Consider the following 72,089-nt stretch of genomic DNA (forward strand, 5'->3'; position numbering starts at 1 on the left):
TTCAGGAAAAAAGTATAAAAATTCTGACATACAAGTTAAATATATTGCATGTGCTCTTAGGTTACCACAAGTTGCATAGATACAGTTAAAGTGCCTGGGAGGAATATAATGAAAGGTAAGTTTAGAAAAAGTAAGCTATAGGGAGCAGTGAAAGTCTTATATAATTTAAGACTGTGGAAATATTATTTAGGCACTCACGGTTCAAAATTTCAATATGAGAATATTTCAAGATTGGCAAACTCATTGACTATTCAGTGTTTAGAAATACACTGCTAAGATGTTATTTGAAAGATGAATTGCATATTATACACTATATACATAGAATACTTGTTTATTTTTGACAGAATTATAAGGATGTTTGTTTTACTTGATACTGATACAGAAACCCCTGACAACTATTCTTTGTATGTCTTTAATTTTATTGTTGACAGCTAATAGGATATGTATCACTAAAGTCATTAATCCAATCTTATGACATCTCCCTTTTTAAAAATATATATACATATATATTTTTAGTTGTTCATGGACCTTTATTTTATTTACTTATTTTTATGTGGTGGTGGGAATCAAACCCAGCGCCTCACATGTATTAAGCAAATGCTCTACACTGAGGTACAACTCTAGCCCTGACATCTCCCTTTTATTTGAACTATTTAGACCACTTATATATAGTCTTATGATTGAGTTTCAATGTGTCATCAAGCTATTGGTGTGATTTTCATCCCAGATATTATTTGTTCCTTATTTCCTTTCTCATGCAATATTTTATTACACAGGCTATTTTCATAGTTCTTTTTTAGCTCTTCTATTGAATCAATTTGCTTTTTTACACATTTTGTAATATTATATAGAATTCAAAACATATAACTTTACACATTCTTGTATTTCATGTATAATGTACCGTTTTACTTCATCTCTAATTTGGTACCATAGAAGAGTAAGCTTCCATTTTCCTTCTTCCTGTTCTTTGTAACATATTGTCCTACATTTTAAAAATATATGTTATGAACCCCACAATGCATTGTCATTGTGTTTTTCTTTGCTAAATATTTTAGGATAAATTTTTAAAATGAGGAAAACAATTCTACGTTATTTATGCCTTTATATCTGTGGACTATTCATTTGTGGTCTAGGGATAGTTTCCATTTCCAGTTGTTTTCCCTCTTCCTAAAGAAATCCCTTTAACAAATGTTTGTACTGTAGAGATATTCTCAACAGATTCTCTCATGAATAATTTTTTAAAGTATGGATTTTTCCTTTGTTTTTATGGATATATGGTAGAATATTGAATTCTAGTTTGACAAATTTTTTTAATACATCAAGGATGATATTCCTATCTGTCTTGCATTTCTTAAAATATGAAGTAATTCTAGTCTTATAATTTTTTGTATAATAGCATGCATTTTATTCCCTTTTTCCCTTGGCTATTTTTATGGTGTTTTGCTATATCATTATTTTCAATAAATTTAATATAATACATCTTGGTATTACTTTCTTTATCTTCCTTGAATTTCTTCAATTCATTAGATCAAGGTCTCCAGCAAACTTGAAAATTTTTGCTTCTGCGACTTCAAATAATGTTTCCCCCTTTCCTTCACATTTTCTGCTTCTGAAATTCTCAATAAACTAATGGTAGATCATTAGATACTCTCCCAACAGGCAATTGAGATGTTTCTTTTTTTTTACATTTTTTTATTATCTGTGTTTTGATTTGGAGAGTTTCTGTTGCCCTTTATCTATGTTTGGTGGTTTGATTATTAGTTTTTCCTATAATGTATATTTTTCTATTCATCAGCAAAATTTTCAATTCATATATTTCATTTTTCAACTCCAGAAACTCTTTGATTTTCTCATAGTTTTAATTTTTACCTTAATGTGTCCTTCAAATCTTTGAAGACATTCATGAACTACTTTAAATCTTGTCACCTATTATTCCACAATTTCTATCAGTTAGGAGTTCTGAGTCTTTGGATGATTTTTCTTCCTTGTTATGGGATGCCTTTCCCATATCTAGATATTTGACAATACACTGGACACTGTAAATGCTGTTAAGTATATATCTGGATTTTGTTTTCTTTTATAAAGCATATTGCATTTTATTTTGCAGGCAATTTATTTATCTCCTTGATCATTTTGAAGCATAATTTTCAGCTTTGTGAGGATAAGTATAAAGTACCCTTTTCTCTAAGACTAGTTGAGCTCTATTTCTAATTTTTGTTCTTCTGGAAGGTCTAATGAATGCCCCATATATTCACTGGGGTCTCTACACACTGGTTGTTCATATCATGAATTCTCCCAACCTTGAGGGATCCAAGAGTTCTGTGGTTTCAGGTACTTGATAGATAACCCCTTCCAGGCAGATATGTGCCAGTCTTTACTGAGTCTCATTCTTCTCATGTGTGGCTTAAGAGGGAAGACCAAGATTCAAGGGAATCCAGTGGAGACTTCTGGAGCTATTGCTCCATTTCATTGCCCCTCAAATTCCAGCTATCTCACTTTTCTGAATTTCTGCTTCCTCAGCCCATCAAGAGTTCAGAGCTCTGACTGGGGACATCCTTCTGTACTAGGAATGCTATAAGCGCTCCTAGTTGAAGATTTAAAGAGGCATCATATGGCTCACTTCATTTACCTTTTGCAGGGTGGAGAGGGCCTATGCTTACCATCTTTTTTCATTATGTGAAAATAGTGATTTTATGTTTTCTTATTTTCTAGCAGAAGTGCTAATTTAATATTAGTAAATCCATCATATGGAGAAGTAGATGCCCTAGTCAATATACTTTAATTGCCTCTTTTTCCAATTATTGTGGGACTAGAGCTTGGCCTCTTATTGTTTTATTTTTGTATTTTTAATACCTAGAAAAATATTTATCACATATTCTGAGGCTTTAAAAATGCAAATGCTAGTACTTATCTCTGAAAATAGAGTGGGTTAAAGGCATGGATTTATGTTACTTATATATAGATGTCTCTCAAGATATACTTGATTTCATTACAAAGAAAGTATTATTTTCCAACCTTAAATTCAAAACATCTGCCAATATTTCTAGGGAATAGGCCTACTTTACTTAATTGTTGCTGGTACGTTTTTGTCATTTTCTAATGTGTATTCTTTGTTCTCTGGCTACTTGCCTCCGTGTCTGCCTGATCAGCATTTTGCTCAATTACCACTTTGGTAAGAAGACAGCTAATGCATTGGTTTGCTTTGAGGCAGTAATAATATATTCCAAATGGAGCCCTAACTGAAATTAGATCCCCCTGTTGGGCAGAAAAATAAATGTCATGACACATCCCATGTGGCTTTTAACAAATATCGTCCATGATACAGATGTCCAAATTGTACTATTAAACAATGTTGACACCTGCTCTTGTGTGGGTTACATCTTCTTGGTAGTTTTCTATTTTGCTTCCATGTCCTTTGTTGTTCTATAAGGAGACTTCACAGCTATGGATCTATTGTAAATTAAATTCCTTCTTTCCTTTTATACTATCTGAATTCTGGAACTGATAACTTTTGAGTATCCACCAATAACTCTGCTTTAATGTATTTATCATGTAAACTATCATTTTCATCTTTTCCAATTACAGCTGAAAGAAAACAAACTTTAAATCACATTTTCCTGGAACCATTTATTTTACTTCATTCTTTTCTAGCAGTATCTGTAGCACATTTTCCTCCTTCACTTATGTTTATTCAGTAGAATCTTAGGTGTAGCAGTAAACAATGCATTAAATATACTGCTTATAAGATTTGTGTGATTCCAGGTACTTTATAAAATTTTTTTCTGTTTCTCAGAATTCTTGCCTTTAAAAGAGGACATATGTTTTCTCTACTATGTGAATGCTAATTCAAAATAGAGGGGAAGGGCACTACAGAAGAATAGTGTTACCATAGATTAGGTAGATGAAAGTGAAGGGAGGGGAGAGGAAGAGGTGTGGGGATAGTAGAACAAAACAGACATTTTTACTCTATGCATATATGTGACTGCATGACCAATATGATTCAACCATATGTACACTCAGAAAAAATGAGAAATTATATTTCATCTATATATGTTATATCAAAGTGCATAAATGCATTCAACTGTCATGTATAACTAAATTAAAACAAATTAAATAATATTTTTGAAAAATAATGAAATTATATCTTTTTCTGTTAAATGGATAGATCTGGAGAATATCATGCTAAGTGAAATAAGCCAACACCCCCCTCCCCCCCAAAAAAAAGCCAAATGTTTTCTCTGATAAGCAGATGCTGATCCACAATGGGGGTGGGGGAAGAGAATGAAGGGACTTTGGATTGTGAAGAGGGGAGTGAAGGAAGGGGAGGGTGTGTGGGATGGGTAGGACAGTGGAATGAGATGGACATTGGATGTTGTTACCCTTTATATATGTATGATTACACTACCAGTGTGACTCTGCACCATGTTCAGCCGAAGGAAAAAAAAGTTCTGCTCCATTGGTGTACAATGCATCAAAATGCATTCTACTCTAGTATATAACTAATTAGAACAAATTTAAAAATAAAAATTAAAATTAAAAGATTTTCTTAAAAAGCTAATTGGTTCTTACAGTGTTACTTTTGGAAAACATAAAGGTGTAATGTAAATTCTTACTTTAATTGTAGTATGTGATAATAAATTATTTATTATCAATGCTATAAGTCTGAAGAGACATATTTACTAAATAAGGCAGCAGAAAGCTATTTGATTCTGTTTTAAGACTTAATATTATCATATAATTGACAGTATTTAAATCAACTACAACCTCATCTTGCACTAGTGATTTCTGTATTCTATACTCTGTTTCATGGTATCTAATTTTCATTTTCCTACATATAATTTACAGTACTTTGGAAAGCATTATGATGTTTACTTCAGTATGAATTCTAAGGAGATTATTTTATTATTAGTTGGATCATACTAATATTTAAATATTTATATTATAAATTTATAATATTTAAATTTATAATTTAAATATTTATATTAAATATTAAATTTATAATATTTAAATACTTATATTAATATTTAATATTTAAATACATAATATTTCTCTTGTAGATAAATTAGCAGTTTGCAATTAACTTTTCTATTTTTAAGTAGTTCTACTCATGTTTCATTTTGAATTAGTGATTCAACATGGAAATAGAGTAAAATTCTGTGATAGTAATTCTTTCTAGACTGAAGTACAATATGATGAAGCCAAATGAGCTTTTGAAATGAGCCATCTCTTCATGATATCAATAGGAGACAGCTTTGAAATTGTATTAGTAACTTCAGTGCAGTTGGGAATATATTTCATGTTGTTATATTAAAAAGAACAATAATTAGGCATGGATAGTTAAGCTACTAGATCAATATTCTTTTCAAATATTTTAATTGGTGTATTATGTAGTGATTGACCTACATAATACAACTCACATAATTGAGAAAACCAATGCAGATTCCTTTATCAATCCAAAGACAAATTTCTTCAGTAATGTTCTTTGTTTAAAGAATTTGTTTCCATTGATATTAAAAGTAATGTTTTACATTTGTGCACCATAAAGGGCCCAGGCTGCATATTTGTAAAATCATTGCCAAAGGCAGGCATGGTGGTGTATGCCTGTAATTCCAGAAGCTCAGGTGGCTGAAGCAGGAGGTTTGCAAGTCTGAGGCCAATGTCAGTAACTTTGGCAGACCTCTGAGCAACTTAGCAATTCCCTGTCTCAGAATAAAAAATAAAAAGGACTGGAGATGTGTTTCAGTAGTACAGTGCCTCTTGGTTCTATTCCCAGTACCAAAAATAAATAAATAAAATAATTGTCTATGGAACAGCATGTGCATTGACAAAATATTGAATCCCTGGTAAGTTGAGGCTTCTTTTATATAAATGATATACAGGAAGAGTTATTCTCCTCTGCCTTGATGTCCATTTTAGGTGAAAATCTAAAAGGGTGTTTTCCTTCTGCCCTTTCTCATGTGCTTCAGAAGCAATAGGAAACTCACATGCCAATTACCCTCAATTATGTTGCATTCCATACAATCCTCAGTACCTTAGAGTTGCATCAATGAGAAACATTTACTAGTCAGTCCCTAGTAAGACACTCTCAGTGGCTCCAACTCTGCCTATCTACCAGAATCACTAGGGGAACATTAAAACAAGATGCTAGGAATCTTTCCCCCTCCCCTCAATGATGGTGATTGGAGTATGCATAAGAGATGCTGTCCACCAAATCAGTTACCTGTGTGTTTGGATTGAAAAGGTGAGCTAAGTTGGTCAGATTCTTTTAGGACATTTGAACTAGGAAGAAGCACATGAATTTGCTAGTTTATTATAGGTCCTACTGCTGAGATGTAATATAGGGCTAAAGAAGCCATGACCATCTATAAGCCAAAGTTGTACAGGCCTGAGCCTAGGAGAAAGCAGAGGAAGTCAGTGGCAGGAAAAGGCAAAAGGAAGGACCAGTAGAGAGAACTACACATGAGAGAGAACATGAGCCCCATAAGGCAGAGAGAGCAGCTGGTCCCTAGACTTTCCCAGGATGGCTTCTCACTCTTATTCAAAGTGCAGTTTTTTGGTTTTCTCAGGGTGAATGTTCCCTTCAAGTTCCCTGCCTGCAACTGGGGCATGCAACCCAAAAACCCTTTATAGAAAGAGTATTGCCAGGGATAAATTCTAGAAAAGTAAGAAAAACTGAGTGTAGTGGTCTGATTGTTTATGTGTTCACAAAATTCATATATTGAAATCTTATTTCCAGGGTTGTCTTATTTAGAAATAGGGTCTTTGTGGGAATATGACAGATCCTAAGATGGAATCCTTATGATATTAGTGCCCTTACTTAAAAGACTTTAGAGAGATCCCATGTCCCCTCCATGTGAGGACTCAGGATCAGGGTGCACCCCTGAAGCAGAAAGAATAGCACCAAACAGATATTAAATCCTCCAGAAGCCTGATCTTGCACTTCTCAGGCCTAGAACTATTTAAAATCACCCAGTCTGAAGTGTTTTTATCATAGCCTGAACTGACTGAGATACTAAGATATTAATTAGTCATAGAATAGCAAATTAGGTTTACCATTTATTTATTTGTTTATTGGTTGTAGATAGACACAACACCTTTATTTTTTTTATTTATTTTTATGTGATACTGAGAATCAAATCCAATGCCTCACATGTGCTAGACAGGTGCTCTACCACTGAGCCACAACCTCAGCCTTTACCCCAGTACTTTATTTATTAGTGTTTATTCACTTAGTACCTCTGTAGGTGCAACAAACACAAAGTAATTTTTCCCTGTCTAGAAGTTAAACACATTTTAATGTGTTTATACTTTATAAATAAAGTATATTTTCAATATGGTTTTAAAATAGGAAACACGTATGCAGTCATTATAACCTGTAAGAAAACACAAAAAACATAATAAATAATATCTACATAGGTGAATCTTAGTTTTTGTGATTTCTCACTAAACAAATATGCTACTGGATATATGGAAAATTATATACAAATTTTTTATGATCTAAGTTTGTTAGGAAGAATAAGAAAAAATTTTAAAAAGAATGTTTTGGGGCTGAGGTTGTGGCTCAGTTGTAGAGTGCTCACCTGGCATGTGTGAGGTCCTGGGTTCCATCCTCAGCACCACATAAAAATAAATAAATAAATAAAGATATTGTGCCCAACTACAACTAAAAATAAATAAATATTAAAAAAGGATGTTACTTTCTATTTTCATAATCATTGAGGTATTTTAAGTTTTAAGAATGCAAGAATCTGTCATATTAAAAGTCTTTTTTTGCTTAGTGTTCATTCCTTTGATAAAATCAAAACAGAATCTTTAAATTTTCTTGTGCACCTGACTGTTATTCAGTTGGTCTAGATTAAAATGAACTATGTTAAGTCTCACTTCTGTGCCCCACAACACCTCGCCCCCATCTTTCAGCATCTACGCTCACACATCAAAGACTCATTTTCAGGTGTGGTGATAGGTGATAGAGAGTTATCTGGATTTCTTGCAAGCAATATACAGAGGCTGGACTTTGTCCTTCTGTGGCATCTTAGGGGCCAAGTTTAGGGGAATTTAAGGACCTTCCTTGAGCCTGAATTGTCCTTCCCACCTGAGAATGGCTTGCTTCAAGGGACCTAGGGTGACAAATTGTCTGACAGTTCTAGGAAGACAGAACAGATTAGGACTCCAGAAGGAATTTCTTTGTTCTTTTCCGATAAGGAAGACTAGCAGTTGACATCCTCATTCATCAGGTTATTTTGCTTCTCATCACATTTATTAGGACAGTTCAGAGTCATGAAGATATAAATGACTTTGCATAAGGCAAGAAAAGAATCTGGTTCTGGATGCTAATTGGTCCTCTGTGAGCCCTGTAACTAACTACACACCTGTTGGGAAAACTGGGTTTTTAAAAAACATATTGCCATGTTCCCATTACATCCAAATCAGACACCTGACTTCAAGGCTCAGTAATTTGGTAGCAATGGATTCTTAACAGGTTTTGTAGAAAATTGAAACCTTTTCAATGAGAATATACTGATTATTGGTATTGAGGTTAGGGATAGTTGTAGAAATGAAAGAGAGGAAATTTGTAACCTGAGCAGCCTTATAGTTAAAGGATCATAGGCTTTCAGAACTTCATCCAGTAAAATAAAAAAAAATAGTCTTTATTGGCTTTCAGATTTTTCTCATTATTTCAAACTATCAAATATGAAAGATCAGAGAAATGGCATGGTGGAGAAAAGCCACTTGCTTTTTATTTTGTATTATATTTTTGGTAATTTTCATTAATAATGTGTCACTTGGTTTCCATCTAGCGGACATTGATATTTTTTCTTCAAGTAATGACAGTTTAGTGCAGCAATTAACACTAAATCAAGATTGCTTTTTTGTCATTTCCTTGATTAATAATCTGAGTGCTCTTACTCCTGTCAGCTAGTTGCTCAATTAAAATTATAGTATATTGCAATCAAATTCTTAAAGATATTCTAATGTAATTTTAATATACTTTACTTTCAAAAGGAGATCAGAAAATATGACATTTGTGCCAAGGATGACACAAATTATTTTTATACCTCATAAGTTGGTTTTTATTACTTTTCTTTGTTCTTGAGATAATAGCTATCTTCCCCTTTCTCCTCTTAATATGATATCACAAAGAAAGCAATAAGAGCCACACAAGCCTGTAAATCCCAGCAGCTCCTCCCTCCTGCTCCTCTGAGGCAGGAGGATCAAATGTTCAAAGTCAGATTCAGCAATTTAGCAAGGCCCTAAGCAAGTTAGTGAGATCCTGTCTCAAAATAAAATATATAAGAAGGGGCTAGGCTATGGCTCGGTGGTAAAGTACCTCTGCATATAGTCCCTGGTACCAAAAACAAAACAAGAAAGGAGTAAGAATTAGCATGTCCCTCCTCCACACAAAGTGATTGGTTATATTTGATGATATTATTAAGGTGATATAGAAAATTTAACGTAAAAATATGCAAAGGAAAAAATGAATAAATTGCATTAATCATAGAAAAGTATTGATAATGTTTTATCTGTGTGTATTATATATGTACATACTCATACGTTTATCTTTATAAAAATGGTATCAAGGAAGAAATGGCATTGTAGCCCATAATTACTAAATAGTGTATATATTTTTATTGATTCTTTTAAGACACAGTTTTTAATAACTGGAGATTATTATATTGATATGCCATATTATTTAGACATTTTTGTCTTTCTTTTTTACAAATGAAGTTTATTTCAGTCATTTTATAAACCAAATCCATGATGTTGTTATTGTTTAAGATATAAAATCACAGAGAACAATCAGAAATGCCTAGTAGTAGTTCATAATCTCTCTAACCTAAAATCCCTATGTTGATATTTTGGGGTTTTTTAATTTGTTTGTTTTTGAAAACAATTTTATGAGAATATTTATTTTGCATTTGCATCATATCATTAGTATAGTATTCTGCTTTTGTCACTTGTGGGTTTTTACTTGGTTCAATTTTTTAATAGAATAGGAATTTGATGTAACTTTGTGGAATCTGATTTTTTTTTATAATTTGTGTATAGTGGATGTATATTCTGGTGAGATTCATTGCAGTATACTCAAACATATAAATAGGAATGTTAGGTCAGATTCATTTCACCGTTTTTCTCTGTCCATCCTTCCTCCCTTTCCTTCATTCCCCTTTGTCTGCTCAACTGGTATTATCTTCTCTTTTTTTATGCCTCCCTTTTTATGTTGGATTAACTCCTGCTTATCAGAGAAAACATTTGACCTTTGACTTTTGGGACTGGCTTATTTCACTTGGCATGATAATCTCCAGTTTCATCCATTTACTAACAAATGCCATGAAGTCATTCTTTATGATTTAGTCTTTTTTTCTACTCTTGAACGTAGAAGTTATTTCTTTGTCAGGGGCAGGGGCACTTATAAATTATTATACAAAATAGCTACAAATGTATTGGTTGTTTATGATGTTTAAATATACTTGTTTTGTATCTTAATAATCCAGACTTCTCATAATGAACAAAAAGAATCTCCAAAAATTGCCTAAAATTCTATAAGTCTATTAATTTTAAATTTGCCTCTCTTTTTTTGTAATCATTACAAAATCAATTTTTCCCTAATTTCCATGTTTGGTGTAATTATATAAATGAGAAAGGAGTCTATTTTCTTCTCATATACTTTAAAAAGTGATTGTTTTTATTAATTCTCCTGGAGGTACACAATATATTTCATATCAAACTGAATGCTGAATTGACATAAATATTCTTTCTTAAGGGCTCAAACTCTTATTTCTTAAAGGTTTGTACTTTGATTTTATAGGCTTGCACTCTTATGCATTTGCTCTCTTTTTGGAGCTGAAATTTGGACCTGAGTTAATTCCTCTCAGTGCAGTACTACTGAGAGTAGAGGTTTAAATATTTTGAAGGCATTCAATTTATAGATTTCTTAGATGTTTTTATCCAAACAGGATTTTTTGTGGGGGGAGGAAAAGGATAAAACACACATTATAAAGGTTAAAGATCACAAGTGTTTTTCTGTGTAGGTTAAAACTAAGGGTAAGGGTAAGTTAAGATATTGATATATCTGCACAGAAGTTGATGCAAGAAGCACAACAAGAATTTATGAAGGTTTTTTAAAAATTTTTCTAATTACTTATATATGACAGTAGAATGCACTTTGACACATTGTACACAAATGGAACACAACTTCCCGTTCCTCTGGCTGTACATGGTGCAGAGTCACACCAGTCCTATAATCATACCTGTAGTGTCCATCATACTTCACTATTTTTTCCCACCCACAGGCTCCCTACCCTCTGCTCACTCCCCTCTGCCCTATCCAGAGTTCCTTCATTCTTCCCTACCTGCTCCATCCCCGTTATAGTTCAGTATCCACTTATCAGAGGAAACATTCAGCCTTTGTTGTGGGGGGGGTTGGCTTATTTTGCTTACCATGATATTTTCCAGCTCCATACATTTACCTGCAAATGCCATAATTTCAGTACTCTTAAGGCTGAGTAATATTCCATTGTGTATATATACCACAGTTGCTTTATTCATTCATCTATGGAAGGGCATCTAGGTTGGTTCCATAGTTAAGCTATATTATGAATTGAGCTGCTATGAACATTGATGAGGCCGCATCACTGTAGTATGCTGATTTTAAGTCATTTAGGTAAAGACCAAAGGCTTGGATAGCTTGGTCAAATGGTGGTTCCATTCTAAATTTTCTAAGGAATTTCTGTACTGCTTTCCAGAGTGGTTGTACTAATTTGTAGTCCCAACATCAATGTATGAGTGTACCTTTTCCCCCACATCCTCGCCAACACTTATTATTGCTTGTATTCTTGATAATTGCCAGTCTGACTGGAGTGAGATGAAATCTTTGAGTAGTTTTGATTTTCATTTTTCTGATTGCTAGATAAATTGAACATTTTTCATATATTTGTTGATCAATTGTATATCTTCTTCTGAGAAGTGTGTGTTCAGTTCTTTAGTCCATTTATTGATTGGGTAATTTACTTTTGGGTGTTAAATTTTTTGAGTTCTTTATATATTCCGGAAATTAGTGCTCTATCTGATGTGCATGTAGTAAAGATTTTCTCCCACTCTGTAGGCTGTCTCTTCACATTATTCATTGTTTCTTTTGCTTATTCATTAATGCTTGATTTTATTTCTTGTGCTTTCAGAGTCTGGTTAAGGAAATCAGGACCCAATCCGACATTATGAAGATTTGGGCCTACTTTTTTTTTGTATTAGGCACAGTGGTCTCTGGTCTCATTCCTAGGTCTTTGCTCCACTTTGAGTTGAGTGTTGTGCAGAGATAATGATTTAATTTTGCTGAGTATGGGTTTCCAGTTTTCCAAGCACCATTTGTGGTAGAGGTGATCTTTTCGCCAAGGTATGTTTTTGGCACCTTTGTCTAGTACAAGATAATGGTATTTATGTGGGCTTGTCTCTGTGTCATCTATTCTGTACCATTGGTCTATACGTCTATTTTGGTGCCAATACCATGTCATTTTTATTACTATATTTCTGTAGTTTAGTTTAAGGTCTGGTATTCTGATGCCTCCTGCTTCACTCTTCTTGCCAGGGATTGCTTTGGCTATGCTGGGTCTCTTATTTTTTCAAATTAATTTCATGATTGCTTTTTCTATTTCTATGAGGAATGTTATTGGGATTTTAATTGTAATTGCAGTAAACATGTATAATGTTTGTGGTAATATGGCCATTTTGACAATATTAATTCTTTCTATTCAAGAACATGGGAGATCTTTCCATCTTCTAAGGTCTTCTTCAATTTCTTTCTTTAGTGTTCTGTAGTTTTCATTTTAAAGGTCTTTCACCTCTTGCTACATTTCTTCACAAGTATTTTTTAAGGCTATTGTGAGTAGGGTAGTTTTCCAAATTTCTCTTTTAGTGATGAAACCACTGATGCACTTTGGGTATTGATTTTATATTCTGATACTTTGCTGAATTCATTTATTTGTTTTAGAAGTTTTCTGGTGGAATTTTTTGAATCTTCTAAATATAGAATTGTCATCGGCAAATAGCGATAGTTTGAATTCTTTTTTTTCCTACTTGTATCCCTTTTAATTTTTTTCATCTGTCTAATTGATCTGTCTAGAATTTAAAGGACTATATTGATTAAAAATGGTGAAAGTGAGCATCCTTATCTTGTTCCAGTTTTTAGAGGGAATGCTTTCAGTATTTATCCATGTGGAATGATGTTGACTTTGAGTTTAGTATAGATAGCTTTTACAATGTTCAGATGTGTTCCTACTATCCCTAGTCTTTCTAGTGTTTAGAACATGAAGGGGTGCTGTATTTTGTCAAATTCTTTCTCTGAATCTATTGAGATATGATTTTTTTCTATAAGTCTATAGATGTGATAAATTATGTTAATGATATTCATATGTTGAACCAAGCTTCCATCCCTGGGATGAACCCCACTTGATTATGGTACACTATTTTTTTTAGAATTTTTTGAATACAATTTTCCAGAATTTTATTGAGAATTTGTGCATTTATATATATCAGAGACATTGGTCTGAAGTTTTGTTTCCTTGATACTGTTTGTCTGGTTTTGGTATCAGGGTGATACTAGCCTAATGGAATGAGTTTGGAAGAGTTCCCTACTTTTCTATTTCATGAAATGATTTGAGGAGCATTGGTGTTAATTCTTTTTTGAAGGTCTTATAGAACTCAGCTATGAATCCATCTGGTCTTGGGCTTTTCTTTGTTGGTAGGTTTTTGATGGCATCTTCAATCTCATTTCTTGAAATTGATCTGTTTAATTTGTATATGCCCTCATGATTCAGTTCTCATTATAATGTGCCTTGGTGTGGATCTGCTCTAATTTTGTACATTTGGGGTCATATAAGCCTCTTGTGGTTGATTTTACATTTTATTATTCAGATTTGGGAAATTTTCTGGTATTATATCATTAAAAGGATTGTGTATTCTTTTGGTTTGAATCTCTGTGTCTTCATCTGTCCCTATTAATCTTAAAGAGTTTTTGAAGATCTAATGCTTCAAGACTTAAATAAGTGTTGGTGTTTCTCATGAATAAGGTAGAAGGTTATTGAAGGGAAGAAGGATATACCATATATTTAGGAGACTATAGGTTGAGTTTTCCTTGTGAATTCAGAAGTATTTCAGATTTCAGATTTTTTAATATTTGCCTATCCATAATGAGTTAACCTTGGGGATAGGACTAAGTCTAAACAGGAATTTCATTTATGTTTCTTATATACATCACCTGCAGGTACATTTATACAAGTATTTTTAGTACATTTGCACTTCAATTATGACCCATCACTTGAAGTCAGCTGTGGACTTTTTCATGTGTGGCATCAATTAGCACTCAAAAAATTTCAGGTTTTGGGGTATTTCAGATTTTCAGATTAATGATTCTCACCCTATTTAAGAAAAAAAGACCCATTAGCCAAAGAATTGGAGGGCAGTGTAAGATGAGTTCCCCTAGCCTTACGAGAGGCAGGATTATATGGGAACCAGTCAAATCTATTGATCCACCATTTAACCTGGAATATTGGAAATACTTTCTTCGGGGCATTATAGAAATAATTATTAAGTTACTTTTAACAAAATAAAAACCACCTTTCTTAGATCATCACAGAACTAGGGTCGAAGGACAAACTGATACCCCAAATCAGCCAGATGCAGATACAGAGAATCAGGCAGAAACTCACACACAGAAGCAAAGGAGGACCATTCCAGGCTGAAAAGCCTGTGCTGTGATTGCTGAGTTGTTGGAGACTTAGGACAAATGTGAGATTTAAAAGATACCAGGGTGCCCAGTCTTTTTTCAATTATTAATTTTTTAAATTTATATATTTCAGCGGTATGGATAACAATTCATATCACACATATAGAGCACAATTTTTTATATCTCTGGTTGTATAGAAAGTATATTAACACTAATTCATGTCTTCATACATGCACTTTGGATAATGATGACCATCACATACCACCATCATTTCTAACCCCATGCCTCTTCTCTTCCCCTCTCACCCCTCTGTCCTATCTGGAGTTTGTCTATTCCTCCCATGTTCCTCCTCCCTACCCAAATATTAATCAGTCTCCTTATATCAGAGAAAACATTCGGCATTTGTTTTTTTTAGAATTAGCTAACTTCACTTAGTATTATCTCCTTGAACTTCATCCATTTACCTGCAAATGCCACGATTTTATTCTCTTTTATTGCTGAGTAATATTTCATTGTGTACAAATACTAACTTTTTTTCATTCATTCATCCATTGAAGGGCATCTTGCTTGGTTCCACATTTTAGCTATTGTGAATTGTGCAGCTATAAACATTGATGTGGCTGTGTCCCTGTAATATGCTGTTTTTTAAAATATTTTTTTTAGTTGTTGATAGACTACATAAAAATAAATAAATAAAATATGCTGGTTTTAAGTCTTTTGTGTATATACTGAGTAGAGGGACATCTGGGTTAGTGATTCCATTTCCAATTTTCTAAGGAATATCATTGCTGATTTCCATAATGACTGTACCAATTTGCAGTCCCACAAGCAGTGTATGAATGTACCTTTTCCCCCCACATCCTCGCCAACACATATTGTTGTTTGTATTCATAATAACTGCCATTCTGACTGGAGTGAAATGAAATTTTAAAGTAGTTTTGATTTGCATTTCTCTAATTGCTAGCAATGATGAACATTTTTATATATTTGTTGATTGTGTATCATCTGAGAAATGTTTCTTCAGATCCTTGGCCCATTTATTGATTTTTTTTTTTTTGGTGTTTAGCTTTTTGAGTTCTTTATATACCCTAGAGATTAGTGCTCTATCTCATGTGTGAGGGGTAAAAATTTGTTCCCAAGATGTAGTCTCTCTATTCACCTCAAAGATTGTTTCTTTTGCTAACAAGAAACTTTTTAGTTTGAGTCCATTCCATTTATTGATTCTTGGTTTTAATTCTTGCACTATAGGATTCTATTAAGGAAGTTGGGGCATAATCCCACATGATAGAGATTAGGCCTACTTCTTCTTCCAATAAACACAGAGTCTCTAGTTTTATTCCTAGGTCCTTGACCATATTAAGTTGAGTTTTGTGCATGGTGAGAGATAGGGGTTTAATTTCATTGTGTTGCATATGGATTTCCAGTTTTCCCAGAACAATTTCTTAAAGAGGCTCTTTTCTCCAATTGGCACCTTTGTCAAATATTGTAGTTTTGTGGGTTAGAGTCTGTGTCCTCTATTCTGTTCCATTGGTCTATCAGTCTGTTTTGGTGCCAATGTAATGCTGCTTTTGTTACTATTGCTTTGGTAGTATTGTTTGAGATCTGGTATAGTGATGCCACCTGCTTCACTCTTCCTATTCTGGGTCTCTTATTTTTCCATATGAATTTCATGACTGCTTTTTTGTTTATTTCTGTGAGGAATGCCATAGGGTTTTGATTGGAATTGTATTAAATCTATACGGTGCTTTTGGTAGTATGGACATTTTGATAATATCAATTTTTTCCTATCCAAGAGCAAGGTAGATCTTTCCATCTTTTAAGGTCTTTTTTGATTTCTTTTTTTAGGGTTCTGTAGTTTTCACTGTATAGGTCTTTCAACTCTTTCGTTGATTCCCAAGTATTTTATTTCTTCTAAGGCTATTGTAAATGAGACAGTTTTTCTCATTTCTCTTCTGAGGATTTGTCACTGATGTACAGAAATGCCTTTGACTTATGATGTTGATTTTATATCTTGCTACTTTGCTGAATTCATTAAATTCATTTACTAGTTTTAGAAGTTTTCTGGTGAAATTTTGGGGGGTCTTCTATGTATAGAATCATATCACCAGCAAATAGTGCTAATTTCAGTTCTTCTTTTTCTATGTGTATCACTTTAATCTCTTTCATCTGTCTAATTGCTCTGGCCAGTGTTTCAAGACCTATATTAAATAGAAGTGGTGAAAGAGGGCATCCCTGTCTTGTTCCAGATTTTAAAGGGAATATCTTCATTTTTTCTCCATTTAGAATTATATTCGCCTGTGGCTTAGCATAGGTAGCCTTTACGATGTTGAGATATGTTCCTGTTATCCCTAAATTTTTGAGTGTTTTGAACATGAAGCAGTGATGTATTTTGTCAAATGCTTTTTCTGTGTCTATTGAGATGATCCTATAATTCTTATCTTTAAGTCTCTTGATGTGATGAATTATGTTTATTGATTTCCACATGTTGAACCACACTTGCATCCCTGGGATGAATCCCACTTGATCGTGGTGCACTAACTCTTTGATGTTTTTGTATTCAAATTTTATTGAGAATTTTTGCATCTATGTTCAATAGAGCTCTTGGTCAGAAGTTTTCTTTTTTTGATGTATCTTTGCCTGGTTTTGGAAACAGGGTAATATTGGCCTTATAGAATGAGTTTGGAAGTTCTGTCTCTTTTTCTATTTCCTGAAATAAATTGAAAAGCATTGGTATTAGTTCTTCTTTAAAGTTCTTATAGTACTTGGCTGTGTATCCACTGGGTCCTGGACTTTTCTTGGTTGGTACGCTTCTGGGATGGCATCTTCTATTTCCTTGCTTGAAATTGATCTGTTTAAATTGTGTGTATCATCCTGATTCAATTTGTGCAAAATATATGTGTCTTGAAATTTGTCGATGCCTTCAATATTTTTTATTTTATTGTAGTACAAGTTTTCAAAATAATTTCTAATTATCTTCTGAATTTCTGTAGTGTCTTTTGTGATATTTCCTTTTTCATTACATATGTTAGTAATTTGAGTTTTATATCTCCTTCTCTTCATAAGCATGGCTAAGGGCCTGTCAGTTTTACTTATTTTTAAAAGAACCAACTTTTGTTCTGTCAATTTTTTCAGTTTTTTTGGTTTGATTATTTCAATTTCATTGATTTCAGGTATGATTTTAATTATTTCCTGTCTTCTACTACTTGTGGTGTTGATTTGTTTTTCTTTTTCTAAGGCTTTGAAATGTAATGTTAAGTCATTTATTCATTGACTTTTTTTTCATCTTTTAAGCTATGAATTCCATGCATGAATGAATGATGTAGAAGGTTTGAACACTACCAACCAATCTAACGTAGTTGATGTGTATATACTGAACTCTCAAACTGTGGAATGCACATTCTTTTAATTTCCCATGGAACTTCACCAATATGGAACATATGCTAGGCTGCAAAAGAATAAGTTTAAAAAAAGATCACTATATAGAATGTGATGATAATGGAATAATAATAATAGTTTTAGATAATTCTCAATTACTGGAAAGTCAAGCAGTATCTTTTTACTCACTGGGTCAACAAATATTTCAAAACAGAAATTAGATATTATTTCTAGTGGTAATTAAACACAAAAATATCAGTGTATTTGTGAGATTTAGTTAAATGTTTAGAGGGAAATTTGCAGCTTTAAATGCTTATATTAAAAAATGAAGATCTAAAATCATATGCACTTTGTTCATGTGAACTCTTAGTGTTGCTGAACAATATTGATATAATTTCTTTGTTTTGGTATTCTTATCAGAGTGCTTATTTCATATCTTCTCCTTAATCCTGTACTACCCCACTCTGATTACCACTCTGCTTATTTTATTGGTAAAATAAAAGCAATCAGAAAATATTGACATCTGTGTTCTGACATATCAACCCACTATGAGGGCTGTGTACTGGTGTATCCTGGTCACCCTCCTTTAAAATGATAACTTGTTCCTACTTCTATCCAAACCATCTCTTCCACTTGAGCACTGGATCCCACACCCTTGTGCTTACTCTAGGACTACATTTACCTTCCTTTATTCTTCTCTGCATCTTCCCCCAACCCCCATTTATATATACCCTTCTTATTAAATATAACATGTAGGGAATCTTCCAGCTAAAACTCCAGATTGTCCTCTTCCTGTTGTCCTATTTCTTGCTTCCTTTCACAGCAATAGTCCTTCAAAGAACTATTTATTTCTCCAATATCTCTGTTTTTGTTATTGTCTTTGTCACAGTTAAAGTTTTATCCTTCCTACTCTTTTGAAACTGTGCTTGTCAACATTATCAGTGCCTTCCAAGTTGCTGACTCTAGCGATCAATTGCAGTCCTGACTTAATCTGTTAGTAGCAATGGACTATTGATAACTTCTTGTCTTTGAAGAGACTTTTTCATCTGGCTTCTGGACTACCTCACTTTGGTGTTTCTTGTGCATTACAGGTATTTGTCATTACTTTCCTTTATTGGTCTTCCCAAACCCTGTAAGTTGGTGTGTGCCGAAGTCTGGCTGGGCACAATTCAGGAGCCACTTGTCAAAATAAATGAACTTTATTTTTAGAACCACACAGGCCAAACAAAACAGCTCCTCAGGAAAAACCCTCAAAGCCCAATTGTCACCACCGGCTTCCCCCAAGCCTCTCTCTCAACCACAAGCCTCACCACCTCCCACAATCCTCTTTCTCTTGAGGCCGATTGGCTGGGTCGCATGGGTGGAGCCAAAAAAGTCCCCCAATGAGCAGCTCCGTGGTCTGAAAGGTCAGGGAAACAGCCCAATGAGCATCACTGAGAGGAGCCAATAAGCTAGATGTTGCTGGGGCCGCTGTGAGCCAATCATCAGCGGGCAGCTGGAAGTTTGCTGGCAGCTGGAAGTTGCTGGAGCCCCTTCGGCTGTGGCTCTCAACAGGTGTGCTCCAAAGGTCAGTCATTGAAATTCCTCTCTGCCTGTTCCCATTCAACTAGACAAGCTCTTCCAGTGTCATGGCTTGAAATACTATCTTTATACTATGACTTCCAAATGTTCATTTCTGATCTCTCCCCTAGACTTCAAACTCACGTATACAGCTACCCATTTGATAGCATCTTGAATTTCTAATGGGCATCTCAGATTCAACTTGTCTAAAACTAAATTTATCATTATTTTCCTTTCCTTTTCCCCAACCCCTCTGTCTTATCAAATAAGCACTCTACTCTACCAGTTGCTTTTGAATTGTCTCTTCTGTCTCTTATAACAGATATCCAATCCAATGGCAAATGAGGTCAGTTATATTTAAAATATTTGCCAATCTGTCTCACTGCTACTATTCTAGTCTAAGTCACCATCACCTCTCACCTGCTAGTCAGGATCCTCCCAGATGGTCTCTTTACTCCCACTGTAGTCACCCACCCCTTAAAGGGGAGGGCATTTATTTTTCTTCTCCATCACTCACTGGCTTCCAGCCACATTGGCCTCCTTGATATTGCTCACACATACCAAGCATGTTTCTGTCTTCTGCCTGGAAGATTCTTCCCCTGTATACTCCTATAGAATATCTTCTACCACTCTCTAGTCTCCTGCTGTTTTCTTCAGGGTGTTAGTTATCAGCTGTCACATTATCTCTTTAATTGTCTGTTTTCCCCAACTGTAATATGTGCTTCATGGGACTTTGACTGTGTTCACTGCTGTGTTTCTTCAGTCCACTGAGATAATGCCTCTCACATAGTGTGTGCTTAATGAATGTTTGCTGAATAACTGAGTATGCTTAATAACCAGTGTTCATTGCCATCCTATAAAATGCTTAGAAAGAATATTGTTGAAATCCATGCAACATTTTTATGTGGGGGTAATTTGAACATAGATTTCTCAATCTGGAAACAAGTTCATATGGTATGAATAAGTCCAGAATTGTAACCTTTGCCAGTAATGAATGAGTAAATTACATTTCCCTCAGTATGGTTACTAATTCAATCCAGAATTATTTCAGTTTAACTATTAATAGACTTGCCATTGAAAGAGTGAGTTAGGGTTCTGCTTTTAAAATCTGTCGCTGTTTGCAAAACTGAAGACTATAATTGCAACACTTTATTCTTGTTCATCAAAAAATACAACTTCTTCCATTTCCTTCCTCTTAGTCACTTGTCAGCTTTCAGCAGCTGGCAAAATATTAATTATACAAGTATTTAATTTTTGTGTTTCTCTGGGAATCGAGAGCTTCCAAGTGGAACTATAGTATCAATTTCTTGCTTTTCAAATAGAGCTATGCATTGATAGGAGAGGACACATGTTACTTATTCTTTTCTGCTTACATAGCATCTAGCAGAGAGTACAGAGGGTTTTTCTCAATAATAGTCACAATGCTTTGCAAATGCTGCTATAACTTTTGCAAGAGGCTGTGGCATACTTCCCATCTTTTTGGAGATCTATGTTCTCCCTATAAATTAGTCTTCTGTGTAGCTAAAGGGGAAAGGATAGGAGATTGTGAGATTGCATGGAATATATATGTATATTGTTAAAGTCTGTAAACAAGTCTGGATGGCGACTGGCATTTTGCCAGAGGGAGTGGTTTGTGAAGTAAAGCCAACGAGCCATTAAGTGTGGAGATTCCTTATTGGTTGACTGATGTATTTAGTTTATGTTAATTAGATAAGCTGTGTGGAATGTATAAATACCATTCCTGTCCTACAATAAATGGCTCCTACTCCTGCTGTATCAATGTACACAAGTTGCTCATCACCCCCCGGTTATTTTGCTGCAGCCGGACTGCGGCAGTATATATTTATATAAAATATATAATGAATTATGAATTGTCAAGTAGGAAAACAAAAATTAGTTTCACCTGACTATGTCACATATTCAGAAATAAAGAACTAACCACTGGATACGAAAGCATTTGGAACACGTGCTCATCTGCAAGGCACCCAGCATTTACCAAGACAGTGTTATAAAACAGCAGTTCTGAAAGATGTGACTAGGTGTTTCTAAGCCAGGTCACTTTGAAAGCATGATAGGCTAGAATCCTCTTGCAGATTCCCAGCACATACACATATTAACCTGTTAAAGATTTTGAGATGCCCTAAGGGATAGGAACATGTTTAATCTGTTTAGCTCAGCATTTTCCAAACTTCAAGCAGAGAACATTAGCTGGCTGTGTACTTGTTAACAAGAAGACACTGGTTTAGATCACTGTTTTTGCTCAGTGACAGACAGTTTTTGCTTAGCAAAAGCAATATAGAGGTCAAAAGCTTAACTAATGCTTTAAGAGCTTAGGGAAATAGACTAGAGTTATGAGAGTCATGGGATTCAGGTAGGATTAGAGTATTGTGGGAGCCCAGAGAGGACATCTATTCTTACAGACCCTAGTCTGCATCCTGAAGGGTCAGTTTTAAATTAACTGGGTGATGACTCAGTCAATGCATTTTTATTCATATATTCCAAAATATTTTCTGAAAACCTAAGAACTGTGTAAGGTTTTGAACGACCAACAATAAAAAAATAAATAAAATTAAAAAAATAAATTAAAAAAATGAAAATAAATAAATAAATAAATAAATAAATAAAGATAGAGCAGTGCACAAAACTGAGGAGAATTCTTGTCTTCATGGATTATATGTTTTAGTGGGGAAGACAGATGATAAATTGTGAGAACACATAAAATACCATACTTGATTGCATGGTAATAAGCACTAAAGAGAAAACTCCAGTAATAAGAAGATAAGGGAGGGTGTGTGATGCTGTATGTGATGAGGTGATACAGTTAGCTAGGGTTGCTAAAAAGTCTCATTTAGAAGGTGACATTTGAACATAGAGCTGGATGAAGTGAGAGAGCTAAACAGAAATGACCTGGGCAGAAGGAATAGGAAGTGCAAAAGAGTGGGGAGAAGGAGTACCCTGGCATGTCTGAGAAGCAGCGAGGAAGCCAGTGTATGGGAATGGAATGTGCGCACAAAGGGGTATGGGAGATGAGGCCAGGAGAGTAAGTGGAGCCAGATCATGGAGAACTGTATGTCATTTCCTGGTCTTTGGCTTCTAGTTTAAGTGAGATTGCAAGGAACAGAAAGGACTTAAGAATGCAGAAAAGAACCAGGATCTAACTTAAGGTTGATAAGATAACTCTGCTGCTCTATAGGAAGTGATCTGAAGAGGGCATGTGTCTGGGCGAATAATGGGAAGTGAATTCCTTGGCAGTAAGTGATATCCAGGGGAAAGGTGAGTGTGACTTGGATCAGGGCGGGATTCAGGGAGGTGGTGCAGGATGGTCAGGTTCTGGGTCTATTCTGCAAAAGTATGCTTGGGGAGAGTTTGCTGGAGAGTCAACAGATGGGAGAGAACAAGATGAGTCAAGGATGACCCCTAAGGCTGTGGCATGAGTAACAAGAAGGATGCACTTGTCACTTTTCAAGCATGGAAGATGATGAAAGGAGCAGGCTGGGAAGGAAAATGAGGAATTCTGTTCTGGAACATGAGTTTGGATTGTTCATTAGACACCCAGGTGATATTGTTCAGTAGAAGTGTAATATATGAGTGTGCCTTTCAGGCGGAGTGCACCTTGAAATAGAAGTGAGGAGTTATAAGCACTGAGAGAGTATTTGAAGCCATTAGACTGGATTAGATGCCCAAGCGAATGTTGACAGGAAAGGGAGGAGATTGAAATATTTGACATGGAGATCTATTTTTGTCAGTAGTTTTTTTCCATATTTTTAGTAGCTGTAGATGGACATAATGCCTTTATTTTATTGTTTATTTTTATGTTGGGCTGAGGATTGAACCTAGTGCTTCATGCATGCTAGTCAAGCGCTCTGCCACTGAGCTATAGCCACCAGCCCCTGTCACTAGTTTTTAAGAGCAAATTTCTTGGAAATATTGAAACACTAGGCTTAAGAACAAATAGCTTTTTTTTTCTTTTGCCAAATAGCAAAAAGAACTTCTATTAAATAAAAGTAAAACCCCAAGACCCTGAGCCCTGGGTTTATATGAAGAAGTTTCTAGTCTGAGCAGGGGAGGAAGCTGAGGAGGAGCCAACAGATAGGATTTAGGTGTGAGGCAGGCGAGTGAGCAGACTTGGCAAAGGGGGACATGGCAACCTTTGGACCAGATAAGGCCCAGAATTGGCCCTTGACTCAAAAAGGAAGTGGTCTTCTGAGGCAGGAGAACTGTTTCATAGAGTGATAGGGCAAAAATGCCAGGAAGAATGGGGAAAGGGACTTGGATAGAACATAAGCCACTCAGTATCATCTGGCAAGTCCTATGACCAAATTTCTGCTTGATAATTGTTCTATCAATACAACATTGTTCTTGCAGTCCCTAAACCCACTTGCTTCCTCCCACCATATCTCTGCCTTTTGTGCAAGCCCCCCCTATCAACTGTCAACTGCCTTCACTGTCTTTCTTAAACTAATCACTAAATCACTAGCTTTACAATGCATGCAATGACAGCCCAAAATCTAAGCACTTTACCTGATTTTTCTTTTCTAACAAATCTGCTGTGATTTTAGTCATCTTAAAAATAACTGAAATCTCTCTCACCACCTTATACCCTACTATCAAACTAAATAAACAAGAGCTGGGGTTGTAGCTCATTGGTGAAGTGCTTACCTAGCACATGAGAGGAATTGTCTTTGATCCTCAGCACCACATTAAAAAAAAAGAGATAAAAAACCATAATGTTTGGGTTGTTATTTGGAGTCTTTACTGCAGAAGAAATAGAGAAAGAGGCTGTTAACAGTTCAGAGTAAAGAGGGGAAGAGACGTTTGTTTCAGTGTAGAATCCTTAATTTTTATGATTTTCTTCTGAAACTTTTAAAATTTTCATCTAAAAAAACTTTTTAGTTGTCAATGGACCTTTATTTTATTTATTTTTATGCAGTGCTGAGAATCAAACCCAGGGCCTCACACATGCTAGGCAAGCGCTCTACTACTGAGCCACAGCCACAGCCAAAATTTTCATTTTTAATAGTGATAAAATATGCATAACTCAAAATTTACCATCTTAATCATTTTTAGGTGTACACTTCAATACTGTTGGAATGTTCAAATTGTGCAGTAGATCTTGAGAACTTTTTTATCTTGTGGAAGAACTGAACTCTGTACCCATTAAACAACGTCCATTCCCTTCTTCCCCCAACCCCTAGCAAGTACCATTCTACTTTCTGTTTGTAAGAATTTAACTTCTCTAAGTACTTCATCTGAGTAAAATCACAGTATTTATCTTTTTGTTATCAAGGCTCATCCATGTTGTATCATGTGTCAGAATTTCTACCTTTTGAATGTTGAATATTTCATTTGTGTATCCTTTCACCTGTTGATGGTCATATGGGTTGCTTCCACCTCTTGGTTGTTGTGGCTAACACTTCAATGAACCTAAGTGTACAAGTATTACTCAAGTCCTTGTTTTCACTTGTTTTGGACATGTACCCAGAACTGAAATTTCTGGATCATACTGGTATTCTATGTTTAATGTTTTGAGGATCTGCCATACTCTTCTGTATATTGTGGCCAAGTAGATTCAGTGAAATAAATGATAAAAGCATAGATCTAAAAGTTAGTAGACCATGATTTTGTTTCATCTGCTTTTGCCACTTGCTAGTCAGGAGATTTAGGAAGATTACTTTTCTGATCCTCAGTTTGATTACCTGGAAAATGAAAAACAGTAATTCCCTGATAGCCTCTGGGCCTCACTCATTTACTTGTTGAAGGGGTATGTGTGTCGGAAGCCTTGCTCTAGGACTGGGCCTGCAACAATGAGCAGACAGACAAGGTTCTTGCTCTTTGGAAGTTTACAGTCTGATGGATTTTAGCAATGAGAACAGAAACTGGCTATGAGAGTGCTCAGTAAACTGTAAATCACCAAGAAAATATTAGTGTTATGCTTGCTCCATTGAAGTTTTCTTCTGGAATGTTTGGGTTGTTATTTGAGCAATAAATTGATGGAAAAAGAAAATAAAAAGAAATGATAGGTATCTCTGTCATAGAAGTTAAGTCCTTACATGAAATAGGCAGATATTCAATATTTGTTGAATGTGTAAAGGAAGGTATTGGGATTTGGAAATTCAGTGTAAGAGGATCTAAATTTTATGTCTCTTTGTTAAATCTTCAGAAATAATAAATCCATTTTTATTGGTTATTCAAAACATTACAAAACTCTTGACATATCATATTTCATCATTCAATTCAAGTGGGTTATTAACTACCATTTTTACCCCAAATACAGATTGCAGAATCATATCAATTACACATACACATTTTTACATAATGCCATATTAGTAACTGTTGTATTCTGCTACCTTTCCTATTCTCTACATCCCCCCTCCACTCCCCTCCCATCTTCTCTCGCTACCCCATCTGTTGTAATTCAATTCTTTCTCTTATTTTTTCCCTTCCCCCTCAAATTCTCTTATGTGTAATTTTGTATACCAATGAGGGTCTCCTTCCAATTCCATGCAATTTCCCTTTTCTCTCCCTTTCCCTCCCACCTCATGTCTCTATTTAAAGTTGATCTTTTCCTCCTGCTCTTCCTCCCTGCTCTGTTCTTAGTTGTTCTCATTATATCAAAGAAGAAATTTGGCATATGTTTTTTAGGGATTGGCTAGCTTCACTGAGCATAATCTGCTCTAATGCCATCCATTTCCCTGCAAATTCCATGATTTTGTCATTTTTTAGTGCTGCATAATACAGCATTGTGCATAAATGCCACATTTTTAAAATCCATTCATCTATTGAAAGGCATCTTGGTTGGTTCCACAGTCTAGCTATTGTGAATTGTGCTGCTATGAACATCTATGTGGCAGTATCCCTGTATTACACTCTTTTAAGGTCTTCAGGGAATAGTCCAAGAAGGGCAATAGCTGGGTCAAATGGTGGTTCCATTCCCAGCTTTCCCAGGAATCTCCAAACTGCTTGCCAAATTGGCCTCACCAATTTGCAGTCCCACTAGCAATGTACAAGAGTACCCTTTTCCCCACATCCTCGCCAGCACTTGTTGTTGTTTGCCTTCATAATGGCTGCTAATCTTACTAGAGTGAGATGGTATCTTAGGGTGGTTTTGATTTGCATTTCTCTGACTGCTAGCGATGGTGAGCATTTTTTCATGTACTTTTTGATTGATTGTATGTCGTCCTCTGAGAAGTGTCTGTTCAGGTCTTTGGCCCATTTGTTGATTGGGTTATTTGTTATCTTATTGTTTAATTTTTTGAGTTCTTTGTATACTCTGGATATTAGGGCTCTATCTGAATTGTGAGGAGTAAAAATTTGTTCCAAGGATGTAGGCTCCCTATTTACCTCTCTTATTGTTTCTTTTGCTGAGAAAAAACTTTTTAGTTTGAGTAAGTCCCATTTGTTGATTCTAGTTATTAACTCTTGTGCTATGGGTGTCCAATTAAGGAATTTGGAGCCCGATCTCACAATATGTAGATCGGAGCCAACTTTTCTTCTATCAGATGCAGAGTCTCTGATTTGATATCAAACTCTTTGATCCATATTGAGTTAACTTTTGTGCATGGCGAGAGAAAGGGATTCAGTTTCATTTTGTTGCATATGGATTTCCAGTTTTCCCAGCACCATTTGTTGAAGATGCTATCCTTCCTCCATTGCATGCTTTTAGCCCCTTTATCAAATATAAAAAAGTTGTAATTTTGTGGATTGGTCTCTGTGTCCTCTATTTTGTACCATTGGTCCACCCGCCTGTTTTGGTATCAGTACCATGCTGTTTTTGTTACTATTGCTCTGTAGTATAGTTTGAAGTCTGGTATCGCTATACTGCCTGATTCACACTTCCTGCTTAGCGTTATTTTTGCTATTCTGGGTCTTTTATTTTTCCATATGAATTTCATGATTGCTTTATCTATTTCTACAAGAAATGCCGTTGGGATTTTGATTGGCATTGCATTAAACCTATAGAGAACTTTTGGTAATATCGCCATTTTGATGATGTTAGTTCTTCCTATCCATGAACAGGGTATATTTTTCCATCTTCTAAGGTCTTCTTCTATTTCTCTCTTTAGGGTTCTGTAGTTTTCATTGTATAAATCTTTTACCTCTTTTGTTAGGTTGATTCCCAAGTATTTTATTTTTATTTTGAGGATATTGTGAATGGGGTGGTTGTCCTCATTTCCATTTCAGAAGATTTGTCACTGATATACAGGAATGCCTTTGATTTATGCATGTTGATTTTATATTCTGCCACTTTGCTAAGTTCACTTATTAGCTCTAGTAGTTTCTTTGTAGACCCTTTTGGGTCTGTTAGATATAGTATCATATCATCCACATATAGTGATAATTTAAGTTCTTCTTTTCCTATTTTTATGCCTTTAATTTCTTTCGTCTGTCTAATTGCTCTGGCTAGTATTTCGAGGACTAAATTGAATAGAAGTGGTGAGAGAGGGCATCCCTGTCTTGTTCCAGATTTTAGAGGAAATGCCTTCAGTTTTTCTCCACTCAGAATGATGCTAGCCTGAGGCTTAGCATATCTAGCTTTTACAATGTTGAGGTAAGTTTCTTTTATCCCTAGTTTTTCTAGTTTTTGAATGTAAAGAGATGCTGAACTTTGTCAAATGCTTTTTCTGCATCTATCGAGATGATCATGTGGTTCTTATGGTTAAGCCTATTGATGTGGTGAAAAACATTTATTGATTTCCATATATTGAACCAGCCTTGCATCCCAGGGATGAATCCTAGTTGATCATGGTGCACAATTTTTTTGATATGCTTTTGTATTCGATTTGCCAGGATTTTATTGAGGATTTTTGCATCTAAGTTCATCAGAGATATTGGTCTGTAGTTTTCTTTCCTTGAAGTGTCTTTGTCTGGTTTTGGGATCAGGGTGATGTTGGCCTCATAGAATGAATTTGGAAGAGCTCCTTCTTTTTATATTTATTGAAATAATTTTAAAAGTATTCGTATTAATTCTTCTTTGAAGGTTTTGTAAAACTCTGCTGTATTTCCATTGGGTCCAGGGTTTTTCTTGGTTGGTAGTCTGTTGATGGCTTCTTCTATTTTGTCCTTTGTTATTGGTCTGTTTAAATTGTGTGTATCTTCCTGACTCAATCTGGGCAAATTATATGACTTAAGAAATTTATTGATATCTTCACTATCTTCTATTTTATTGGAATATAGGGTTTCAAAATAATTTCTAATTATCTTCTGTATTTCTGTAGTGTCCGTTGTGATATTGCCTTTTTCATCCTGTATGTTAGTTATTTGAGCTCTCTCTCTTCTCTTTGTTAGCATGGCTAAGCGTCTGTCGATCTTATTTATTTTTTCAAAGAACCAACGTTTTGTTTTATCAATTTTTTCAATGTTTTTTCTTGTTTCAATTTCATTGATTACCACTCTGGTTTTAATTATTTCTTGACCTCTACTACATTTGTTGTTTTGCTATTCTTTTTCTAGGGTTTTGAGATGAAGTGTGAGTTCATTGATTTGTTGGTTTTCCCTTTTTTTGAGGAATGAACTCTAGGAAATGAATTTCCCTCTTAAAACTGCTTTCATTGTGTCCCATAGATTCTGATATGTCGTGTCTGTATTTTCATTTATCTCCAAGAATTTTTTGATTTCTTCTTTTATGTCTTATGTAACCCACTAATCATTCAGTAACATATTGTTCATTTTCCAGGTGATGCAGGATTTTTCCTTCCTTCTTTTATCATTGATTTCCAGTTTTATTCCATTATGATCAGATAAGATGCATAGTATTATCTCCACAACTTTATATTTACTAATAGTTGCCCTTTGGCATAATATATGGTCTATCTCTGAGAAGGATCCATGTGCTGCTGAGAAGAACATGTATCCACTTGATAATGGTTGGTATATTCTATATATGTCGGTTAAGTCTAGGTTATTGATTGTGTTATTGAGTTCTATAGTTTCTTTATTCAGCTTTTGTCTAGAGGATCTGTCCAATGGAGAGTGTGGTGTGTTGAAGTCACCCCTAATTATTGTGTTGTGGTCTATTTGACTCCTGAACTTGAGGAGAGTTTGTTTTATGAACATTGCAGCACCATTGTTTGATGCATACATATTGATAATTGTTATGTCTTGTTGGTGGATGGTTCCTTTTAACAGTGTATAGTGTCCTTCTTTATCCCTTTTGATTAACTTAGGTTTGAAGTTGATTTTATTCGATATGAGTATGGCCACTCCTGCTTGCTTCCGAGGACCATGTGAGTAGTATGATTTTTCCCAACCTTTCACTGTCAGTCTGTGTATGTCTTTTCCTATCATATGAGTCTCCTGAAGGCAGCATATTGTTGGATTTGTTTTTTTAATCTAGGTTATTAGCCTATGTCTCTTAATTGGTGAATTTAAGCCATTAACATTTAACGTTACTATTAAAATATGGTTAGTACTACTCGTCATGCTTGTTTATTTGTTTATTTTAATATGTCTAGTTTTTCCTTTTTGGTTATTTTTTTTCCTTCCCTTTACTGAGTTACCTCCCACTGTTAGTTTTGAGTGCTGTTTTTCAATTCCTCTTCTTGTAGTGTTTTGCTCAAGATACCTTGCAGTGCTTGTTTTCTGGCTGCGAATTCTTTTATCTTTTGTTTATCATGAAATATTTTAATTTCATTGTCAAATCTGAAGCTTAATTTTGCTGCATACAGTATTCTTGGTTGGAATCCATTATTTTTTAGTGTTTGAAATATGTTGTTCCAGGATCTTCTTGCTTTCAATGTCTCTGATGAAAAATCAGCCATTAACCTAATTGGTTTACCCCTGAATGTAATCTGCCTCCTTTCTCTCCTTGCTTTTAATATTCTCTCCTTGTTCTGTATGTTAGATATCTTCATAATTATGTGTCTTGGAGTTGGTCTATTATGGTTTTGAATGTTTGGGGTCCTGTAGGCTTCCAGGATTTGGCAATCCATTCCATCTTTCATATCTGGGAAGTTTTCTAGGATTATTTCATTCAATAGATTGTTCATTCCTTTGGTTTGAATCCCTATGCCTTCTTCTATCCCAATGACTCTCAGGTTTGTTTTTTTATGACATCCCATATCTCTTGGATACATTGCTCGTGTATTTTAAGCATCCTTTCTGTGTTGACTATATTCTTTTCAAGTTGATAAATGTTGTCTTCATTATCTGATGTTCTGGCTTCTACTTGATCTAGTCTATTTGTAATATTCTCCTTTGAGTTTTTAATTTGGTTTATGGTTTCCTGCATTTCTAGGATTACTGTTTGATTCTTTTTTTTAAATCTCTATTTCCTGGTAGAGCTCGATCTTAGCCATTTGAATTTGCTTATTTAATTCCTTTTCAAAATATGCTTTCATTGTTTGAACTTGCTGTCTAAAGTCTTCTCTAAGATTCCATTCCATCTGAGTTAGGTATGCCTTGAGTTCTTTCTCTGTCCATTTTTCTGATGCCTCTAGGTTCTCCTGTGTATTTAAATTGTCCTGCATTGTTTGTACTCCTTTTTTTCCTTGTTTTTTCATGGTGCTCAAGTTACTTTCCAACTCTGTTTGACTGCTGTGTTTCTGTTTTCTCCTTTAAATTTGTTTTGGTTTTTATAGTTCCACTATCTCTCCTTTGTGTTAGGAGTCAATGTTTAGAGATGTTGGATTTAATTGTGATTTAAGGATAAATTCATTAGTTTCACTAAAGGCCTTCAGATTTTGATGGCATATAGAGAATTGAGGTTTGGATTTAGGATTTTATGTTAAGGTTGGGTGATTTGATGATATGGAGGTTAGTATATGTTAGCTTCTTTGGGGGGTTGCTCAAATGCAGGTGGATATTAACAAGAAAATAGACAGGAGTACTTGGAGGTAGTTAAGGGCTTAGGCAGACTATAGACCTATTCATAGTATTCATCTATTTGCATTTAGTAAGTTATATGTAATCTGGGTGTTCATGCTTAAGAGGAAAGATGGGTAAAAGGTAAGGATGCAAACCAAGAAAAAGAGAGGGAGAGAAGAAAGAAAGAGAAAAGAATAGAAAAGAAAAGAAATGATGATGATGATAATAATAATAATAATAATAATATGCAGTAAAATAAACATTACAATTGAAAAAATACAATTGAAGAAAAAAATAATTTAACAATAAAACATTTAAAATTAAAAACTTAAAGAATTAAAAAATGAGAAAAGAGAAACAAACAAACAAAAAAGGGCACTGTTAGGCTTCAATTTTCTTCACTTCCAGTAGGTGGTGCTATGCCTTCCAGTCCAAGATTTTGCCCTCTGGCTGTAGGATACAGTTCTTGTGAGGCCGCTCCCCCCCTCCAACCCCCTGGTGTCTCTCAAAAACCTGTTAGCTTAAGTTTATTCCTGGTCTCTTGTCCCCTGGCTTCTCCTGCTAGCCAGGCCTTCCCCAGTGTGATGCCTCTTGGCAGTTCAAATTGTACTCTGGGCCTGCAGTTTGCTGGGTGTGTTGGGTGGCTATTGGGAACCAGCATCTTATTGTTTTGATTTTTTCCGCTTGCCCCTCCCCTAGAACTGGCAAGACAGGTTTTGTTTTCGATGCTGATGGGAGGGGGAGTTGGAGGTCAGGTGCCTTTACCCTTCCCCACGTCTTTATGCAGGCTCCTTCTGATAATCCCTTCCCCGGAAAGCTGGGGAGAGATTTTATGCGAATTCTCTGCTGTATGGGAGATGGGCTGAATAACACACACCTGTTCTATTGCTGCAATCTGTCGGAAACTGGCGATGGTGATGTCAGCTCTCCAAGATGGTGGCCACTGGCTTCCTTGGTGGACTGTCCAGTGTGGGGGATAGAATTGGACCGCTTCCTTCCCCTGTCTCAAACCCCGAACTCAGCCCGGAGGTCAGTGAGGGCACAGCTGGCAGGACTCCACAGAATTAACAGCGCTGTTTCTCTCTGCTTGCTGGCCACTTCTCGGCACCCCGAGTTCTGACACTTTTCAATTATATAAATATCTAATAAATTCCAAAAGTTCTAAGGATGTGGACTGTGATACTTCATTTTTACACTCATTTGCACAGGACCCTGAGTGTTGACACTAATAAGCACTGGTGTGGCTGTGCGGGGCTAGCTCAACAGCTCCTTAGCAGATGGCTTTTTTCCATTTCTTCTCCTCTACAGGCAAACATGTTGAAGACATATTTGGTGAGTTGTTTAATGAGGCTAACAACTTCTACATCAGAGCAAATTCTCTTTAAGACAGAACTGATGGCCTTGCTGTCAACATTACCTAGCTGGATTCCACAGTCGAAGAGGGTAGGTAATTGCATGAAAGCAGTGAGCTAGAAGTGATGTTGACAAGACGGTAGTAATTAATTGCAGTGTAATTACTGCTTTTTCCTTGGGGTAGTATGTTGACATTTCATCTCATCGTTTCCTAGAAGAATAGTGAGGAAAACCCTACAACATTGGGTTAATTAGTGATGAAAAGATTCACATCTTGTTTATCTCATACACCATGCATTTTGCATTTGCTATTTTATGTATATATATATATATATATTACAATTATATATAAATGTAGTATTTGTTCTAAAGGCTTCTTCAAATATATTCAGTAGTAGAAGTCCTAATATAGGTTAATGGTAGTTGTTTTGAAAATACATTCTTGCCTAAAACAGAACCATCCAAAGAGATAGTCCAACGAAGAGGGAGGGTCATAGGTTTATGATGACAAAGAGTAAAACCTTTAGCCTAATTGTTAGGGTTGATGCTTATGAATAATCTTGGTGATTCTGCCAATTTAAAAAAGTTATTAATCTCAGAAATAGCAGTTACCAAAGGCCTTTAAGCTCAGGTTTTAAAATAACATTATCCAAACACTATGTAAGTTAACTGAAAATCATTTTGATTATATTTCCTAAAATTGTGGCAGTTGCAATAAAATTTAGACCATCAGTAATTCCTTTTTAAAAATTTCATTTTCAGTATTTTTTGAATGAAAGACTGAGATTAGACTGGAATAAATTTGCTAAAAAAATTGCAAAATACACCATTCATATTTGCTTTGAGAAAACCATTCAAGTTATGGATTATTTTTAGAATTTCTAAATTATTTTAGAATTTCTCTCATTGTTTTAAAATGATCCCAGCATTTGATTTTTGTATTTTACCTATTTATAGTAGTATCAATAAAAATAAGCTGTAAGTTAAAGAGCATAGTTTATTTGTGAAATTTATCTCTCATTATTTTAAAAAGTATATTTGTTCGTGCTCAAAGGTAAAGTTAAATTAGTATCAATATCCATTATGAATGTTCTGAATTTTCCAACAATAGGAAGCTAAAAACATGCTCTTTTAAATCAGATTTTTGAATTTTTTAGGGCTGGAGTTATGGCTCAGTGGTAGAGTGCTTGCCTAGCATGTGTGAGGCAGTGGGTTCGATTCTCAGCACCACAGATAAATAAGTAAATAAAATGAAGGTCTATCAACATCAACAACTAATAAAAATATTTTTAAAAACTAAAAATAAAAAATTAAATGGCAATTTTGTCAGTTGAGATAAGGAATTCATAACATCTTAAGTCTATTATTCAGTTTTAAAATTGATAGCACAGGTGATTGTTTTTTTTTTTTAGACGAACACAAAACCTTTTTTTAATTTCATTTATTAATCTTTATGTGGTGCTGAGGATTGAACCCAGTGCCTAACACATGCCAGGCAGTATTCTACCACTGAGCTCCAGCCCAGCACATGTGATTTTTAATATTCAAATTTATTAGGTTTTTATGTTGGCTTTTTGAATTGAAATGATTATGATAAACTTTATGCTGGAAAAGGTTAATCTCTAGGTGAAATTTTATGACATTTTATAGTATGTGTCATATCTTTACAATCCCTTTTGAATTAAGATTTTAATCTTATTATTTTCTTTCATATGGATATGAGAATGGAAGAGATATTTGACTGAAATATAGGAAATATAGCTCACCTTTTTATATTCCTTGGGGGGTGAAGGCTGGAAAATGTTTTGTCACATAACAACTTGAATTAGTTTCGGTGGCCAAGCTGGTGGGTTAATAGGATCAGTGTACTCTCCACAAAAAGTTTATATCAAAGTCAGATGAGTGAACAAATGAAAATGTAAATGCTATACAGACACAAGAAAGAAATATATCTAGCACTGATATTTTCACTCCTTTGTATAGTTTTGTTTCATAAGTCAAGCAACTCAATTTCTAGGACTTTATGTTAAGAAACTTTTTTTGTCTTTCCTTAATGTCAGTGTTGTAAAATCTTAATGTGTTATTTACACTTGTGCGATTTTTGTACAAGTATAAGGTATTATACTTAAACTACTATTAACTGAGGTTTTTCCCCTCGGATGCCAAAATCTATGTATTTACATGCCTTTTTATACTCATAACTATATTCCCATGTGGTTTCTGAGAAGGAATGTTTAAAGAATCTGAAGCTCTACTACTTAGGTCCAGTGAAAAATTTCATCTCTACAGAGGAAGAAAAGCCATAATTTGACCATATTTTAGAGAAAACTGTTACCTCTAAGCGAGGAGGGACGGTCATTTTCTTTAAGCATGGTTTTAAATGAACAATTAAAAAAACCATCATTTGGTTATTACAGGAGATGTTTACTATAGTGGGTCAATTGATACTTATTCCTAAATGGTTAAAAATTCTATATAATTATATATATATATATATATATATATATATATATATATATATATGTATATATATATCCTTATATAATTTAACTAGGGGGACTTTGCTCTAAACAGTATCACTACAGGACATCAACATGAAAAAGCTTTCAAAAGTTCTACAGTTCAAGATCAGCAGGTGGTTTCAAAGAACAGCATTCCTAATCCTGTTGCTGACATTTACAACCAGAGTGATAAACCTCCACCTCTGAACATCCTGACATCTTACAGGTATGGTTTCCCACATCCTCAAAGTGTTTTTAGTCATTGTGGATGGAGAGTTAGACAGTGTTGGAAACACACTATGTACTGGATGTATCCTGGATAGCTCATTTGGGTTAAAAGAATTCTTTCAAACTTTCAAAACAATAATACTCTTGAAATTAGTCCCTGGTGCTAGATTACTAAAGTTCTGGTATTTCAGGATACATATCACTTACCAGGAGAAGTTTGAACTCTGATTTTAACTCTTAGACTTGGATCTTTTAGGTGGAAGTGAGCATTTTATATAATGGCTTTATGTGTGATTATCTTGTTGTTACTTATGTTCAAAGCCACTTCAAAAGCAGCAGCACAGTTTATTTATAATGTAGCAAAATATCTGTCTCAGTGCTTTAGCACTGCAGAGACATTTATTATTAATTCAGAAAAATGTATTCTACAGTGTTAGGGGTTTTTAAGGGTGAAAATAGAGTCACAAAATTAACTTTCCGTTATTGTTAAAATGGTAAGATACATTGTAAGAACCAAATTTCTAAGAAAAAGGACAGAAAAATTTTAAAGGCTTTTTCCTCTGTTCTCCATCTTTGTTCCCTGTATTAGTCAGCTTTTTATTGTAGTGACTAAAATACTTGATAAGAACAAGTTAGAGGAGGAAAGACTTATTTCGGCTCATGGTTTCAGAGGTTTGAGTCCATGATCAGCCTTCCATTTTGTTGGACTTGAAGTGAGGCAGAGGATTGTGGTGGATGGGCATGGCAGAGGAATGCTGCTCAGTTCATGGATACCAGGAAGCAAAGAGAGAAAGGAAGGGACTGGGGGGAAGATAAAACCTTTTAGGGCACACCCACAAAGACCTGCTTCCCCCAACCAGGTACCACCTCCCAAAAGTCCATTTAACCATCAGTGGATTAGTCCACCTATGTAATCAGACCCCTCATGATCCAGTCACTTCTCAAAAACCCCACCTCGGAATACTGCTATATTGGAAACACAAGACACTGGATTCTGGATTTAAACTACAACACTCTCCTCTTTGGAGGCCACTTATTTCACCTCTGCCCAGCACAGATTGTGGAAATCTGTGGCCCTAGAGTCAGTGCTGCCAGCTGATGCTCCCACAGGGCCTTGGAGAATACTGTGTGTTCTTTGTATGTGTCACTGCCTTGACATTCCTGCCTGCAGGGCCCTCCTCAGGGAGAGTTTAGAGTTTCCCCAGTCTCATTTTCCATCTTTTCTGGGATCAACAAGGCTTGGAGATACCTTTTATCACAGCTCTATCAGGATAGGGCAGTTGAAACTGAGTCCCTTTTTTCCTGCATGGACAGAAAAGATTCTCTCAAAACAAATGTAAGAGCTCCCTATAAACTGATGGGAGATGAGCAGGATTCCTCCCTAAGAAGTTTGTATAAAAATGGAACAAGTGTGCTTGCTGGAGGTTATAGGGCACACATTTTTTAAATATATGATACATATGAATAAAAGCATGGTAATCCTGGTGTACTAGTCAACTTTTGAATTCCTGTGACCAAAAGACTGGACAGAAAAAACTTAAGTGGAGGAAATGTTTACTTTGGCTCATGATTTCTGATTTTTAATCCATGGTCAGCCAACTGCATAGCTCTGGGCCCAAGATGAAGCAGAATATAATGGCATAACAACATGGTGAAGGGACATGGAAACCAGGAAAGAGAAAGAACTGTACTCACCAAGGACAAAATATAAACCCCAAAGGTACACTCCCAGTGACCTACATCTTCCAGTCACACCCTACTTGCCTACAGTTACTGTCTATTTAATCCATTCCAATGGATTAATCCACGATTAGGTTATGTCTCCCATAACCCTAAATATTCTTGCATTGTTTCACACATGAGCTTTTGGGGGACACCTGATATCTAAACCATCACACCTAGTATTTTTGTGACTGCTTTCATTTTTAATATTTTTTTGTAGTTAAGATGGGAAGAATGCCTTTATTTGTTTATTTTTATGTGGTGCTAAGTATCAAACCAAGGCCTCACACATACCAGGCAAGTCCTCTTCCACTGAGCTATAACTCCAGTCCCTTGTGACTGCTTTCATTTGATAAATGTTTTTCCAGGACAATTTCAGTTTTATTTAGCACTGGCAGCCGCACTATAAACACTGTAGTGTAAGGGCTTGCTTATTAGAATTCTCCTACCTGATATTATTAAGGAAGCTCACTAAAAATTTTGTGTTAAAGAAAATAATCCAGAATATCCAATGAACCACATGTATTTGACTAATCAAGATCATTATTAAATATTTGTAGTGATTTAAATTTTAATTGCATAAAATGATTTTATATATTATAATGTACATAAAATACATAATGTGTACTTATTCAGTCTTTTGGAAAATAAAGCATGTCTTTGGTTTTTTAATAATGTGTTTTAAGATTAGCAGTGGCAGCCCAAATCTACTTTTCATTCATAATTGAGATACATAAAACATAAAATTACGCATTTGAACTTAAATGTATCACTGTGACATGATGAAATGTGGTTAGATGATGATAAACATTAGACATATCTGCTTTTAGTCTTAAGTCAGGATTGGCATTTGTTTACTTCATTGAGCTTCTATCTTCATTAGAGTATTAACTGCATTTTTAAAAGCAAGAATATGCATTTTAGACATCTTTAACTTTGCAGCAAGTTCCTCGGTTTTCATATAATTCTATATTCAAGGCCTTAGTGTCTTAGGGAACCAAATTTTCTTTTTCACAATTATGTTACTAATAAAATCTCTATCATACAAGCTGCTTACAAATTGGGAAACTAGAAGAAAGGAAGGGTGTTAAATAATCCAAGGTTAAAGTATATATAGAAAGAGTTGCACTGGTTTGTTAGTGATCTTCAGACACAGTGACTAGAATAGCCATGGTAGGAATATGGGCCTTAGCATTTTATAGTGAGAAGCCTGCAAGAGATGACATAGCAGGAACTTTAAGGATAGACCTTTTCCCTTTTTTCTTCCTGTGTTAGCTTTCTTTTCTTGGGCATAAGCTCTTTCCTGTTCATACTCATTTAACTGATTTTGCATCTCAGTACCTTAAATGACTTACTGAAATATTAGTATGAAGTATGAATGTACTGCTTCCTCTTGGGAAGTCTACAGGCCACATGCTTTTTAAAAACATTAGTGTTATAGAGAGTTTACTTTGCATCATGATTTTTTGGTACATTCCTATTGATTTATATTACACTTTGAATTCAGATTGGCTACATTGTTCTTGGTTGCATGATAAGTGAGTAATTTTTTATGAGGCCTTTGAATTATTCCTAAGACCACAGTATTTGAAGAAGTACTTGACACTAAAATGACCACAAGTGAATGAACTTGCTTTGAAAATATATAGTTTATTGCTTTTTTTCCTAGTTCCAATTCTATCTTATGAAAATTTTCTTTGCTGATTGAATTTACAGATATTGGGCAACCTAGTTGAGAAAAAGAGACAGCACTTTATAGTTTTTATTCTAATAATATTGAAGCTCAGAGTAGAAGTAAATGTATCTAAGAGTCCATTCATCCCTGTGTATACCTCCCTGTTGGAATAAACAAAATATTTCCTGAAATATAAACACTCAGTATTCATGAGCTTCATTGTGATTTTTACAGAGCAATTTTCTATTCTTAATTCTGAATGTGTAAGAATATTTTTGTTATTCTGGAACATGTTGCTGTTTGTACATTTTTCCACATTTTTTCAAAAGGAAATTTAGAGAATTAATAATGTATACGATAGTTAAGATATCCTCTTCAAATATTACAATGCCATGAGTTAAAATTAAATTCACATTAAGATGTCCTCTGCAAATGTTACAATGCCATGAGTTAAAATTAAATTCACATTAACATGCATATGAAAGTATCTAACAATCTATTCCCCCTTACTTTTAATACATTGATTCATAGAGATGATAAGAAGGATGGGCTAAAGTTCTATACTGATCCTTCCTATTTCTTTGGCCTATGGGGAAAAAATGCTACAGGATACAGAAGACAAAAGGAAAGAGAAACGGTGTCAAAAGGTAAGTAATCCCACAGTGGGAATGCTGCATATCACTGTGGATTTGGGATTCTTGTTTAGAAGTAAGTAAATCACTAAGTGCTTTATTTAAATGGTTGAGTTGTTTGATTTAGTACTCAAGGTTTTTATAGAGGGTAAAGAAGATCCTGACAATTCAATGTAACACAGTCATACTATTTTTCAATAACTTCTGATTTATTCTCCAGCACTGGCTTTGCTTTAATAATAGTAGTGATTAAAATTTCAATTTTCTTGGTAATCATGTTTTATAGCTTCTCTCTTCTGATCCCTCAATTTTTCATAAAGCAGTCAGCCTTCCATATCAGATACAAGGATGTACTTCTGTCTATTTAACTTTTTTGGTGTCATAATTGACACCTTGGTGAAATGTGCATAGTGGATTGGGAAGCATGTGCAATCTGGGTTCAGAGATGATATTTACTGAAAATAAGCTTCTGTTTGTGGGTAGCCATAGGCAAGAGAATTGCAAGTCAGAATGTTGAGAAACACCTGCCTTATAGGCAGTCATGCAAGCATAATTCTGCTTGCTCAAGTTAAGGAACTTCTGCTTTGAAAATTACCTCTCTGGGGCCAGAACTCAGACTAAGCCACCTAGAAGAGTACTTCTTTGAGGACAAGATTTTGCTAATATTTTTATGTGTAACCTGTGTTTAAAAGTGATGTATAATAAGAATTGTAAAGCATTTCACTGTCATTTATTTTTTTAAAAAATCAATTTAAAAAAGTACCACCCAGTTTTGTTGACAAATATTACAGTGCATTATTTAGGAGAAACATTTAGCATTCTGTGGATTGGCCTTTAGGTTTTGGTGCATTTAGGTATATTTTTTCAGTTGTAGAAAGAAGATTGAAGTATTAAAACAGAATTTTAAAAAGAGAAGATATGTTGCTGAGGATGTAGTTCAGTGGTAGAGTGCTTGCCTAGCATGTGAATGTCTTGGGTACCAGCCCTAGTACTACAAAAGAACAGGGAGAGAGCAGGGGGAAAGGGAGGAAAGGAAAGAAACTGGACTCTGGAAAAAGATTCAAAAGCTGTGAATTATTTGAATACTCAATTTCAGTAAATTTTGTTCATGGCTTAGAAAGATTTAATTGGAATTTTGAAAGAACTGCTGAAGTTCTTCAAGGTATTCAACCAAAGAATAAATGGAAAAGAAACAAGTATGTGTTTATCTCAATCTCTATACTTTTTGACAGTAACTGGGGAAAACCCTAGGACTTTTGAGAGTACCTTCTTTTAAAACTTTCTGTCCTTTTAAAAGGCAGTTTACCTTCTCAATGATTCTTTGGGGAAGAATATTTAATTTTGTGACCTTTTTATTTTGAAGGGAAAATCATCTTTTATGTATGATTATTGTGTCTTCAAAATCATTTGTCATTTCATTAGTTATTTTTTCTCATTTTATATTCCTCAAAAACATACAATTCTGGTAAAAATTCCTGATTCATTCATTCATGTAATAATTTTTGTTAAATGCTGGGTAAGCAGCGATGGAGAAAACAAGACTGTCACACACCTGGATTACAACACAGTGAGGATCCCTGGCCTTATGCTGTCATGAGCCTGGAGCTCATACAGAGAGAGAAGTTCAACAGTGTCAATTCCAAAGAGCTTCACAGTGGAATAAAAAGAAAACGAAGCATGGTAGCCTTCATTTCCAAGGACTTTAGACACCAAGTCATGTTCCATTTTTTTTTTTTTTTACAAACTTGAGGGAAGAAACTAATTTAGAAAATTTGGGAATAAAACAATCCATTTTTTCTGTATTTCAAGTTTCCTCTATTTTTTGATACTTCTAAATCCTAAAAAATTCTGTAAATAAATATGAAGTGTTTATTTTGTTTTGTTTTGAGGATACCAGGGATTAAACCTAGAGGGGCATTAATACATCACCAGCCCCCCTTTAAAATTTTTTTTTATTTTTTATTTTGAGACAGATTCTTGTTAAATTGTTGAAGCTGTCTTTGAACTTGTGATCCTCCTGTCTCAGTCTCTCAGATTGTTGGGATTACAGGCATACACCACCATTCCTGGCCAACTATGAAGTTGTTTTATTTGTTTGTTTGTTTGTTTATACCAGGAATTGAACCCAGTCATTCTTAACTACCAAGCCACATCCCAGCCCTTTTTATTTTTTGTTTTGAGAGAGGGTCTCACTAAGTTGCTGAGTCTGGCTTTGTATTTTGGATCCTACTGCCTCGGGCTTCAGAGCTACTGGGATTACAAGTATGGACCACCATATCTGTACATAGTTACACTGCTACCAAGTATTATAAAGTACAGAGTTTTGTAGGTGAGATGACAAGTAAGGTGGCAGCATACATGCAGAGAAGTGTCAAGGAAGACCTTTGTAAGGAAGTGTTACTCAAGCTGAGGTCTAAAGGATAGATAGCTTTGCAGAGTAAGGGTATGGGTGAGGCATAGATAGTATGGAGGGGCAGAGGGCAGATGAGGCCAGTGTGTTTTAGAATCAAGGGACCTGCTAGGCAGAAATAAGAGTATCCTGGAGTAGGGCACAGGATTTTATTGTAGGCCAATGTTGTTAATATTTGTGGTTGATTCTTGTGTGTGTGTTTGTGTATGTTTGTATGTGTGCATCTTGCATGCATCTTAGGTAGGAATTTAAGACATTTGAAGAAAGTAACACTTAATTCCTAAATATTTCAGCATACATCTCTTAAAAAATAAGAGTAATAGTTATTAATTATTTTTAACACAGTGGTTTCTCATTGGAATAACATTGAAACCCCCCAACACACATACTTGTTTTTTAATATGTAGACAATATATGCTGGCTATAAAGTGCTCAATTAGCACTGAAGGAAATAAAGGCATGCCCTTCCCTGAGAGGAGCTAACTACTGTTTACAGTTTGGTGTGCATTTTTCAAATCTTGTAAGCACATATAAATACATGCATACACATTTAAAAGTATTCTGTATACATAAAATTGTGCTACATGATTTGTACACACCACTGACATTGTTAAAAATGTACTTTATTCTCAATAGTTGTGTAGTATTCTGAAATATAAATGCTCTATCAGTTATTGACTTATTACTATATTAACAAATATAAAAAGTTTCTAAATTGTTGCTTTAATTTAAAAATACTGCAGTGAGTAATCCAGTATCCATGTGCAGGTATTTCTTTAAATTTGTAGAAGTCAAATTGATGTTAATGAAAAGAATGTTAGTTTTGAGATTTGAAAGATGCTATCATATTGCCCCTGACCCTTAAAAGACAGAAGAACTAGTTTGTACTAACAGGTCCCCAGTCCCAAATACTATTTTATTGAATGAGCACCCATTCCCCATCACCTATAGTATACATCTTTTCATATTCTTATTTGCCATTTCTGTATCTTCTGTGAAATTCACGTGTATATACTATGCCACTATATTGCCAAAATTTTTTGGCCCCCTCATCTCCCTTGCAGGATTTGAACTCAGGGGTGCTCAACCACTGAGCCACACCTCTGGCCCTTTTTACTTTTTGTTTTGAGACAGGATCTCACTAAGTTGCTGAGGCTGGCTTTGAACTTAGGATCCTTGAATAACACTAAAAATAACCCAGTTCACTAACTTGAGCCACCTGCCATCATCTAACTTCAGCCATCTTAGTAGCTTTCTAACCCATGCTCCTGTATTTCTTTTTAATCTGTTCTCCACAGTGTAGAGGTCTTTTCAAATGCCTCCTCAAGTCAGCCCCTGCCTTCTCGTTTTTTGGAGATTTCAGTTTAGCTTCTTTTTTTTTTCTCCTAATGCAGTGCTCTCGCTCCTCCTCAGTGGCCTCTTTTGCTGTGCAGGGGCCCATGATGTCTGTAGTATTAATGTCTACTCATGCTGCAAATCTGATCCCTAAGTCCCAGCAGGACACCTCCTGTCTTTCAGACTGGAATGTGTTAGAGATATATGTACATATATTTAAACATATAAATACCTGTATATATAAAAATATAAGTATGTAAATATAAAATATGTATATGTAATATGCATTTTATATAAAATATGTTTTAAAAATATACATACATTTATATTTTATCATATCTTATAATGATACATTTATTTGTGTCATCTTGTAGGCTTTCTTGCTGGACTGCAAGCTCCTTGAGAGCAGAGACCCTTATTGTTCTTTCTTTCTTTGCCATTTGTGTCAGTCGAGCCTGGTACAGTGCCTGGGATGCAGTAAGCTCTAGAAGCTCATTCTTAAAGCATGGATTTGATCATTTAGCCAGTATTTATTGAGTGTATACTCATATGTTGAGGTCCCTAAGAGTGAAGCATAGGAGGTAAGAGCACATAGTTCTTGTCCTTAATGATCATATAATCTTATGAGGGAAGCAGCAGGAACTCACAGATATATACATAGAAGTAACTGTCCTCGCCACTTGAAGAAGGACCTGCATGGGACTTAAGTGTTTATTCAGTACATTTTGCTGTCAGGTAGGGATTGAGCAAGAATGACTCTATGGGCAGGTAAGTTTTTATTTTGTTTTGTCTTAAGCTAGTTTCAGTGTTAAATATTCTATATTAATCTTTTAAGAATTGGGAATAGAAAATTCTGAATTATTGTCTTTGAAAGATAATTGCATGTTAACAATCTAGGAAGTGATTTTTCTGAAGGGTATTGCCAGTGTTTTATGTGTGTGGTACATTTAAAACAGGCTACCAGCCTAATGAAGTGCACATTCTTTACCAAAAATCATAGTAAGCAACTCTAGCAGTTGTAGCACAGTAACATTTTTTTTTTAAATTTAAAGAACTAAGTCTCAGTTACTTTCTGTTGAGTCTGTTTCGAACAAGTATGATGCTTTAGAATTTTCTTAACAGTAGGGTAATCAAAATGTGAATGTCTCTTGTGTGTGAGCTAGCTTGTTTCCTATGCATTGTAACTGCATTTAACCTGCTGTTTTCCTTTCCCTTCTGTCTTGGCATGCTTTCTTTCTTTTCCTGGACATCAGGAGCAAAAGCGTATAGATGGCACCACCTGTCAGGTGAAAAAGGTTAGAAAAGCCAGAAACAGGTGCCAGGAGTGAAATATGATGGCATATGACAAAGAGCTTAGACCCGACAACAGGTTGTCTCAGAGTGTGCACCACAGAGCATCTACCAAGGGATCTCTGTCCCCAGACACTAGATGTGTATGTGTCACAGCCCCCTACCCCATGCTTGGGGCCACTGTATGCTACCTGGTTTTGTTACAATTGGAAATATACCAGCAGTTTGGGGTTTATATGACCCACAATATGTTTCAAAACTCTCCTGAAAACTTACTTATGTATATTTTGATTATTATTACCTAAAGGCAATATTGATTTAAATTGGGTTGCTTTATCTGTTTTTTTAAAAAAATCTCTTTGATTTAAACTTACTCTTCAGTTAATCTAGAGGTAGTTAACATTAATTCAAAATTTGGAGTAACTGCCAATGACTTCAATTTTACTTTAATAATTATTTAGTCCTTTGTTTTTGGCTTTGAATTTTGAATTTTTTTTTTGGTAACTTGTTATCTAAAACTGATCAGCAAGTGATAATTACTGTGACTCAGGAATACCTTCTTGAGCATTTTGATAATCCTCTGGAAGAATGATGAAGAAAAAATGCTTTCCTACTTTAGATAACTAATTTTGTATATTCTGATTTCAGGAGAAAATTTCTGGTGGAGTTTATTTTAAAATTTTAGTGATTAAGAACAAATGTTTCTTTCAGGTGTGAATTAGTAGGTCACATTTGTCACAAAAGGGAGTCATTGGAAGAGATGATAAAAACTGATTAGCCAATTTTAACCTTTGACTTAATTTCTTCCTTCTGGTTTTGTTAAGTTGTAGTCTTCCATTTGCATAGACTCTCAAAGTCATCAACATTTAAAGTTTTGAATAGAGAATTCTTATGTGATTCAAGCATACATCATAAACAGCAGTAACCTCGATCTTGTGTTTTATCTGTGTCCTTTTTCTTCTTTTTTTTTACCTTTGTGGCTTGTCTTAGCAGACTTTAACATGTAGAAGGTGCTAACTGAATATTTGCTGCCGAGACTTATTTGGTAGATGGAGTGGCGCAAATATTCCTACTGAAGTAGATCTGTGTTTCATTGGTAGGATGTGAAGAAAGATTGAGGTCTGCCCCCTTCTCTCCTCTTCCTCTCTCTCTCTCTCTCTCTCTCTCTCTCTCTCTCTCTCTCTCTCTCTCTCTCCCTCTCTCTCCCCCCTGATTTTGGTCATGGGAATTAAACCCAGGACCAATCATTTAGACCAGCCCTTTTTTATATATTTTATTTTGAGACATGAAGTTGCTTAAGCCCACATTAAGTTGCTGAGTCTGGCTTTGAACTTGAGATCCTTCTGCCTCAGCTTCCTAAGTCTTCGGGGTTTATAGGCATGTAGCTTTTACAGCTGGCATCTATTAAATATTAGAGAATTGTTGGAGCTTTCACTGACTTCTAGCCCTATACTTAAATATTTATGTGTTTATTTCTGTCAAATTTAAATGATGCTACAATTCTACTTCTAGTTCTTTGAGGTAGGGAAGAATATGTGAATTTAATATCTCCCATTGATGTCAGTTTGCATTTTTCATTTCCCAAATAATACAGTTGTTATTATTTATTCATGAAGAATTTATACTTTGTTTTTCCCCCACATATAATCTTTTTTAACAGATGTAAATAGAAAAATGATGAATTTTTTTAAAATCCTCAGTTGAATGATTAATAATCATTCTAGCATCTGAGATGAGATTATTCCAAAGATTATTATTCTTTGTTGGGCACAAAGCTGATGATTATTTGAATTATTTAGTATATGCCTTTGTATTTGTGTTGCTTAGATAAGTCTTCATTTCTCTTATTTGTTTTTCATACTGAATTAGGAAGTTTATCAGGCTCCTAATCTCCATGTCTAGGACGTAAACATGGATTTACATGCATTGTCTCATTTTGTGCATCTTACATGCATGTAGTCTTCATCAGCTGGACCTAGGAGTCTACTTGTCAGTTATTTACAGTTAGCTCAATGTGAGTAAATGGCAAATACAGGATGATGCATAAGCCAGAACAAAAATCCCACCCAATATCATTTACTTTGTTTTTTTTTCCAAAACCATATCACAACTCTCTCTTGTAAAAAATAAATTTCAGAATGAGCGAGGCATTTCATTGACCTCACTGAGAAAAATAAAGATAATTCTATCATTTCAGAATTCAGCAATGAATGTCCAACTATGGCTAAAAGGTACGCCCTGAGAATTAAATGAATTTAACAAACCCATTAAGGTTTATAAAGCTGTGTTAACCTAATGTCAGGAAGGGGTACAAGATACAGGCACAAATGTCCCTGCTCATTTTGTCGTGCAGTTCTCCAAGGATGCGGTGTTATAAACATCCTCATTGTCTTCGATGCTCTGAGCGTCTGTGGAATCGGGATCGTTCACCACGATGCCCACGGAAGAGAGACTGGTAATGACGGCATGCACCCGCTGTGTATAAATGTCCCTAGTGTTAAAGTAAGGTAGCTCATGACACTTCCCCGGTGGGTCCTCACTGCACTGGTCCACATCAATGTCCTTTTGCTTCTGGTAGTACTTGGAAAACTTGCTGAAGATGATGGTGATAGGAAGGGCCAACACCAATATGCCGCAGATGATGCACGTGCTGGCGATAATCTTCCCGGCCAAGGTGACAGGACGGGTGTCTCCATAGTCCACGGTGGTCATGCTGATGGTGACCCACCACCAGCAGATGGGGATGCTCGTGAGGCTGGATGTGTGACCATCTTTCTCCACAGAGTAGATAAGCACGGAGAAGATGGAGATGCCGACAGACAGGAAGAGAAGCAGCAGCCCAACTTCATGGTAGCTGTGTCTCAGCGTGGCCCCCAGAGACCGAAGTCCTACGGAGTGCCGGGCCAGCTTCAGAATTCGGAAAATCCTCATAAGGCGAAGGATCTGGACCACCTTGCCCATGTTCTCAATGTCCTTGTTCTCTTCTTCCTTGGTGTCTATCGCCAATGTGGCATAGAAAGGAATAATGGAGACAGTCAATTATGTTCAGAGGATTCTTCCAGAATTTCGTTTGACAGGGAGCAGCAACCAGCCGGATGGCAAGCTCCCCAGTGAACCAAGCAATATAGGCGATCTCCACACCCTCCAGCACAGGGTCGTCCACCTCCCCGTCCTCATTCTGGAACTCCGACATGCTGTGGACACACATGGCCACTATGGAGGCCAGCACCACACTCAAAGAGGAGATGGCAATCAGCTTGGCAGACAGGCAGTACCCAAGGTTTTCCATTCGAATCCAGATTTTCTTCCGGAGCTGACCGAACCGCAGCTGGTCAAACTTCTCCAGCTCTTTCTCAAACAGAGAGGACTCTTCAAACGAGGAGTGGGTGCTCACGTCGTTGCTTTTCTGGTCCCAGTCCTTCTTGTGGTTTTCCTCCTTGCGTTCCTGGTAGCGACCACTGCAACAGGAGTCAATGAAGAGCTCGTTGATGCCCCAGTACTCGATATCCTGGCAGAAGGAGAATATACACAGCTCTTCCGTGACATGCAGCTTCCCCGTGTAGTGAAAATTCAAGACATATCTGAACAAGGAGGGGTTCCGGTCAAAATAGTACTCTTTATCGGCCACGCTGTAATCATCACACAGTTCCAGGATGGCCTCCTTGGAGTGGCAGGTGAGCAGCTAAATCATCACACAGTTCCAGGATGGCCTCCTTGGAGTGGCAGGTGAGCAGCTTCTTCAGTCTGGTGTGAGGGAACCTCAGGAGCGTGCTCTGGTCAACAGACTGCTTAAAAATCTCCACGTTTAAGTTGACAAGTTTCTCGTCTTGTCCAAGACAATGGAAAAACTCACCAAACACCATTATGGATCCAGGAATTTGAGAGCTGGCTGGGAAGGGGGAAGAGGACTATCACGAGGCAACCTTGTGGTGGTGATGTCACACACTCTGCCCTCATCCTGCACAGTAGAACATCCATTGTCATCCAAGAAGCTTCGCCCTTCTTCCCCCTTTGGAACGTGGAGTGCACAGAGGCATTTAGTGGCCAGAAAGTAGAGAAGAATCCTGTACTCTGGTTGTACAAGCCAAGCACCTGCTGGGAAACCACTCTCACAGATTGGCAAGATGCAGAATCCTCAGCCAAGGTACTCCTGGGTCATGTGTAGAAATCATGAGCTTCTTTCTTTTTCATTCACCCAGAGATGCTTTACAGCAGGTACTATCTGTTTCGGCTGTTCGCAGCTCGCGCAACAGGCAGAGACTTAAGACTCCAGCGACAGCATGCTCCAAGGACTGCAAGATGGGGGGCGCCGCCAGACAGGCGCCCAGTAGGATGCAAAGTCCCTTGCGGGAATAGACGGGCACCCTCAACACGAACCGCCTGAGCCTGCCGGAGTCCTGGTGTGTCTGGCTTGCTCTGCTCTGCAACGCTGCTCACCTGTGCTGCAGGGACCAGGCCTTGGCGGCGAGGAGAGCGGGGTGGCCTGCGTCAGTCCCATTTCTCTTATTTTTCAAAACGCAAATAGAATTGTTCATTTTGTTTCTTCAGAATTTTGTTTTGTCTCATACTATTTCCCATGGCCTCTCATTTTTTGTATACATTATTTACTAAGAGATAAAGAAGTTATATCATCATTGAACTTGAAATATATCTCTTAATTTTAAAAGTTTTATATTTTTATTTTGCTGAGTGTTAAACTTTTTTCTTATTATGAAATGAGATACACTAATTATACCTGGAAATTATGGAAAAGATATTAAAATTATAAATAACTATATTTCCATCAGTCAGAAAAAAACACTGTTTCCATTTTGGTGTGTCTCTCCTTAGTCTTCTTTTGTCCTGGTGCATTTTTTTTTTTCTTTTACAAAATTGAAATCACCATTTTTTAACTTTTAAAAAATGATATTTTTTGTCTTAAGTGTTATTTAGAAACATGACATTTTAATGGTTGTATCCTCATCAATGTATTTAAGATATTGAAGAAAATTTAATATCAACTTTTATAATGTGTATGAGCCATTAATGTAACTAAAATACTTTAGCCTAGTTCACATAAGCTGATCTTAAGTTTTTACCCTCTTTCTGAACATTGTCAGACATGTTTTATTTCTAAGTATGAATTTAAGATCTGAGCATTGATGAAATGCTTGCACTCCTGATAACCAGCTTTCTTTCCTTTCTTTCAGTGTACTCAGGAAGCATTACACCTCCATGTGTAACATGCTTGTTTTCTCTCATCAATTCTGGGCCCTGTTATTAGTGCTCTGACCCTGTGTACCTTAAAAACCCTGGAAATGTATTAGATTTTCCCACCATGCTGTACTGACTTCTTCCTGTTTCTTTATTGTCTTCACCCATCTGTTTTCTTTTCTGCAGCAGATGGTTACTGATGATCAGAGAGCTTCAGGACCACTGGACTCACCTCCACATTGACATCATAGCTCCTAGCCGACTTCCACCTTCCCACCTGAGTTAGTCTCCTATTCCTCCAGGCTACTATCATCTCCCTGTTCCCTGATCTTTCACTCTTCAGCTGACCAATCCCTTCTGCTCCTCTCATCCTGTCCTTGCAGTAGCCATTCTTCACTGAAGTCCTGCCCTGTAGAAATCTTCTGCTCTCATTTCTCCTTCAAACATTTGTTTCTTCTGCTTTTATGTCTGTCCATCTGGTTAACCCCCTTTTCTTGGCTTCATTTGGCTCTACATTGCAAAACAAATTTACCAGAATAGCACTTTCAATTATGCCACAACATTTACAATTTCTTGCCATGCATCTCATAAGAAGAACTTACACTCCATTTTTTTTTTTTTTTTTTGGCTGGGTGACTATTTACTTTAAAAAAACGGTGCACATAGTCACTGACACAGTTCCTTAGCATGAATCATCAATGACCCCAGAATTTTAGGTATTTATGTTTTTTAAATGTACTAAGTCTAAATATAGGCCAGATTCCTCTCCCATTAAAAATATTTTTAATGCATTTGCTTGAAGTTTGCAGAGCTCAGAAGACATCCTCACGTGCACACCATAATCTAGAATTCATACTGCAATTAAGGAAGGAAAACGAGTTGTTGGTTATTATTATACCACAATTAGGGAAGGAAAGCTGGGGCAGACCTTTTGATTTAGCAAGTTTTTCTGTGTAACACAGAATTCCAGTTAGCAGAAGCTTCTTTCTAAAATCCTAGAGATGGAAATTCAGCTTGTATCATCTTCCCTTGTTTCTTCACATTCCTAATGTGTTTGCCTGTTTCCTTCAGAGAGAGAAACACAAGCTGAATCCTAACAGGAACCAGCAAGTACATGTGAGAAAAGTCAGAACAAGAAAAGAAGAGTGGGAGAGAAGGAAAATGGGCATTGAATTTATGAGTGACGCAAGGAAACTGGAACAGGCAGGGAGCACGAAAGAGGACAGGATGCCCAGAGGGTTTGTCATTTTCTTTCTTTGGATTCCCAGTTTCAGGCCACCCCCTGCTTCAGTGTCATGAGAGGATGTGCAGTTCCTACTCACACGTGTCCAGTACCCCAGGCCAGGAATGTGTGACTGTTACTAATGCCTGTGGCCAAGCTGCTGCCATACATGCAAGTTCATCCTCACCTTCTGGGGCTTAGCCAGCATCCAGCACCTGGCATCTTTCTGAACTCTTCTCACTAATATGTGATTTCCATTTTCAGAGTTTTACACTTGACTATGTGTTCAAAGAAAGCAAGAAGGCCTTTCTATAGTGTACCACATTGCTTATTTCTCTTTGGGTTAAATAATTGCTTCTGTTATGAAAAACATGGTTCACTCTATTACATTCTGCATTTCTCCTTCTGTTCTTATTGTTAATATTTACCCATTTCACCTGCCATTTTGTATTTTCTAATTATATACTGTCAGTTTCATTGCCACCGAAATCCTGTCTGAGATGCTGTTTCTAAATGAAATGAGATTCATCTTGTAGTCTTGTCTCTTAGAAAAGAAGTACATGAAATACTGTGAAAATGAGGCTCTGCTGGTTCCTGCTTGCTGGTCTGTCTTATTCACTTCAAAGCTGTGAATCAATCTGAATCCATGTAACACTGGGGCTTGCCGCTAAGATAGTAATTATGTTGTTGCTTGGAAGCTCTCATGGGACTAGACCTAGTTGATAGTTAAAGAAATAAATTTCTTATTTCTGTGCCGTGGCAATGTTGTTATTCATATATATGCTTCTGCCTGATAAGGGAAATTTTTTAAACAATTTAAATTTCTTTCATTCCTTTTTCTCCAATGTCAGATCCCATGCATCAGATGTTACAGATTATTCTTATCCAGCTACACCCAACCATTCTCTGCATCCCCAGCCGGTCACCCCTTCCTACACTGCCGGTGATGCACCACAACATGGGGCTGCAAACCAGGCCCCTGAACATGAGTACCAGGCCCCCTCTGCCTCGGTGATACACATGGCCCTAAACAGCTCGGTGATACACATGGCCCTAAGCAGCTGCCACCACCACCACCACCCCAAAACCCAGAGGGGTCCCAGGCCTCTGCATCAATGGCTCCAGCAGATTATGGGTAAATCAGTATTCCTTGTACTTTAGATGCTACTTGTTTTTGCATTTGAATCTTAATGTATTGTGGAAGAATTTTAACCTCAATATTTTAGATACCAGAATATAGTCAAGACTAATTGGATGTAGACACTTCAGTGGTGTCCTACTCTATGTTAAATAAACTAGGTGTGCTACTGACCCTACCTTATTACAGCTAAATTCCAGGTTGAGAGCTGTGTTCCTGTATATGTGTTCTCTTTGCATACATACTTACATGTGTTTGAAAGGATCTTTAAATCAGGCATTGATAAAGGATGACATGCTGTTTTGTGAAACTGTTCAAATTCTCAAATTCATCAAATCAAGCTCCCTCTTTGACTTTAATAGGGTTTCTTTAGCTCTGTTTTTGTCTTAACCCTCAGAGTCAGTACCCAGAGAAGTTGAACATATGCTTCTGTAATGTGTGTTCTTTACACAGAGCACTGGTGTCACTTTCTCAGCCCTCAAAGGGGAGACCATACAGACTTGGCTATTCTTTTTGTGCCCTGGTGGAACCAAGAATCCCAGAGTGCTGCTTTCAGGCACAGAGAGGGCTTGTGGTCCAGTTGACTGGGAAAACCCTTGACTGAGCAGAAATCAGCTGATTTCTTGGCTTAGAACTTTTCAAAGCCTTTGACACGCTACTGGATGCTGTGGTCCCAGGGCTTCCATGGAACTGGCTAGAGAATATAGGATTTTCCTCATCTGGTTGGCCATGCAGCCCTCAGGAGACAAGTTTCTAAGCCCTTTGAGATGCCCAGGATGAAGGATGCCATTGCTCTTCTGCAGCAACTACATTATTTTAGTATTCACAGAAGGTGCTTTCCTCTTCAATGATTGTGGGTTTGTGTTTGTGTTTGTGTGTGTGTGTGTGTGTGTGTGTGTGTGTGTGTTTCAATAAGTCTTGCATTCATCATAATGAATAATGTAGGACTGTAAAATGACAGAACCACAGAGTGGGCATGTGCTTTCTGCAGTGACTGAAGTCTGGCTGGTAGGGGGCATTGTGTCTGGGGGAACTTGTTTGATTAGACATACTAGAACTCGGGGACATGGCCCCTTATTATTACATTGGTGACTCTGTTACATCTCTTTATTAGGATGCTCCTGGCACAGATAATTGAGTATTACAACCCTTCAGGACCACCTCCTCCTCCACCTCCACCCATGATTCCTTCAGCACAAACTGCTTTTGTCAGCCCTCTCCAGATCCCCATGTAGCCTCCCTTTCCTGCATCAGCTGGTTCCACATATGCTGCTCCTCCTCATCCACCCTCAGCTGGGCTCCTCATCACAGCACCACCGCCAGGTCCACCACCTCCCCAACCAGGCCCTCCTGGCCCCAGCTCTTCTCTTTCATCCTCCCCAATGCATGGCCCTCTGTAGCTGAGGCAAAGCGTCCTGAGCCTGCACAGCCCCCAATAAGTGATGCTCGAAGTGACCTCCTTGCTGCCATCAGGATTGGTAAGTGGAGCACCCCACATACACAGCCTTCGTTATAGAGAGATTTCTTTAGGTCTCTAGCAAACTTCAACCTTGTTGCCTTCAAATGATAGCTCTACACATTAAATGATTTTTTGGAGTCAAAGGATGCTTGTTTGATTTTTTTTAAATATTAGGAGTATTTTTGTAGTTGTCAGGTATGCATATCATGATAAAGAATTGAGAAGAGACTAGAGGCAGGCATATGGAACAGTGTAGCTCTAGAACTTTCCATTGAGGTGTTCATGTACACCTTAGTCACAATTAATCTTCTTAAAATGGACTTCGCACACTCTTTTCTCCCCTCAAATTTCTAAAACCTTTTGTCCTTAAACTTAGAAAAACCAAGTCCAGTAGCTCTGTTCAGTTTTCTTTCCTTTTGGAGCAATCAGAACATTTTAATTCACACCCCTATGTTGTGTCTCTAGGAATTCAGCTGAAAAAGGTGCAGGAGCAACGTGAGCAAGAGGTAAAGTGGGAGCCTGTTGGAAACGACGTGGCCACAATCCTGTCCAGACTCATTGCTGTAGAGTACTGAGACTCAGATGACGACTCTGAGTTTGATGAGAATGACTGGTCTGACTAAGGCCATACAGGGACGGTGGCAGGTGAACCACCAGTACAGTGTGTGTGGAAGTTCACTGGGGATTTCAGATGGTTTCAGCACCCAAATTGTGGTATTATAATCCTGTAGCTTAGCACCTTTTGTATTAATAATGTGATATTGCTTCTGCACATCCAAAATTTCTGTTTTTTTTCAGTATTTATTGTGTAATACGTAAGTGCCACTAAATATAGCACATCATGCTGCACACAAGGAGATATACGGTAACTATTGCATTGTTCTGAAAACAGCATCTTGTTTCCCTCTTGGCCATGAAAGTATTTACTTTACCCTTATTGATCATTAAGATTCTGTAGACTTGCTGAGTGTCTGTGAGCTGCAAGATTAATGACTATGTCAAGAGTGATGTCTTCCAATCAGTAGGTGACACTGTTTTGCCTTTTTATTTTCATTTTTACTATGTGTTTCAGAAGAAGTTGGTTGCAGAGGGAAAGGTCTAACAACAGGAGAATCAAATGTTTCTGCATTCAGTTTCTTGATTTGGTAGCTACCGAGTGAATTCAAATGTTCTACTGAATAATTTCATTGCCTTTTCATGCAATTGTCAAATGTGAAATTGGAAGGGCCCTTTTCAGGCAGGTTTCCTGTGGATATTCACTTTATAAATGCTTGTTGGTGATTTTTGTATGAAGTTTCAGCGGCTCAGTAGTAATGCAAATGAACACAAGGTCCTTTTCCCTTTTAGGGACCATTGGGTTCACACTTAATATATTGGCTAGCCTGATGGCTTGGGCACCAGGCAGCCAGAACAGCTGTGAGCCATCTAGGAGTATAGCCCCCAGCTAGACAGAGCTACCACATGGGGCCCTGTGAGCAAAGGCAACCCATTCCATTTGGTCAGAATTTTAAAAGCTTACATTTAAGTGAAAAATAGTGACAGCTATTTACTTCTCACGGTGCTGTGGAAGATTGGGGGTTAGCCCCATGCAGGGCCTTTGCCCTGTTCTAGAATCACACAGTTCTCTTCTTTCATATTGTTGTTAGCACATTAAATTTTAAAAAATGTACCTCACAAGATTACCTTGATTTGATTCCTAGTGATGGCAAAGCACCTTGCTTTCACCTCCACTCACCCTATTCCCCTTTCCACATGGTGATCCCATAGACCTGGCTCAGGCATACCACCAGGGAGACTCAATAATGACAGCTTCTACTTTGTAATTCTAGATAAGGACAAATGCTTGTTAAGAGTAAATAATTGTCCCAGACTTGGGTTGTAGATAGGAAAAATATGCTAAGGTCCTTCACTTGCTGTGGAGTTGCACCTATCTGTAGTACTTCCAATAGGTTGCAGGTGCTGGGAACTCTCAGCTCCAACAAAGGAAAGAATCTTGAGCTGGGGCTGAGATGTGTGAGTTGATGGGAGAATGTTGTAACAAATGATTTTTGTTCATGAATTCTGGGGAAATCAGCCAGCTGCCCACATCACCCTGTGTCTCTGTGTGGATACCTCTTAACTTGGGGCAGCTGTTGTATGATGCCTGCCTGCACACTGGGTTTTGGTCACACAGATTTTGAAACTGCAAAGTCTCGTGTCTATCACTTTCCAAGGCTCTCCTTTGGCTGTGCATTCAAGTCCTCTCTGCTGCACAGCTGCTTGGGGTGTGCCTTCTGAGCAGGCCCTACTTGGCTGTCACTATGATTTTTTTTTTAATATTAGTAACTATTAGTGAATTTCTAAATTTCTCTTTTTTCCAATGCAGAGACCTACTGTGTTGGCATTACTCTTGGTACTTTTACCAGTTTTAGTCTTATTTTGTGTTTATTGTAATAGTTTGCCTTCATTGTTACTGTTGGGTTAGAAGTATTCTGTATAATCAGAAACCTGGATTTAGCAATGCTTCTTTGTTTTCTGGCCGTTCTCTTCTTTGGATGGAGGGAGCACCATCAGCTACTATTCACTTCAGAATTTCTTCTATATATATCCTATTACAATAAAATTAGTGGCACTTTATTCATAAATATTCATGAGCCTATTAATTACTAGTTGTCTTCCTGTAGTTTAAATAAAAAAGTTATTTTTAATTTGTTTTTATGACTAGTGAGAAAGCTTTTGCCCTCTTGTGTTCTATTATCTATAAGGGAATGGAAATTGACTAAAATCCAGTCTAGATTATTTTAGAATATCTTCAACAAATCTGGTTTGGTCTAAATTTAAATCTTCTAATATGGTATTCCCTACAAAGAACAAAGTGAAGAGTTTGAATTTTACGTTTCCATTTTTAAAAAGTATTTACCAAAACAAATGGAGAAAATCATTTAACAGTATTTTTTATTTCTATAAATTTTACATTTTAAATTATAGTTATAATTTTAAGATTATTTTAAATTCTCCCAAGTTGTATTGCTCCATGTGTGTTAAGTTGAATATCTCATAAGCATTTTCCTCATGGCACAGACTCAGGCAGACAAGCTGGAAAGATGCCCGAATCCACATGTCACTGCACAAGCATGATGTGGCTGAACAGCAGGCAAAAGATTTTTGCATTGTTAGCCCCATACCATATGATTTGGTACACTTATGATTTTCTTTACATAGGATCCTATTTGAAAATTAATGTTTTCATTTCAGTAAATTTTTAGCACATCAAAATCTTTTATGAGCACCAAGTGGCTAGGTTGTAAAAGTTTTGTAATGATTTGCAACTAAAATACATGTTACATTTTAATCCATTACAGACTAGTGGGAATGTATCAGCCAGAGTAGCAAGTAATTTTTGTTTTATGAAGCAGAGTATCTGTCATCTTGCAGTATTACCAATGCTGTTGTAAATTGAATTTAAAGTGGTATTAAAAAGATCCTGTCAAACAATTTTTATCTGTTTGTATATCTTACTATAGATTATGTACAAGTAACATCTAAATTAAATTACACTTTTAACCCTACAAGGTTCTGTTGTATGTTTGACTCTTAGGAGATAGTTGGAAGTTGTATAAGATATTTATGTAGCATGTTCATTATCAGATAACAGAAGATTCTACAATGATTCCACTTAAATTTCTGCATAGTTTTTGTGTGACTGTAAGTCCAGATTGAATTTTGTGAGTGCCACAAGGAAGCACTAGTATAGTTAGGAGAAGCCATTCTGGGAACAGAAACAACATGTTCAGAAGTTAAAGGCTGGGGTAACAAGGGTCTTGGCCACATTTGGTCTGATAATAATAATGACTAGTACTCTGTAGTATCCATTGCTTGTGAATATTCATTGCTTACCCCTTAAAATCTTTTAAGATGGGCATTCTATTTCACATATGAAAAAACTAGGGGACCATGCATGATATGAAACTCAACCTGGGGAAGGCATTTCATGTTGGGAGTAATGAGAATCCAGATTGGGTAGGTATGTTTTGTCTTGTTAGGAAAGACAGACTGGAACTTAATTCTTTAAAACAACTGCCTTGGACTGATGATGTTTGCCCTAACACACGTCACATGATATTGTTAGTTCTTAGTGTAACCTCCCACCAGACTGTGTGCTTTGTGTCATTCTTATTTGTCTTGCATCTGAGAGGCCCAGCACAGTGCCCAATTAACTAGGCAATGAGCAACTCCTTGTTAAGTGATAAGATAATGAATGGGTTTCCAAGTTACTTTTTAAACAAAAGGTAAATTGCGTGCAAATTTTAAGAACATGGAGTATTTTACCACATACCTCGAATATTCTCTTTGTATTGGGACTTGTTATTTGACATGACTTTCTCTTTATTTGGGTGTATGGCTCATCAGACTGAGCTCGGTGAAGAAGGCAGAGAACTCTGATTTACTCTGTTCTGTTTATTGCATGCAGTGCCTGGCAGTCAATATTAACAAATATTTTTTGAGTAATTGTTATTTCTAGAACAAAATCAAAGGCTTCAACAAATATTTGAGAGACTAATAGGAGTTGAAATGCATGAATCTGTAAAAGCACTCAGAAGAATGCCTGACATCTAGCACACTCAGTGAATGTGAGCTGTTACTATCATCTGCAGGTCACTTGCTGGGGAAGAGTGAGCAGGCCAATCCCTGCCTTTGTGGAGCTTCTTGTCTCATGAGAAGCATAGTCACAAAATTGTGAATGCTCCCTGACTTACAGTGAGGTCATATGCCAATAAACCCATCATAAATTGAAAATGTCTTAACTTGAAAATGCATTAATTCATCCAAACTACTGCACGACCCAGTTTAGCAACACAGCATACTATAGGCTATCAGTTCTTGCCTGCTGTGATTGCAAGGCAGTCCAGAAGCTGCAGTCACTGCCAATGGCCAGCATCAAGAGAGGGAATTGGAGTACATATTACTAGCCTGAAAAAAGATCCAAATACAAATTTTGAATGATGATTTCTACTTAATGAGTATTGTTTTTTCACCAACATAAGGTTAAATTAAAAAATCTTAAGTTGAAGTATATCATAAGGACATTTCATATTGTCAAATAAATAATGTCGATCACTTTACATATACTCTAATTGGGAGTGAAGTAGAAAGTGGACAAAGTCTAGTCTGTGGACCAATGGAAGCTAAGACTTAAGAATGAGCAGACGTTAGGGCAAAGAGAAGGGAAACGAGTTTCTCAATAGAGAGATGGCATTTACTTTCCTTAAGGAGGAAAGGACAATGTATGGTGATCATGCAAAAATATAAAAATATGAGTGAGATGGAAGGACCCAGACGAAGAAGGTACCACAAGAGGGACAGAAACGACATGGTGGGAACCTCTCCTGCCCCTTAGTTAAGCCAATGAATGCTGCCACAATAATATGTCTACCATAACTGAAATGTACAGAGAATCTATTTATAGCCTGTTGACTTTTCATTAATGTCAATATCTTGATGCTTTAGACAATACTCATATATAGAAAGGATCTTAGGTATATTGTGTTCATATATTTAGAAGACATCTTAGTGCTAGTCCAGCTGCTTCATATTAAAGATGGGAAAAGGCCATTGCTTGCATTGCTAGTTGCTCAAAGCTCTTCGGTCTCTTAACTCTTATATTTTCAAACTGGTCCTCCTGTTTCACAGTGGGCCTTCAAGAATTACTTAACATTCTTCTTTACCCAACATTTTATTGTGCAAAAATTGAAACCTACTAGAAAGATGTTCAATAAACTTCCATCTGTTCATATCTATTCATCTCATGTTTTTTTTTTTTTTTTTTGCGAGGGTGCTTGGGATTGAACTCAGGACCTTGTGCATGTGAGGCAAGCACTCTACCAACTGAGCTATATCCCCAGCCCCATTCATCTCATTTTTTATGCATTTCAAGGTAAGTTACAGTTTGCTCCTGAACACTTCAGTGTACATATCATTATATTAGGGTTTAATGTTTTTATTTAATATGTTTTAGTAAAACATACTTCAGAGTAAAATGAACACATCTTCATATATATGATTCAGTGAATGTTAGCAGTGCATAGTTATATAATGCAAGTTGAGATGCACAGTATTACTGTGGCCTCAGCAAACTCCTTCATACCCTTTTGAAGCTGGTTCTCCATTTCCAGTATCAGGACAACCTACTGAATTTTTTTTACTGTAGATTAATTTAGCCTGCTTTAGATTTTCATATAGAGGAAAAAGTGGCATGTACTCTTTTGCATTTGGATGCTTTGAATGATAATGTTTTTGATATTCATGTTTTACTTGTATAAATAGTTATAATTTTTTATCACTTAGTCATGTTCTAGTGTAGAAACACAATGGGTTTATCTGTTCTCTTGGGTAAGATTTATATAAGTCTTTTCTGGACCTCCCCATCATATATCTTGGATAAATATATTATACCATGTAATTGTCACTTTTTTTTCAAAAAAGTGAAATGTGACCATTATGTGAAGCTTTCAAAAAAATTGTGCTAGAATTACTTTAAAATGATTTATTATTCACAATTTTTGGCGCAAGATTAGGATACAAAGAATACTTATAAATACATGTTAATGCAGTGGTAATGATTATGATGCGAAATACAGTACTAAGAGTGAAATTGCTTGTTGTGTTGGGTGTTATGTTGAGTTTTATAACAACTAGATTTTTTTCCCCTGTTATATACTAGCAGTGTTGCTCCACATCTATAAATGTGGTTTGTGTGTTTGGAAGGAGGGGGGCGGGTCTGCTTGAGGTTCACTGAACTGTAATCTGTAAATCAGTGTGTCTTACATAAAATTTAGGAAATATTTGGACTTTTTAAATTCAAATTTGTGTCCCATTCTTTCTGTCCTCTCCTTATATTCCTGTTTTATGTTTGTTAAACCTTTTGATATTGGCTCAAGTACTTGAGGCACTTTCAATTTAACTGTTTTCTCTCTGTTCTGCAGATTGGGTAATTTTTATTAATATTTCCTTAGGCTCACTGACTATTATCTACAATTTAGTCCTTTTTTTAATGGTGCTGGGGATTGAACCCAGGGCCTTGTGCATGCAGGGCAAGCTCTCCACCAACTGAACTATATCTCTAGCCCTACAATTTGATTTTAAGCACATCTAGTAAATTTGTTATTTCAAACATTGTTCTATTTCTACTCTAGGATTTCTTATTGGTTCTTCTTTTTTTTTAATAGTTCTCTGCTGAGATTTCCTACTTGTTCATTTATTATAAACTTATTTTCCTTTACATCTTTCAGCACAGGCTAGCTCTTTTAAAATTATTGCCTGATAATTCCAACATTTGGTCATTTTTAGGTTCAATATGTTTATTGGTTCTTCTCTTGAGTGCATACCTAGTAGTTTGGGGCTATATTTAGAATTTAGATGAATTTTAGAGACTCTGGATTCTGTTATATTCCTTTGAAACATGCACATTTTTCTTTAAGGAAGTCAGTTAACATGGCCAGAATTAAGCACTGACCACTTTGTCCTTATACACTCTGCTAGGGATAGCAGCAGAAAGTTTTCAAGTACTTTTAGTCTTAAGCTGCTAGGATTTGGTCTTGGAAGAGTGGTACACAGAACTTTTGGATCCCCCTAATAGTTCTCTTTTCTGAGGTCCTCTATCACTTTATATCTGCTCTAGTCCCTCCAAACTTGGTCCTGTTTATTTTTGGATGTTTGTTTTGTTGTTAGTTTTTAAGCCAGCAAAATGTGGGTTAAGCCAGAAAGACTGAAGATTTTCTATTCAAGCTTAGCCATCTTGCTTGGCAGAATGAGATTTGCCTTCAGTCAAAAAGCAACCTAAATCTGGAAACACACCCAAAGATTTTCCTTCTTCCAAGCATCAACTCCCCTCCAGTGTCTATTTTTACTTCTATTTAATAATACCACCAATAGTTATGAAGTATATTTTGTTCAGTTTATAACTGTAGAGAGTTGGTTTGGAATAGATTAGACCTCAGTCCCAGAAAGCTCATTTCATATATAGTGTATGCAAAGTTTACTTTTAAATGTAAATTTTAAAATGCAGGCTGATGTTGAATACAAATCATAAAAGATAACTAGCAGTTTAATTTTTCTTCCAGGTGATCTTGTTTCTGCAAGGACCCCAAATAAAGCTTATAAGATCTTTATTAAGTGGTATCCAAGGGTAGCATGGTGAACTGTGAAACACTTGCTGTTTGTATCTTTTTATTTCTGTGAATCAGAATGTTTTCTGAGACATGCAAGTAAAACCATGTATGTTAATAATTAGAGAGTTGAGACATTTTTTAAAAGTGTCAGCTTTAACTCCAGTCTCAATTTTTATGTTCACTGAATAATCATTAATATTTTCACTGAGTGCTATAAATTTAGATTCAGGAACATAAGTTATACAAATAAAATACTTCCCTTTTTTTCTTTTTCTTTTCTTTTGAAACTGTTAGGGGATGGAACTCAGAACCATGCATGTTAGGTAGGTGCTCTAACACTGAGCTACACTACTCTCACCCCTAAAATACTTAAACTTTCTTATTAGAGTTAATTTGCAAAAAGAGTTCCACTACCTAAAAGCTTGAAATGCACTATGTGATGTCCTTGCTACATGATTCTTTTAGCTTTAGAGTAGAAAAAATTCACATGGTTACAGAACCTCATACTATATAAATTTGTATTCTGAAAAGAGTCCTATCAGATGTGTCAAAGCTTGAGATGCTATGTTTAATTTGGAGTGTATGGGTAACTTGTAAAGGGATCCCAATAGGGAATTCAGTGCTAAAGAGATTTTCCTTCAAAGCATACTCTTCCCCCCCCTCCCCCTGCCCCATAGCTGATACCTGTAACATATTTGCCAAACACAATAGGGCTCTCCTGTGAATATTTGCATATGTAGCCTTTTAAGTTCCCCACTGTATTTTCCTGGTGCACCTGGGATTTGAATAATTAGCTTCAAATACAGCACTATGATTAGCTAGGTATGGTAGGTTGATAGATGATTTACCATGAGGAAAAATTACGAAACTATTCCAGTTGAGAGTGGTACTTACCACAAAGTGGACATTTAAAGTATTTAATATTCTAAGATGTGCTTCAGCTGTGCTGGCCTAAAACCAATTCAAATAGAAGCCAAACAGTTTAAGCATATGTTACATACATGTCCTAAAAATGTGAATGCCTTTGTCATTACAAGACAGTGCCATTTGTGATGTATGTGACAGTGGCTCAAAATGCACCTTTAACCCTTTGAAAATCCAGATATGAGGATCTTGATCATTCACCCTCAGCTCATTTCAAAGACTTGGGCATTGATTTGGTGCAATTTAGTTTTAGTGAGATGTGTGCCGAGGTCTAGGTCAGAAAGTAGTACAGTGAATCACCCTAGACAATTTGCCATCAAGGGCTCCTGGATTGTTCCCCATCTGGGGGCACCCATGTTGTTGGCAACCATTCTGTATCAATGCAGTTCACTGTGTTGCATTTGAATGAGGTCACAGCTCTAGCAACCCTGTGTCCCTCTTTTCCCCATTTCTAAGTGGCTCACCATGTCACTCTATAAGCCTCCCTCCACCTGCACATTGCTCATTATACAGGCTCCATCCTCACTCTGGCCAGTGGTCCTTATGGTCTCTGCACATCACCATGGCTCCTGCCATCCTTCAACTCTCCTGAGTTATCAGTGTGTGGCTCCATATTCTCTCCTCCCAAGCCTTCCATTTCTATTCTGGTGCAACTTTGGGGGTACAGAAACCCTAGAAAATAACTAAAGGACCAAACCTTCCCTGAAGTGGTTATAATGTTGTGTTTGAGCTGAGATGCTGCTGAATACCAGGGAAGGAGCCAGGTCCTCTTTGATGCTAAGCTGAAACTTGAGTTTTCTCCAAGGCTGGTTTCCACAACCCCTACATCAAAATTACCTGGGATATGGGTTAAAATGCAGAATTCTGAGCCCCATCTCAAAATTATTAGTCAAAACCTTGCACATGGGACCTTGGCAGTCACAATGTATCCACTACCCCAGAGTGATACTTATTAGGTGCTCTGAAGTTCAAAAGACTCTGCTGTTCAATAATAGGAGCCCAAGGGTGCCACCAGTGGTGTGACCTGAGATGTGGGTCAGATGACTGATGGTGGCACATGGACTTGGGGCTGGTCCAGCATCCCCACTCCCCCTGGGTCCATCAGACTGTCCAGAGCTCGGCTTCCTGCTTGGTGGAAGACAGGGCCTTCCCCACATGGTTGAGCTAATGACTTGTTCATTTTCATCTTCAGACCTCAGGTGCAGGGGTGCAGAACTGCCATTCTAATGCCACATCTGGTTTTCCAATTTAATACTTTTTCAAAACAACTCACGCTTCTCATATGTTTTGGGGTTTTTTGTTTTGTTTTGGGTTTTTTTTTGTTTTTGTTTTTGATGAGTCTTGGCTTCACAAAACACATGGGAGAATTCATGGTCCTTTTCTTAATTAATTTTGTGCAGCTATTACGAGATACCCGAGATGGGGTATTTATCAAGAACAGAAAACGTACTGGCTTACAGTTTTAGGGGCCACAAAGTCCAAAATTAGAGTGCAGACATTTGGCGAAGACCTACTTGCTGCATCATCCCAGAAGGACAAAGGGATGATGAGAGATTTAAAAAGGGCCTGAACTTTTTGTTTATTATCTTTTGTAATAAACCAGCTCCTACAATAATGAGATCACTGCCATTATGGATAACATGGATAACAGCAATAATCCATTCATTCTGCCCTCATAGCTTACTCACCTCTCAACAGTATTCTATTGGAGATTACATTTCCAACACAAGCTCTTTGGGGAATACATTTCAAACCATAGCATAACTGTTGCTTAACCTTGCACCCCCAAAGGGAATAACAATGGATCTGATGGTACCTATGACTTTGGTTTTCATGGCTGTGGGGTGAAGTGGGAGTGGAGGTGGAGAAGTGACCAGGACATCTCGCTCCATCCTTCACTTTAATTCCATATTTGAATGTTATATCCCCCATACTGATGTACTGGTCAGTACTTAGTTGTAAACAACAGGATCCACTCTCACTTCCTACCAGTCAGTGGTACCCTTCAGAGCTAAGATAAGGGCCCACTCTGGCAGGGATCCCAACACCTCCTCAGGCTGCATAACCACCTAAAGTCCACGTGTGTCCAGAGGGTCTTGCCTAGGGTGGGTCTAACACTAACATCTTGTTGATCCTTGACCAGGAGAGTATCTATGTGTCTTTCCCAGTCTCTCCACTCCTGAGGAACATTTTACACAAAGAGCTTTGATGCATCCTCTGAAATCTGTCATTGGCTACTCCCATCATGAGTATCAGATGGGTCTGTGAGTGTCAAGGTGCCAGCTGTAGATGGAGACTGAGACTATGCTCCACCTACTACATCCAGTCAAACACATTCACAATCCAGGGCTGTAGAGGAAAATGATAGAGGAAACAAATCACAGCAGGAATAAGGAGGCAACCCCATTAGTATCAGACTTAGTATCTAGAATGTTATAATCACTAGACAATTGTATTGAAATTAGATAATATGAAAAATCTACAATGAAGAATTTCATTAGTTATATGGGCCAGTTGTTCTAACTAACACAAAGTTTTTTTTTTTAGGCCAGACAAAAACACATCATGGCTATATGGATTTCAGAAGAGACACATCTAAAATAGGGAAGAAACAGAAAATTTTATATAAAGAAATTCAAAAGATGTAGCATAAAAACACCAAAAGTAAACTAATGCTCTATTAATATTAGAAATATTATTCTTTAAGATGAAATGCATAATCAATACTATCATCAAGAGCAACACTTTATAAAATAAAGGGTTTAACTTTCCAGGAAGACATAATAATGCTTAAATTAGGCACAGAAAACAACATAGCTTAAAAATAGATAAAGCAAAATTTTATAGACTGAAATGGCGAAAAGAACAAGATCACAGTTGTTCTGGGAGATTTTAACATTCTTTTCTCACATATTGGTAAAAGAAAGAGATTTTAAAATTAATAAGAATATAGAAAGTGTGAACAACAATTAGCCAAATTATCCTAAAAATCATGTAGAGCATTGCACACTCAATAACTGTGGAACATACCATCTTATTGAGGACTCAGTGACACATTGATGATATGCTGAAGTGTCCAAAATTTCAAAGTATTAAAATCAAACAGGGGAAATTTTTCACCTCAATATAATTGTGCTAAAATTACCAATAAACAGATAAACATAAACTTTCATTTGTTTGAAAATTAAGTAGTATTTTTCAGGGCAACAGAAAAATCATAATGGAAATTAGTAAATACTTAAAAATTAATTATGATGAAATATTTTGTGCCAAACCATTAGATCTCAGCTAGTCATGCTTGGAAAAAAATTTGATAACCTTGAAAGCTTAAATCAGAAAAGAATAAAGACTGTAAATCAATGAGCTGAGTCTCTCTAAAGAGGTTTAAAAATGAACAGGAAAAGAAAGCCAAAGAAAGCAGAAGATGAAACCCAGAATAAAAGCTAAAACTAATGACTTAGAAAAGTAAACATACCAAAGAAGATCAAGAATCCAAAGACCAACTATCTGAGAAGACTAATTAATAAAACACACAATTACCTGGAAAGACTGCTAAAGAAAAAAGAGAAAAAAATGAAGGAAGGAACACAAATGTAAGGAATTATGGGGAAGAATTTTTGCTAAACATCTTACCATCATTAAAAAACTAATATTCAAACCATGCCAATGCATTTGAAAATTTAGGTGCAATGAATAAAGTGGGATTCACAGTGTGGGTTCTGCATTTTGTGTAGACTGAAATCATAACTTGTTATGTACCATATTGTTCATTTCATGGTATACTCTGGAACTGGATCTTGTCAATGCCAAAGTGATGGGTTTTACAGAGAGAACGATCTTGGTGCAAAATTCAAATTATAAGATGGACATAGTCACTGACTGACAAAATTCTCAGGAAGTTTAGAGGCAAGAAGAGAAATCTTTTCTGCCATTAAAGGCCTTATTGGCAACATCTGCCTTTTCCTGACATTGGGCGCTGGGAAGGTGGACCTATCTAAACTCAGTTTATAGAAGGAGGGAAATTGCCTAGAATGAGGCAAATTCAACCTGGGCATTGAAATTGAAATTGAAATTGCCTAGAATGAGGCAAATTCAACCTGGGATACATTTTCATGAGGCACGTATTCCTAGAGACAAGGGCTTTAGCTTTACCTTCAGACTATTTAGCAGCACAGTCCCCCTCATGGTGGTGGCTTCAGATTTTTCCAGAAGGTAGCCTCCTATGCAATGCCAGCTTGCAGAGTACTTGACTTAAAGACTGGGTAGTGTTTCTCCAAAGGGCAGGTCATGCTGGGGCAATGAACTCTTTCAGTTCTGCAACAACCAAATATTCAAAACAGTCGCTGAGATTTCATCCTGACAGTCATGAGCATCCTTTTTGTCCTGTCTCCAACAGACCAGGTGCTTTGGTGGGAGTGGAGGAGGCACTTGCTTGGTAGGGCTGCTGGTTGGAGTCCCAGATAGTTTCAAATTGCTCTTTCCTTATCTGATGTTTTCAGAAACTCAGCAGACCATGTCCTAGCAGTCTTAGTCCATGTGGGCTGCCACTGGCAAGGCTGTAAGAACAGAGCTGCAGAAGCATTTTGAGGTGCATATATTATTACCACATGCCACAGATGCTTGACCTGAGCTACCATATGTAATGTTTGGCCTGCTGGGTTTCTGTTTTGCTTTGTTCCCATCCCTTCTTTTTATACCATAGTCCCCTCTTTTATTTCCCTCTAGTCATGCTCCACCTGACTATATTTAACAACTAGTCGGTCCATGCAGACCAGAATAGACTGATTAAGTTAGGGCTCTCACAATCAAATCATTTTAGCTCCAAATATTCGTACATCAACAGGAGTTTGTGTGTGTGTGTGTGTGTGTGTGTGTGTGTGTGGGTGGGTGTGTGCGTGCGTGTGTGGCGGGGAGGAATCCTCATATCCAAACCATAATAGATTGTTCTCTGATTGTCCAATTCCTGGTTCTGAATAGTTTATAAAAGGAAGGCAATATTCCAGACTGCAGAAATCTGATAAAAAGGGGCAGACAGGAATATTTATTTAGGACTGATTGGTTTTCATATCAAAGGCATGATCACAGGTAAATTATTTCTTTTTCTAGGAATTCATAAACCATGTGAAGGGCAATTTTGCTTCCTAAGAACACAATATTCCAATGTCAAAGTATCATCAAATATTGACGTAAAATATGACAACCACTATTAAGATGATAGTTGTAAGACATTCTGATTTTATTCTTTATTCCTCAAATGACCAATGATTTGAACATTTCATGTATTTTTTGCATTTGTATATGTTATTTAGTGAAGTCTATTCAAACACTCCACCCTTTTTAAGTTTGCTTGCCTTGTTATTTCATTGAACGCAATCTTTATGTGCTATAGGCTAAAGTTCTTTATGAGCCATGGGTTTTTTAAAAATTATTTTTAGTTATAGTTGGGCATAATATCTTTATTTTATTTGTTTATTTGTATGTGGTGCTGAAGATCAAACCTAGCAATTCACACGTGCTAGGTGAGTGCTCTACCTCTGAGCCACAAACCCAGCCCAGAGCTCTATGTTTTAAAAATTCATATATAACATGCTTTTCTAATTTGAACAGCAGTTTACTTTTCTTTTTCATTTTTATAAATTACAATTTATTATTTTTTCTCTGATTAATGCTCTTTATGTTGTGTTTCAGAAATCATTGCCAATCCACACACTTTCTATCTTGTTCTAAAAGTTTATGTGGTTTTCCTTTGTGTCATGTTCTAAAAGTTATATAATTTATGACATTACATGAAGTCTCCCATTGAAGTTGTCTAACATTTTTACATTGTGTACAATGTGGACCAAGTCCTCCTGCCCCATGTACATTCCTGTATTCTTTTCTCCATAAAAGTAGTTTAACTTTTTTTTTTTGATAATCAATTGGCCATATAAATGTGGATCTACTCTGTACTCTCAATGTTTTCCACTACATTGATTTATGTGTCTTTATGGAAATAGGGTTGTTTTGATCAGTATAAACTAACAGCATATTGGGAAGCATAAGTCCTTTTTTCTTCATATTTTTTCACACTTGTCCTCCAAATTCCTTGCATTTGCACACAGACTTTAGAATTTGTAGATTTCTACATAAAATCCTCAGGATATTATGCAGAAAAAAGGGATATCTGAAGTCTATTGAAGAATGAGGAAGGTATGACTCACAGCAATGAAAGAAGTGTCTGCTAGTTCCAGCAGCCAAGTGGCAAAGACTGCAGTGCTGCCTGCTCCGTGGGCCACCTGGGGCGCTCCTCTCTGCTGGGAGGGAGAGTTGGGGGTGGGGATAGGTCTTGTGGACACCCATCATCTGGCAGCTTTTGCCCACTGGCCGCCAGGCGAGGCCCTCCCGCTTGAGGACCCCATGGCAGCGGCCTGTGAGGACCCAGACTCTGAGTGCGGCTTGGTCTCCAGACCCGATCCTGTCCCCTCAGGAAGGACTTCGTGTGGTGAGGAAGGTGGCAGGGGCTGCCCAGGAGCCCTTGGAGCCCGTGGAGCCCGCACATCCGGGCCCTGCGCGACCTTGCTGGGCCCACAACCGCGAGTAACGGCCTGAAGGGTCCTGGAAGGTGAGGAAGCCCTGGTCTATGGCACTGGGTCTTGGTTCTACCCCAAAGAGAAAAGGTGGAGGGACACGCCATATGTGCTGTCTGCAAGGGTCCCCTGCCCTGTGGAAGGCTTCCTGCCCACTTGTTGAAGGCCCTGCCTCTATAACATAAAACAAAACAAAAGAAACGCACCTCTGCCCTCAACTTCCCCCGCCTTCTAGGAGAAGAGGACAAAGGGAACATGGAGCCTGAGAGGAAGTTCTTGCGCCAGACCGCGGGTGGGTGAGTCCTCTGACAACGCTGGGCACGCAGGGGCACACTGGAGTCCTTACTGAGAATATCTAGTGTTCTAGACGCTCAGAAGTGTACAGAGCATGTCGACAGTAGAGCATTTTATAGATAAAAAAGACATTTGATCATGAATATGGCATTTATTCAACATATTTAGGCATTTGTTTTATCTGAGGAACATTTTATGGTTTTCCTTACATAAATCATTCATGTTTTATAAATGCATTCCCCGTATATTATTATAAAAGGTGTTTCTTATTTTAGTTTGTGAATTTCATTGCTACTCAATAAGAATAAATTTATTTTATGTATATGGATCAGACATCTTTCGATATTATGAATTGCACGTAGATTTTATAACTTTTTGTAGGATGCTAAAAATTTTATACGGAGTCAATTATGTTTTGTCTGTTTTAAAACTTATTTGCCTTTATTATTGTGTTTTTGGCTAATCCCTACAGCAGAGATGTTGCATAGAAGTAGGGTAGATAGCTTTGCTTTGTTTCTGAGCTTAAGGGGAAATTGCCTGTTCCTTCACCACAAAATGTTGTGTTATGTTCTCTTGAGGCACAATATGGTTCAAAAGTTTCCAAGTTTTGTATGCCAAGAGTTTCAAATATGACTTGACATGAGATTTTTGTCATTATATTGCCTTCATGGAGATTATTTCTTGGTTTCTTTTCATAAACATCTTAATATTGTGAAGTACTTTGACAGATTTTCAAATGTTAAATCAACTTTCCATTCCAGGCTAAATTCCCAGCTGTTCTGGTGCATTATTTGTACACATTATTAAGATAGGCTTTTCAAAATTGTATGAAGAATTTTTGCATTCATTTTCATTTGGGTATTGATCTGCATATTTCTTACATTGTTTTATAGACATTTTGATAAACATGATAATTATGATTTCAGATTTGAGAGTTTTTCAGATCTCTATAATTTTCTGGAAATGTTTGCATGGAATTCTGATATATTTTTCTTTAAGTGTGATTTTTACCAATTAAACTATCTCAGCTTCCTAAAAAAATGCCTTTGAAGTACCATTACATATTGCAATGTAATTCCAAACTTTTATGTTCCAGATCATAATCCTGTATCAGATTAATCCCTTGCCATGTTATTTCTGTTGCATCTTAATAGACTGTGATATTTATTTCACAAAATAACTCCATTTACTCTCACCTTGGTCATCAGATGCAACTTTGATATTTGTTTCCATTGTGTGTGTGTGTGTGTGTGTGTGTGTGTGTGTGTATTTTTCCGACATTTGTTATTGGTGCATTACAGTGATGGGATTTGTTATGTAATTGTGCATGCATACAGTATAATTTGAACATTAGCATTCCCCAGTATTTCTCTTTTCCCTCCTCACCTTCCTTCCCTGCTCCCTTTCTTTTGACTCTGTTGATCTTCCTTTGATTCTCACAATATTCCTGCACAACACCCCGGCCCTGCTTTTCTTTTTCTTTTGCTTCAATAGCTTCCACATTTGAAAGAAAACTTGAAGTACTGAGTTTGGCTTATTTCCTTTAACATAATAGTCTCAACCTACCCATTTTCTTGCAAATGACATACTTTTTGTTTTTCTTTATGGCTGAATGAATCTCCATTTTGTGTGTGTGTGTGTGTGTGTGTTGTGTGTATCACATTTTTTTTCTTAGTAGGATCATTGTTTTCTTTTTTCTTATTGATTTTATTTTTTTAAATACACTACAGCAGAATGTATTACAATTTTATTACACAGATAAAACACAATTTTTCATATATTTGTATATAAAGTATGTTCACACCAACTCATGTTTTTATACATGTACTTTTTTGCATTACAATTCTTATTACACATATATACCACAATTTTTGGTATTTCTGTATATAAAGTAGGTTGACACCCAATTTGTGTCTTTATACATGAACTTTGGATAATGATGTCCATCACATTCCACCATCCTTGCTAATTCCCTGCCTCCTCCCTTTCCCTCCCACCTCTTTTCCTAATCTAGAATTCATCTATTCCTCCCATGTTCCCTCTCCCTACCCCCACCATGAGTCAGCCTCCTTATATCAGAGAAAACATTCAACATTTGTTTTTTTTTTTGGGTTGGCTAACTTCACTTAGCATTATCTTCTCCAATGCCATCCATTTACCTGCAAATGATTTTTTTTATTGCTGAGTAATATTCTATTGTGTATATATGCAACATTTTTTTATCCATTCATCTACTGAAGGGTATCTAGGTTGGATCCACATTTTAGCTATTGTGAATTGTGCTGCTATAAACATTGATGTGGTTGTGTCCTTGTAGTATGCTGTTTTTAAATCCTTTGGTATAGTCAAAGGAGAGGGATAGTTGGGTCAAATGGTGGTTCCATTCCGATATTTCCAAGGAATATCCATACTACTTTCCAATTGGCTGCACCAATTTGAAGCAATGTATGAGTGTATTTTTCCCCCACATCCTTGCCAACATTTACTGTTGTTTGTCTTCATAATAGCTGCCATTCTGACTGGAGTGAGATATCTTGGAGTGATTTT

At 36.4% G+C, this 72,089-nt stretch overlaps 1 protein-coding gene, 1 long non-coding RNA gene and 1 pseudogene across 2 annotated transcripts; 2 read left to right on the forward strand and 1 right to left on the reverse strand.

Annotated features, from left to right (window-relative positions):
- Positions 1–36,132: 36,132 nt before the first annotated feature.
- On the forward strand, positions 36,133–44,915 carry LOC144374219 (uncharacterized). The gene is made up of 3 exons (XR_013433672.1): positions 36,133–37,255; positions 39,541–39,579; positions 44,563–44,915. It is a non-coding gene; the product is annotated as an uncharacterized LOC144374219 (long non-coding RNA).
- A 1,322-nt stretch (positions 44,916–46,237) lies between these two features.
- LOC101961697 (actin-binding protein WASF3-like) lies at positions 46,238–57,085 on the forward strand (annotated as a pseudogene).
- On the reverse strand, positions 46,937–48,967 carry LOC144374218 (delayed-rectifier potassium channel regulatory subunit KCNS3-like). Its single transcript, XM_078037144.1, is given in 3 exon segments — positions 46,937–47,633; positions 47,635–48,257; positions 48,310–48,967. Coding segments are annotated over 3 exon segments (1,473 nt in total). The 5' UTR covers positions 48,463–48,967.
- Positions 57,086–72,089: the final 15,004 nt, after the last annotated feature.

The sequence above is a fragment of the Ictidomys tridecemlineatus genome, unplaced genomic scaffold (genome assembly GCF_052094955.1).
Source record: "Ictidomys tridecemlineatus isolate mIctTri1 unplaced genomic scaffold, mIctTri1.hap1 Scaffold_623, whole genome shotgun sequence".
Lineage (NCBI taxonomy): Eukaryota > Metazoa > Chordata > Mammalia > Rodentia > Sciuridae > Ictidomys > Ictidomys tridecemlineatus.